This window comes from Phragmites australis, chromosome 4 (genome assembly GCF_958298935.1).
Source record: "Phragmites australis chromosome 4, lpPhrAust1.1, whole genome shotgun sequence".
Lineage (NCBI taxonomy): Eukaryota > Viridiplantae > Streptophyta > Magnoliopsida > Poales > Poaceae > Phragmites > Phragmites australis.
In genome coordinates, this window is record NC_084924.1 from 3,993,132 (window position 1) to 4,050,433 (window position 57,302).

At 43.9% G+C, this 57,302-nt stretch overlaps 6 protein-coding genes, 1 long non-coding RNA gene and 2 other non-coding genes across 16 annotated transcripts in view; 7 read left to right on the top strand and 2 right to left on the bottom strand.

The window, feature by feature from the left end:
- Positions 1-3,468, bottom strand: part of LOC133915299 (transcription factor PCF6-like) — a 4,308-nt gene extending 840 nt beyond the window's left edge. The window contains exon 1 of the mRNA XM_062358408.1: positions 1,824-3,468. Coding sequence (XP_062214392.1) covers positions 1,841-3,070 — 1,230 coding nt within the window. The 5' untranslated portion in view covers positions 3,071-3,468 and the 3' untranslated portion in view covers positions 1,824-1,840. The remainder of the gene's footprint in view (positions 1-1,823) is intronic.
- A 10,755-nt stretch (positions 3,469-14,223) lies between these two features.
- On the bottom strand, positions 14,224-17,057 carry LOC133915301 (putative ALA-interacting subunit 2). Of its 2 annotated transcripts, none has more exons than XM_062358410.1 (8): positions 16,902-17,057; positions 16,153-16,214; positions 15,989-16,063; positions 15,778-15,894; positions 15,491-15,561; positions 15,092-15,383; positions 14,668-14,957; positions 14,224-14,439 (listed from the first exon to the last, which is right to left on the bottom strand). In XM_062358410.1, the coding sequence occupies exons 1-8, from the start codon at positions 16,960-16,962 to the stop codon at positions 14,385-14,387; spliced, it is 1,023 nt and encodes a 340-aa protein (XP_062214394.1). In that variant the 5' UTR covers positions 16,963-17,057; the 3' UTR covers positions 14,224-14,384. The 2 variants fall into 2 exon arrangements, with proteins under 2 accessions (XP_062214394.1, XP_062214395.1); XM_062358411.1 differs by having other exon boundaries at positions 15,778-15,910; positions 16,902-16,982.
- A 170-nt stretch (positions 17,058-17,227) lies between these two features.
- Positions 17,228-24,035, top strand: LOC133915300 (uncharacterized). Its single transcript, XM_062358409.1, has 7 exons — positions 17,228-17,430; positions 18,347-18,593; positions 19,184-19,307; positions 20,432-20,772; positions 20,898-22,647; positions 23,067-23,317; positions 23,558-24,035. The coding sequence occupies exons 1-7, from the start codon at positions 17,336-17,338 to the stop codon at positions 23,627-23,629; spliced, it is 2,880 nt and encodes a 959-aa protein (XP_062214393.1). The 5' UTR covers positions 17,228-17,335; the 3' UTR covers positions 23,630-24,035.
- A 2,521-nt stretch (positions 24,036-26,556) lies between these two features.
- LOC133915302 (uncharacterized) lies at positions 26,557-29,849 on the top strand. 2 transcript variants are annotated; one of them, XR_009909314.1, is made up of 3 exons: positions 26,557-28,526; positions 28,650-28,839; positions 29,097-29,849. It is a non-coding gene; the product is annotated as an uncharacterized LOC133915302 (long non-coding RNA). The 2 variants fall into 2 exon arrangements; XR_009909315.1 differs by having other exon boundaries at positions 26,558-28,526; positions 28,650-28,779; positions 29,097-29,473.
- On the top strand, positions 26,790-26,874 carry LOC133917192 (small nucleolar RNA U31b). The gene has a single exon (XR_009909601.1). It is a non-coding gene; the product is annotated as a small nucleolar RNA U31b (small nucleolar RNA).
- On the top strand, positions 27,006-27,094 carry LOC133917191 (small nucleolar RNA U31b). Its single transcript, XR_009909600.1, has one exon. It is a non-coding gene; the product is annotated as a small nucleolar RNA U31b (small nucleolar RNA).
- A 2,955-nt stretch (positions 29,850-32,804) lies between the features above and the next one.
- LOC133915303 (ferredoxin--NADP reductase, root isozyme, chloroplastic) lies at positions 32,805-42,473 on the top strand. 2 transcript variants are annotated; one of them, XM_062358412.1, is made up of 7 exons: positions 32,805-32,946; positions 33,029-33,085; positions 33,405-33,740; positions 34,141-34,360; positions 35,092-35,332; positions 35,585-35,731; positions 42,157-42,473. In XM_062358412.1, exons 1-7 carry the CDS (start codon positions 32,923-32,925, stop codon positions 42,266-42,268), a joined length of 1,137 nt encoding a protein of 378 aa, XP_062214396.1. In that variant the 5' UTR covers positions 32,805-32,922; the 3' UTR covers positions 42,269-42,473. The 2 variants fall into 2 exon arrangements, with proteins under 2 accessions (XP_062214396.1, XP_062214397.1); XM_062358413.1 differs by lacking the exon at positions 32,805-32,946 and having other exon boundaries at positions 33,043-33,131.
- A 3,788-nt stretch (positions 42,474-46,261) lies between these two features.
- Positions 46,262-51,106, top strand: LOC133915304 (WPP domain-associated protein-like). Of its 3 annotated transcripts, none has more exons than XM_062358417.1 (7): positions 46,262-46,583; positions 46,681-46,743; positions 47,438-49,419; positions 49,544-49,670; positions 49,799-49,900; positions 50,353-50,416; positions 50,565-51,106. In XM_062358417.1, exons 2-7 carry the CDS (start codon positions 46,726-46,728, stop codon positions 50,579-50,581), a joined length of 2,310 nt encoding a protein of 769 aa, XP_062214401.1. In that variant the 5' UTR covers positions 46,262-46,583; positions 46,681-46,725; the 3' UTR covers positions 50,582-51,106. The 3 variants fall into 3 exon arrangements, with proteins under 3 accessions (XP_062214401.1, XP_062214400.1, XP_062214399.1); XM_062358416.1 differs by having other exon boundaries at positions 46,263-46,566; XM_062358415.1 differs by lacking the exon at positions 46,262-46,583 and having other exon boundaries at positions 46,591-46,743.
- Positions 51,107-51,748: 642 nt separating this feature from the next.
- Positions 51,749-55,565, top strand: LOC133915305 (histidinol dehydrogenase, chloroplastic-like). 3 transcript variants are annotated; one of them, XM_062358419.1, is made up of 15 exons: positions 51,750-51,929; positions 52,007-52,104; positions 52,206-52,318; positions 52,407-52,459; positions 52,536-52,608; positions 52,995-53,096; positions 53,187-53,288; positions 53,378-53,449; positions 53,536-53,598; positions 53,669-53,710; positions 54,014-54,073; positions 54,180-54,290; positions 54,484-54,654; positions 54,810-54,900; positions 55,026-55,565. In XM_062358419.1, exons 3-15 carry the CDS (start codon positions 52,226-52,228, stop codon positions 55,298-55,300), a joined length of 1,308 nt encoding a protein of 435 aa, XP_062214403.1. In that variant the 5' UTR covers positions 51,750-51,929; positions 52,007-52,104; positions 52,206-52,225; the 3' UTR covers positions 55,301-55,565. The 3 variants fall into 3 exon arrangements, with proteins under 3 accessions (XP_062214402.1, XP_062214403.1, XP_062214404.1); XM_062358420.1 differs by having other exon boundaries at positions 51,750-51,917; XM_062358418.1 differs by having other exon boundaries at positions 51,749-52,104.
- Positions 55,566-57,302: the final 1,737 nt, after the last annotated feature.

Genomic DNA, 57,302 nt, shown 5'->3' on the forward strand with positions numbered 1-57,302 from the left:
ACTAAAGCTATGTTATTCCAGAGATACATCCACACCAAACAAACTAGAAAATTAAGGACTCAGATGACTAAACTAGGTACCAAACAAAATAGCGACGTCAGGTGGTTAGGAAGTATAACAAATAGCAACAAACGCTCAAAACTGCGTTATGCAGTCTAGGTCTCCAACCAGGAAGCACTGTTGCAGCATCTGATGGAAAGCTACATTCAATCAATAAGGCTGTAAGCATCTAGCTCACTTCAGAAGTTTGGAACTTTGGATAGCACAGTTCAAGCAAAACACCAGAAATGGATGGGGCATATCCATTCTCAGACAAAAAGAACTGATTCTTGAGGACCATTACCTAATAATAGCACGATTTGGACAGATTTCAACATTACAGCGAATATATGAAACATACCATGGATGATGAACAAATGAAATGGGGTTTCCTTTCAGAACAGAACCACATTGAGAATGCTCAATAGAGAAAGCATTGGGAGTTAATGTCTTAAGAATGATATCACCAAGATCACCAAACTAGTACTATAATATCCAGAGAAGACTTCTCCATTAATGGTGATACACTAGCAATTTGTTGATATTGGAGACTCAAAATGTTTTGCTGAGAATGGTGGGACTAACTACATTTATTTTTCTTGTGAAGGGAGACAAGTAGTACTAACTGATCAATGATCTTACAGAGTTAGAAGTAGAGGTTTTGCACTGTTCAGTGCATACATTATAAAGGCCTAGTCATCTACACAAGCCCTAAGTCTTCTAGCTAGGAGAAGGTAGCTTGGGTTTAAATATACAAACTATTTTAGATTAGGCGGAAACTGTGAAGGAACTACTGTGGAACTTCGGCTCCAGAAGCTCTAATCTTGAGCCTACACCCCATCAAACACATACTATGACACTCAGTGGAGTAGGCTGCCAAACCTCGCTTTGCATGAACACACCACCAACCAGTTACAGCATATAGGTCCAAGAATCATGCGAAGTAAGGTCCAAGAATCACGTGAAGTAAGACGATTCCGCATGAAAATGAAACAACTTATGATTTATAATTCAATGATTAGAGCTTATGCAGATTGCATTTGATTTCAAAGTCCTTGGTGTCCACATCTAAAATTGTGTACGCGTTCAAAATTTTATATCATATTTTGGTGACCTTTGATACTGAAAGTCTGTAGTATCAAACCACTAGAAGTAGAAACGCGTGTCCTATCACAAACCTAAGATCTCAGATCACATACACCAATAGTCATCCAAGGAGATGAAACCTCCTCCTTGGTACATAAATCTGAAGTGCTACGGTACAAATCAGATGACTGTATTGCTAGGATATCTCCCAGTTAATTTATGGGTGAAAAAACTTTTCTGATATGAACAGAAACCTGCTTCAGTTATGGTTTGCTGCATATTCAGCTTTTTTCTGCATGCAAAGCTACTGTTCGATCCCTTTCGAGCAATGCGACGTAGCTACAGGTTACAACAATTTAATACAATAAAATGCAATGCACGCCAATCAGAAGCCATGTGATCAGCATGTTTCCCCTGAAACATAACCCCTCTCCACTGAGGAGTAAATGACACCTGTTAGGCTAGACCATGCAAAGTCGAGCTAAATGCAGTCTGACGCACTGAAGTTTTGACACCGGTCAACTGAACAGAACAAGGTTAGTGTTTCATGGGATTTATGGGCACGAGGGCACCTCGAGCGCTACCAAGAAGGTAATCATGCCAAGATGACGATTTGGGCACGCATCTAGTTTTAAATTGAGCACATTACCGGAGACAAAGATAAAATGCTTCCACATTTCGAGAGATTATCATCTTACCGTTGAAGAATGTGCAATCAGTTATTGCTCTTCTCTTTCATGCCGGAGTGCCGGTGGCCATCCCACAGCTGTAGCGCGGCGGACGCGGTGAGCTGGTTCTCGGATGCAGGATGCGCCGCCGCCGCGGCGTGACCAAACAAGAACGAGCCGTCCAGCCTCTGGAGCTGCTGCTGCTGGTGGTGGCCTGAAAAGTTCGGCTGCGAATTGGACTGAAGGGTCCCCCTATTGGCACCCAAGAAACCTGAGGACATCGAGAAGTTGAGGTTGTAGTCTCCGGCGGGAGACGAGGCCGCCGCTAGAGCGTCCTGAGACTGAGAGAGCGCGAAGTGAGGCATCTGGACGGAACTGGCGAAGTTGAACGGCTGCGCCGGGACCATGCCGAACGGAGGCGCATTGCCGAACTTGACGGCGGTGGGGGCGGAAAAGGCGTGCGTCGACAGCCCGTGCGCACCTTTCCCGGGGTGCGCGATGCCGACGCAGTCGGCGGCGGCCGCGGAGTCGTTGGGCGGCGGCTGCCAGGACTGCTTGTGCTCGTCGGCGTTAATGGCGCCGGCCGACGCCACCCCGGTGAGCAGCTCGGTGAAGGACGCGGCCTGCGTCGAGGTGCTGGCCACGGTGACCTCCCAGTCCCGCGCGGCGGGGACGGCCCGGCGGCCGTCGGAGCGCGAGAGCGAGAGCTGCGACCCCTTGCTCGTCTCCGACGTGCTGCTGCCCCCGGACTTGCTCCCCTGCTGCTGCTTCACCCTGCCGGCATCCGCCTCGCCCGGCTCGGGGACGGCGCCGAAGGCGGTCGGGTCGAGCGCCGGGAGCATCTCGATGGTGGGGGAGGCGGCGTTGATGAGCCATTCGATGGCCTTGCTGGGCTGGTCGTAGCCGAGCCGGTCCTGCAGGTCGTAGAACTGGATGGCGGTGGGCACCGACAGGCGCACGCGGCGGTCGCGGATGCCCTTAGCCGTGTACACCTTGCTGTGCCGGTCCTTCCCCCCGCTCGCCCGCACGCGGTAGATCCGCGACCCCGGTCCCGCTCCCTGCGGCGGCGGGTGGCCCCACGCCGCTGCCGCCTCCGCCTCGCTCCCCCTCACGCCGCCGCCGCGTCTGCGCTTGGCGCCCTGGGACCAGCTGGGCGCCTCATGTCCCGCTCCCGCTGCTCCATCGCCCATGGCCTCCGGCCGCAAGCGCTCATACGCTGCTGCGGGGCGCGTGCGCGGCGAGAGAAATGTGGCGTTTTTATGGAGCTCCTGGCGCATGGGCTGGCGCCGGACGGTTTTGGCTCAGTGCCAGAAGCGGGCTGCTGCTGCTGCTGAAATGTTGCAATGTCTATGGTTCGAGGATGCTGGCTGGGCTGTTTCCGGCGTGTTCTTGCGCGCCGGCCGCGTCGGCCCTGCTACTCGAGCGCTGCGAACGATCTTATCCCTACGCGCCCCTGCACGCCTGCCGAATCTCCCGTACTCGTGCCACCTTTTCTTCGATGCTTTTGCCGGGTTTTTTCTGGCTCCCGCACACACTGCCTCTTTCTCTCTCCTCACGCGCTGGGCGCTGCGGCGCGGCAGAAGCTGCTGCTCGGTCCGGCGCTGCCGCGCGGCAGGGCAGGCGCAGAGGGTAACGGGAGACAGCGGCGGCGGCAGGCTTTAGGGGGCCGGGCCGGTGTCAGATCTGCCGTCTGTAGCACTGCACTGCACTGCACTGCCCCGCGCGCACTTGTCAGCAGACGGGGTCGGTTGGGTGGGGATGGGGTGGGTCTCGCGCATTGTACTACTGGGGAGGCATGCCGCGGCCGTACGGCGTTTAGTGGCGTGCCGTGCGTAACGGAGAGCTGCTCGCTGCCACTGCGCCTAGTGGTCTTACTCTACTCCTACTTGCCTTTCCTGCCATTTCCAGTGCTCGCGCGCGGCAAATCTCCTACGCCGATGATGCTGCTTGAGTTGTGGTTCTCTTCATCGCTGATCGGGTGCGTGATCCTGTCCTTCCGTAGATGATCTGAGGGCTGCACGGTGCCATCATCGATAAATAGGGAACGTCACTTTGTAATCGATGTTTGAAGGTCATCTAAACGTTTGCTAAGGATTTTAGGGACATTGGCATATCTGAGCACGCCATAAAACCACACGTAGAGATGGTAGACCATGCGGCCAGTTGTTGTTTAGGGGCGTACTAGGGGGACGAGAGACGTCGAGTGGTTGCGCGTGCTTTCTTCACAATTTCTGATCATCGCAAAAATACAAAGCGCGACTCTATACACAGTAGCGATCGATAATTGGGTGCGCGTATGGGGCAATAGAAAGGAAAATGGGATATTTGGATGCAATTCTTTTCATGCATGCATCGTCGAACCAGCCAAGGTGTTGCCCATTCACAATGGCTATCGACGCCACACGACAGCCGGAGAATGCAGAGGGAAAGGTGGACGTGTTTTCTTTTTCTGCATGCATTTTGGAATGAATATGGTGTAATCTTATACCAAAAATATCTTGATTTAACGCTCACTACTACTGAATAGATCATAATTAACATCCAATCAGTACTAGTTGTATAAAAACTACGACTAAAAACGTATCAGAGCCAGTTGATAAACTCTCGCGTGCAAACAATGGTTGAGACACTAAGAACCGGCACTAATAGTTCATTTTCAATGCCAGTTCGAGCACAACCGTCACTGATACATTCAGACTCGAAATTTCTACACAATGAAATTTTGACTCGCGCTGATCTGTGTCCACTCAACTCCTTCACGCCCTGGCCTTATCTTCTCAGTCTCTCACCCTCGCGTCCTCCCCCCCCCCCATCTCTCTCTCTCTCGTCTAGTCTCCGTGACCCGCCGCCACTCGCCCTTACCGCGCTCATCTCCCACCTCCGCCCCACCCCCACCAAATCCCCGCCCCAACACCGGCGCCTCTCCTGCTAGCCTCGACCCACCCCCACCCCCACCCCGCCCTCGAGCCTCCGCAACGTCCTCTTCTCCTTCCACCCGAGCCTTCAGATACGTCCATGTCTAGATCCAATCTGCGTGGATGCTGAGGATGTGGACTTCGGTGGAGGGGCGGTAGCGGAGCTATGGGCGTACATCGTCAAGAAGAAATGCAAGAGCAAGATGAACAAACGCAAGCTCCGGAAGAGACTCAGACGCAAGACACGAGTAATCCTGCTGCTCCATTTTAGCGAGACGCGTCTGGTGGTTTGACATCTCTCTTTTGTTTGTTGATCCAAAACGTGAGCCAGGAATTGCGGGTGTGATGACATCTAGAGAGCTCCGTGTGATGAGTGACTTTAGTCACTGTTTGTAGCTCGTTCATTTGTGTTAAGATGCTTTTGGTTGGATTTGAGTTCGATTCAGCTAATCTCCCGTGCCAAAAACATATTCTTGTTCGGGGCTCTGTGTTTGTATGATAAGATGAATTATTTTGTGCATGCGGCGGTGGTGGCGGTGGTAGGAGCACGACGACGGTGGTGACGGTAGGAGCGGCAGCTGAGCCGGCTCATTTAATATTTTGGCTCGGGAAACCTTTTCAGTGCCGAGTGGAGGCATGAATCGGCACTAAAAAAACTTTCAGTGCTGGTTTCAGATCCGGCACTGATACTCATTGACTATCAGTGCTGAGTAAAGATTGTCGTTTGAAAAATCGGCACTGAAGCTATTTTTCAACCGATACTCTTATACCTTTTTGCAGTAGTGGTTGGATGTGTTTTCTTTTCCTGTAGGCATTTTGGAATGAATCTTGAGTAACCTCAAGCCAATTTTTTCGTTTCAATAAAAAAGATAAAGTATATATTTCAAGTGTGCGAGCGTTTGATCTCCTATCCGCACGCTTGGTAGACCGTTAGATCGGCATAGGAGTGTTGGCTGCTTGATTTGCCTGGGCAAAATATTTTCCATCCTTTGGAAGGCTCGACGCCCCCATCGCTCCCTTCTCCGCCTTATCTTCCTCGCCCAAGTGGCACTCCATCCTCCCCTTCTTCTCACGCAATCGCCGCCGCCTCCCTTCCCATGGCAGCATCAAACCATGGCAAGATTACTATTTGCATCTGCATATTTCACCACCACAAGTGGTAGAGATATGTTCCAACAGATACTTATAAATTCCTGGGTTACATTAATGGCTATTATTTATACCCACTAAATGAAGGTAAATTTTTTATCTTGACCAATGCAACATAACTACTGTTAGCTTATATTTTGAATCAGTATACAATCTGCAGGATTTGAAGATGATATTTGATCTACTCCCCATGCTCCATCCAAAGTCCAAGCACCAGGTAGTTGTGTGCGCGTTTCACGCAAATGGGAGTACCGTGGTGGGACCAACAATGGACCAATAGCTCACGGAGACCTTGTTCTGGTGGATGAAAAGGTGATATCACAATCCTTTATATGCCTCACGCACTATACTGCCATACCTTTTTATATGCCTTCCATCTATAGTTCTAGCTGAACTTGCATGCATATTTCTATAATAATTACTTAAAATTTTAAAGTACTTAGCTTTTGTTCTAAAACACAGGGAGATACCATCTATGCTGAAATACCAAGCTCTGAAATAGACACTAAAAGCCCTTTGGTCCAAGAGGGTGATATCTAGATCATCAGCCGTTTTAGAGTATCGAAGGCTAAATCTCTTTATAGGCCAGTTGATGCACCTTACATGATCAAATTCACTTGCTACACCAAAATAGATCCAGCAAAAAATATGGCAGCAACATTCCAAGATATGTTTATAAGCTCACGCCTTTTGTTGACCTACCAAGATACGCCAGCGAGAATAAACACTTCTAAGGTCACTATCATCACTAACTATAGTCGAATAACTTTTTGTTTTTCCTGCTCCACCAGATTTGATAGGAAAAAAACTCCTGCAGATGTCCTTGGCATCGTCACTAAAGTTTCTGACATGATCTTGCTGCAACTTCCAAATCAACCAGCTGGCACTCTAGGCAGAAATATAATCCTCAAGGATCTCAGGTAACCAAACCATGTTTCTGAAATTATGTAGCCAAATATGCAGCGCTTCATCACAAATACAACTGATAAGACTATATTAAGAAGTAACTCCCTTTATCCACAACAATGTTAAGGCTAAACTGACCCTATGGGGACAACGGGCCGTTGCATGCAATAAGTTCAACGAACTCTTTGTTCGTGATGTCATCCATCTACATATTTAAATGACGTAAGTATTACTACTAGTAAAGTTTCATCATATTGCTAAATCCGATTACTGCAAATTTTTCGACATTTTCTATGCTATTATTCAAATTTTACTGAATTTAAATGCATAACAGATAATGTAAACTGTAAAAATAATAATTAATAGCATAAAATAATAATAACATAATTAAATACTGCATAATTGCTAAACATATGCAAAATTCAAATTCTATAGGTACTTCTATGCAAGAAAAAGTATTTTGGGGGTTTTCTGCAAAGTCCTAGGATTTATACGCAAAATTTCAGAATTTACATAATTTCTAAAAACCACATGATCTAATTTGCAAAATTTCTACCAGCCTTTTTTTTTTCCTATTTCGATCCATTACTATTCTTTCTAGATGGTCCACCTATCTTCTCACATTTTCTTTCTCTTTTCTTATTTCGGCCGGTCAGCCCAACCCAAAACTCCTAGTTAGATCGATTTGCACCAGCTCGATCCACCATCGTCACATGCTCCCGACTAGGGTTTCAAACGCTTGTGGTCATCGAGAGCGATATCGACGTGGGACACCCATGTTGCGACAGCCGAAGCGCTCGTCAGTGCTGTAGCTGAGCAGGGGGTGGCGTGGGGCCATATAGTGACCCCGCAGCGGATCGCGATGAGGCAAGGTGGATGCGAGCCCGCTCTCGTGGTGGTGTTCAGCTCTAAGGCTAGTGGGGAAGGACAATGACCTGTACATGAGGATGGGGTGGCGCTGCATCCTGCGGGCGCCAAGGAGGACGGCTCACGTGCGAGTGTGGGACAGGCGCATGGTGGGCGGCGCGACGCGCATAGTAGCAAGGGTGCGCGCATCCATGTGAGAGTGACGGCCGGTGCTGCAGAGGATCTACGGTGCCGACCCGGCGGCAGCAATACTTCAACGCGTGGTTCAGGGCACGCGCAGGAGCCTCGCAGGGGCTCCGGTCCTCTTCTTTAACAGGTGGTACCAGGGCAAAACGCAACGCTGAGGCTTGCAACCAAGGGCTTCGTCGCGTGCAGCATAGGCACGACATAGTAGGACAGCTTGACGCGGTCAACAGGGCTCCACGGCCGGCTCCTCTCCTCTACACAGTGGGTGCGCAGGGCAGCAACTTCAGGTGGCCGCACGATAGTGTCGTGATGGTAAGATGCGCTTAGCAACCACGATGACTAATACAAACGAATATATGTGTTCTAATCATGCCATAATTTAATCTAATAGTTGGCTAATCTACTAGATTAACCATATAGATAAAAAAACGGTGGGAAGATTGACGACACACCGTAGCATATTCATGTCGTGGTAAATTCATGTTACGTAGCGCATATAAGCTAGACCATGACCTATTCGCTCGATGATGATGTCGAAGTAGTGTAGATCAATCGTAGGCAGATTCGTTCCGCTAGCTTAGTCTTCGATAGAGTTTCGTGTTAATAACGTGTTGAGAAACCACTGCTATGTGTGTAGTTCAGAGATTAAAAAAGCAATCATACAAATAAGACACAATGCAATAAAAAAATCTTTCTTTTCTTTATTTATATGTATTTTATAATAAATAGTTCACCCCTGTATTTATAGTATAAAAATTTTTAGAGATAGAATTAAATCTTTTAATAAGATCAAGACCGAACTATATTTAATTGTAAAACTTTAAATTCCTTAACAAATTCCACATCTGGTACTGCACAACGCAACGCAACGCAACGCAACGGCCTTTCCCCTTTCGGCTTTGTGTCTTCAACGGCGCGGTTGGCGCCAATAATTGTAGTCACCGAACCGCTGGCTCCCGACGGCCAGGCTGACCGCTGATATCTCTCTCTCTGTTGCCGCGCCGGGGAGAAAATGACGGCGGCAGCCACGAGATACTGGTAGGAAGCACGCTGAACATGTCGTTTCAGACGGGCAGGGAGCCTGTTCCGGCCCCTGCATTGGTCTGAGACCCGCCTCCTGCACTGCAGTGCTAGCTGCAGCTGGCGTGCGAGCAGGTGCATGAGCTATTTTAGGTAGTGTTTAGTTCACGGTACTAGGAATGGATGAGATTGTCCCGGCCAGGTTTTTGCTCTCACTAGATGTTTGATTAGATTAGTGAACGAGAGCACATGAGGATTTATCTAACTTCAAAGAATATCGGTCCAGATTCTGAAAAAAAAGCAGGACAAGCTCGTCTGCTTCCGCGTCCGTGACTCCTCACGCAGGAGCGGATGACAATAGGATCGGATGAACATAAATATGAACAGTAACCATATGTTTCCAAATTTTTCTTTCCTCTATCTATTTGACAGTGGGATTGTCATAGTTAAAAATGATGAAACTTTTTCTCCAGGTTCTATAATTCATGATGAATCCATTTAAAAAGGAATCATCTTAATACCCCTTGTAGATTTCAAAATAAAAATCTTCAAATAGGACTACTCTAGAAATTCTAGCAATTTTAAAGGTCTCAAAGAAATTCTAAAAATCTGAAAAAAATTACTAATATGACGTAATAATTTCTAAAATTATTTTCAACCTATGTTATTTGGTAAAAAAGTGAATTTCTTTACAATACTCTATTTATATGTATTTTTATCATTTCATGTGATATTCTCTTTTTAATTCAATTTGAATTCAAACATGCACAAATTCCTACAAACGCTTATGTAATGCATATACATATGAATATGTACAAATTGAGGTGTTCACTAAAAAATCATCACAATCAACTTGGCTCATCTCATCCATAAAAAAAAAACTAACTCGTCTCATTTATCCCAACCAAACATAAAATTAGGTTATCCTATACAGAAAACATAAATGACCATATAATATCCAACATTGCTCTCTAACCAAACACAACCTTACAAACCAAACTTGGCAGCACAAGAAAATCGTTTTGTGAGCTCGAGGATGGTTTATTACGAAGAACACAAAATGAGAAGTGAGAGGGGAGGAGGAAAGATCGGTCAGTGGGGCTGCCAGCCAACTGCGGCTCGGCGTGATGCAGGGCGCTGGCGCCACTTTCTTTGTGAAAAGGGGCATGCCTCGAATATAACAAGAAACTTTCATCAACTTATCAGGATTGGCATTTGGCATGCAGACAGGGATAACAAACCCTATCGATCTACTCCAGTGCCTTGGTGTGACACTGAGCGAAAGCAGCTGGCGTTGCTGGTAGTCGGTCTTCCAAATTAAAACAAATGATGGGAAGAAAAACAAGCGAAAAGAAGAGAAAAAAATGCAGGAAAGCATTGGATAATACATCAAATTCCTAGACGTATACTACAAAAGTTAGTCAAATACGAGTCATTATACGCCTATAAATATTAGTTACCCTTATACTTATAATATGATACCATCAATAATAGATTTGTTTTATGTGGTTTTTTTATCTTCATATTGGAGGATTTTTTTCATGTTAAATCTCGTATCTCTTGTGTCCACTTCGCTAATAGAAATAATGCATCATTACCCTATGTAGACAAAATACAATTTTGGTTAAATTTACAAAGTTTGAATTTTGAAATATACGTGCGCCTTATGGAAAGAAATGAAAGGAGCCGTGAGAAATCTACAGTTGCTGTTTCCATGGGATCGATGGAAAGCGGTCCCGCATGCCCGGGGGGGGGGGGGGTGTTAGCAAGTAGGCAACGTCGTAACGGGGGAAGAAGGATGGGGTGGTTAGCTAAACAAATGGCTGAAAGCTTAAGATATGATTGTTGCCGGTATGAGTCTTACCGTTATGAATGGTATATATATAGTGAGGGAAATTAAGTTGAATGGAGTTATATTTGTTAAAAATAATAGTGAATTGAGATTATGGTTGATTGTTTATATGAAAATAATTTTATGATACTGATAAATATATCCTTTTGTATAAGTGAATATATGAGCTTTCGTTAGGCTAGGCTGTGGAGTGAAGCTTAAATTGAGCTTCCCGGCTAGGTTGTGGAGTGAAGTTTAAATTGAGCTTCCCTCTTAGATCATGCTGTTAACTTATATTTGCATTCATCAAGTCATATTAAAATAGTGCATACAGACAATCAACACACCTTTCTCTAAGATTATATGTATCCACAGGAGACCCTTAGCCCCCGCGCGCTTTATATCACGCAACAATCAGTCATAGTTCAACGATGTTGGTTTGACACAAGATTATATTAAGGTCTCCTTTAAAACATGGGTATTTTTTTTAATCCTACATGTTTTCATCAAAATTGAACTAATTTCTGTAAAATTCGTATATAAGGTCATTTCCAACAGCTATTTTAAATTTTTATCCTAAAAATACTATTATAACATCCCTTATCACTATTATATCATCCCTTATTTTTTCATCTTCAACAGCTAATTTATTTTTTTAGCTTCTATTACTCTTTTTCTCTCTCCGGACCCACTGTCACCCTCTGTAAACAGTACTGCTCCGTTATTGCTACAGCAACCGGTAGTGTTTTCCTCCCTCGTCGGTCTCTGTGAAACAGTACTGCAACAGCACTGCTGTAGCGCTGGAATCTGTAAATTTGAAGACTCCGTTGAAATTGGCCTAACTACTGTAAAGTTTCTGCGTTCTAGCCTTAAGCGACCTAGTTGTGATGCTTGGTACGGCCAGTGTGGAAGTGTGAGAAAGGGGTCGCCCCTGCTGGCTGGTTGGTTGCTCCTCGCCGCTTGTTCAGTCGCTATTGGCTGCGCCGGGAGACACGTTTCGGCTGGGGATGCATTAGCTCCATCGAAACAGGAAATAGCTAGATTGCCCGGCAGCTTGAAATAGATCTCTTTTTTCCGAGAAGGTGCATGGCACGTACGTTTCTCATTACGAGCTAGAGAGAAGAGTTCGACCTTACAAGGACGCCGGCGAGCCATCTACAAAGAGATTAACGCGATATTACATACTAGAACTCTGCTGCCACGACCTAAGAAACATAACAAAAGGAAGGTTAACATCGGAAAAACTACAGGAAGTACAACAGCGGGCAAGCCCCATAGCGTGCCTTCCGCTTGGATCTGCTGCGCCTGAAAACCCGATGATTCCGGTCACACCAAAGCTTCCAAGTCGTGAGGATAACGAACGAGTCGAACCCGATGAGTCCTGATCGCCGAGGAGAGTCAATCAGAAGAAGAATTTGCATTTGGCCGGGGCTTTTGCTCGCCAATGTTGCTTAGCTCCGAGCAACGAGGTTTGTCGGAGGAAGAAAGCTCGGTGCACTGTATAGGCGGAATAATATTGTTGTGACGCAGACCAGCGCCAAATAAAACGATCAGCTACTCCTCCTTGCAGATCAATTTTCTGCGCTAGGTCCCAAATCCTAAGTACTACGACAGATGAACCTGAACCGTAAGGGCACCTCCGATTGGGTAGCGCGTCCTTGACTGTCTGCTGCTCTCTCCTGCGCTTGGGAATCGCCTGTCAGAGATGCGGCGCCAGCGTACGGATCGACGCGCCATTCAACCAATTATCCGACCAGAAGAAAGGAAAGTTCCTTCTCCGTCTCCAAGTTGCACCTTCGTCCACACATCAAACATGGCCTGAATGATCCTGTCTTGCCGTGTCGTCGCCGTCGGTGCCGGCAAGGATGCCCATGCTCTCCAAGAATGCCGGGGTCTACTCATCAGCCGAAGCCAACAAAGACGCAATGCCATTCCAAGAATGTTCAGATCCAGGGTCCCGAACCCTTCCAGATCGAGCGGGCGGCATACCTTGCTCCACGCGACCACAACTCCGTGGACACGGACACGGGTAGGTAGATCGGTATCGCCGTCAAGGTCACCATTGTCAGAATTAGCGGTCCACCCTTGTTGAGAAGTCTAGATTTCCATGCACGAAGGCGGTCGTAGCAGGAAGGAGATACTGTGATATAGGTTCTGTTTTATAAAACTTTTAGAGTAGCTTCCCAGCTAGAATCAGATGAGCTTTATCAAACAGTAGCTTTTAGTTTCTTGAGTGAAATCTATAAGAGTGGTTCTCTAAAATGAACTACAAGTTGAAAACTGAAAAAAAAAACAGCTTCCTTTGATTCACTTCCAGCACAGAATCACTTCTTTTATATAGTTTATTTTAAAGAATCACTTTCAACTATAAAATCACTTATTACAGATAATCACTTTCTACAAAAATTTTGAATAAAAAAACTCTAACGACCCATGACTACACCAAGTGACGTCCTTGTTGAACCGCTTCCATCACACTGACCGAATCCACCAGTGGCCAGAGGTCGCACTTCCCGAGTTTTTAGACCGAGAGCGGAGCGCCCAGATACTGACATAGAAATTAAGTCGATGGTCTGACGTGGGAAGAATTGGGTGACAATTGCCATGTCTGCTCCCGTACAACCGATGGGCGTGATACGATGACATTTTCACGTATTTGTACTCAGACCAGAGGCTCCCTGAAAACATTGCAGCACCGCTAAGATGAAGATTTCTCGATGTGTGTAGGAATGTTAGCGAAGGTTTCTTTGAGGAATACAGCACTACGAGGTGCACACCTAGGTACGCCTTACGATAGACTGCTACAGTTAAACCATAACATGCGCTAACTCCGTTCAAGAATATAAGGTGCATTTTGTTTCAAAAAAGTTAAACTCCATTAGTTTTGACCAAAAATTAGCCCAATTATAAGCATACTTAGTATACAAAACGAATGATTGTGCTGCTGGTTGAAGCGTTTGGTGTCACCGATGGGCGGGCCTGCGAGATGTGTAATCTTCACGCTCCCCGGCCAGACTCATGGAGTCATCATCTGGTGCGGATAATACCAGCAACCTTGCAGTCACCTTCAGCCTTGCACCCTTTTAAAGGCTCTGGCTGCATGGATAGCAGCACAGCACGGCGAATATCACATTCTTCGGTGACGGAGAGAGGTAGAAGAATCCTCTGTTGCGTCGAAAGAAAACGGCATTCAGAGTTCAGAGCTGAGAAATGTGCCCCTCTAGTAATCGACAGCAGGTGAGCAAGTTTCATTTCTGACAAGTGAGGCTCGCAGATGGAAATAAGTCTGTTAGGATTGACGTACGGTAAGATCATATTTCCTTCGTGTTGAGCACTTGCCATCTTGATGGTGTAACTAAACACTAAAAGCAGATACATTAACGCACACAATTTTACGTGTTTGCTTTCACTAAGAAACCGTTGGAGATGGTCTAAGAGGCATAATCCTCACCGCTTCCCAGAAGCCATCATCATTTCATCCTGTAAGTCAGCGAGCGTGCAGATGAACTGGATACTACAATTTTACCAGAATTTTGTTTTAGAAGTACCGCACGCATTCTTTTAATAGAAACACGAGCAAACTGAACTGTATATCTGAACTGCATGGTTATAGAGTTTCTTTTGATGTGGATGGAACCCGGCACATTGTTGGATTTGTTTCAGGTAAAAGATGTTTGTTAGCTGGTACCTACAGGCTTCCACATACACATAAGATACTTAGCTACTGCTGTTTTTCCTGTTCCAAGATAGGCAGTTTGGATCACCTGGCGGCCTGCAAGTTCAACAAAGATGGGAGGAGTTATCTAGCCCAACGACGATCAAGAGAAATAATGCACCTACAAATAAAAAGCCTGAGATACAGAAAATCAGTTTATTCATGCACGAATGCAGTGCCTGTGCGTTAGGTTCTTATGAATAAAAACAAGTAGAAGCACATACTAAGTAGAAGTGTTGAAATATATCATAAAAGATCATTCAATAAGTTGAGATTATTAATTACCTTGGATTCTTCACATGAATGAGAGCAAAGAGAATTGACATGAAAATGCTCAAGGAACCGGTAACAAGATAAGCATATCCAAGGAAGTCATTCTTGCCACCTAGCCATGTGGTTGTTGAAAGAACTATGCTTTTCTTTCCACCAAAACCATATGTATTGTAATTATTTGTTATGAGTATGGTTATGGTTTCCTCAACCTGTAGATCCTCTTCAATTACACCATAGAGCTTTCGGAATTTTGGAAGAGCGGCAGTACGCATCCACACAATAAGATCTTCTTGCTCACTCAGCTAGCAAAAAGATGTAATTGTTCAGCTAACTTAATCAAAACCAGCAATTTAACAATATATCGATTAAAGGCAACGTGTACATTTAGCAATTGTGTGAGCAATCCCATAAATACTTAATGTATGAAAGTACTTACTGGTACAGCAGGGTCGAGTTTTCCGCCTCCAATTAAGGATCCATTCTGAAAGTTGGAAGGATAGACATCCTTGCCAAACTTATGCTCCCGATCACTCTTCCATGAAATATTTTTTCTGTTGACTTTTATTTCCTTAGACCCACAGGTAAAACTATAAGTATCATTGAACAAGCTCCAGGCAATCAAGCCACAGGGAACAATTGGATGACCATTATCCCATTCTACAGGACTGCATGAGGTACCTGTGTATTCCCCATACCGCAGCTGTTTATCACTTCTACTTTTGACATACCTATTAAGCATCAGGAAATTCCTTTGTTCAGCAAGAGACAACAACAACATCTCTCCTGTACAACGGATAAAACGAGCATGAAACTAACTAACGGATGTTACCACTACCTGCGATGATTCTGGTAAAAGTTCTCCAGTTCATAATAAACATAAATTGGTGCTTTCATATGATTCAGAACCTGCAAATGTGCATGGTCAGCATTTATGTGACAACAGTTACAAATAGAACTTCAACAAAAATATAGGCAGAAAAACTGCTACATGCGCATAATAGTCTCAGGGCACCAAGTTGAACTCAGGAATTTAAGTTATACAAAATAGATAGGAGAAGTACTGTAGTTCGCAAAAGTAGATTAGATAAAGATAAGCTATGTTATGATCTCATAATGAATTACCTTCACTTCTTGAGTACAGTTCTTTGAAATCGAGCTGTCCTTAATATAAGCTTGCTTATTTCCTTTGTAACCATTAGGTATACAGTCAACATCATAGCGGTGAATGATTTCTGCAACCTTCACAGCCATAATGCTGAGCAGATCAATTCATACTTAGCGATACCCAAATTAATGGAAATTTAGCACCTGCTAGAGGGAGCAAAACACTTACATGATTCGAAGCATGGAGACAAACAAGCCCAAAAGGCACAAAGGCGACTCCAATTATCAAGAACATGGCTATCAACTGAAAACAGTGGAATTAGAACCACATCAAACGAACCATATGTGAAACTGTCCGTAGAAAATCTGCCAATAAGGTCATAGCAAACTTACACATCCTGAAGTCATTGCCGGTTTCCAAGCTGGAAGATTCTGTTGGGTAAACCTATAATACACTGCAAAACCAACAAGATATAAACTTTATAATGTACTAAAGTAGAACTACATAACAATAAAGCTCCAGGTATGGAAGATAAGTTTAACTTGAGAGTTTGTAGAAGACATCCAACGTATAATCCACTTCAGGATATGTTTCAAATTCCGTGGTTGCAAGTCAGAAGAAAAATCGACCCAACAAAGCTGCCTAAAGGCGCATCGATCTTGCATTTTACACATTGAGAAATGATATTGATTATAAGACCTCCACTGCTGATTAACTATGCCGTATATGATAGTCGCTAAAATTCATGCTCAGGGAAGTGAGAAATACTCTCGGAATGCAACCTAGCATTAGCATGGCCATACCTCGAAGTGTTTGGGCAAATCAAACGTAATAACTAATGGCTGCGTGCATCCAGTGATGCAGAGGCCGGAAGGACTTTCCGTTATCTGAAAAATCGTAATAACTAAAGAGACAATACCACCAAAAGCATCGAAGCAAGCAAACCTCCCCAACACGAAAAAGTAAATCAACAGCAGCAACTGCAATTTCACGCTCAAATTCAGTGTCTTGCCAGCTCATGATCGTGCAGGGTTACTAATCCTAGCATTTGAAACCATCAAACCACTGCCCTCGCAGACGTGGGCCGAAACCTAGGCGCGACCGCCGAATCGAACCGAGCCTGTCAGAGAGCGTGACTCACGTCCCGATCTCGCCCGCGGGAAGGCGCGCCCGCCGGACGCCGAAGTGCTCGCCTCTTCCATCCCGTCTCCCTCCGCCGCGCAAGCCCTCGTCCGACCCGCCGCGGGATCGAGGAGATAGGACAGAAGAGTCTCTACTGGTGCTTGAAGAGGAAGAGCCTATGGGCCCAACTAATCCATCTGGGCCCAACTAATCCATCTGGGCCCAACTAATCCATATGGGCCCATCTAATCCATATGGGCCTCATGGGCCTAATTCGCTGGGGGCTAATTGACGGCGTGAGTCGGGACTAACGGTGGATGCCGCCTGGATGTGACGGCCGCATCAATTCGGCGCCGCCCGGCGCGTCGCCGTCGCGAGAATTTTTCCCCTATTTCGCCTAGGAGCGAGAGGCGCCAGCGCCATTCCCCGGAGAGAGAAGGGCGAGCGAGGGAGATGCGAGAGGAGGTGAGAAGCTCGTCGGGGGCGGTGGCCGAGCCGGCGGTCGCTGTAGCCCGGTCGTCGTCGCCGCAGCACACCCCGGTGGCAAGGTATGGTTCGCGGTTGCACCGCGGGACCTCTTCCTTTGGTTGTAGATTTGTAGGATTGGCGCTGCTGCTTGGTCGGCGAATCGGGGTCTCGATACTCGGATTGGTCGTGAGGGGGGTGATTCTGCGTAAGGTCGGTGGAATCTATAGGGCACGAAGACCTAGTGTAGGATTCGAGGTAGGTTTCGCGGGGAGAGTTGGGAGAATGCGTTTGATTAAACACTAGGGCGGAGGCGAGATACGGCCTCCATAGTCTCACATTGTTGGGTCCCGTTCTGGTTCTAAGCACGCGATATTTGATGGCCTACTCCAGTTATGGTGTCTGATTGGTCAAAATTAGGTGTTTTAGGGTGTGTTTTTAGTTTTCTTTTTGGTTGCGAAACCTTAGGATTTGAGCTTCTTGAGTGGAGTTTGGCGTTGTGTAGTTGTGAAAATGGATGACACCGAACTCTGCGATTTGAGCTTTCTGAGCTTGCACGGGCTAGTCGCTTAACTCTAAGATTATAAAGCCATGCTACATTTTGCTGTTGGATTTGTGGCACTCCTTTTCTCCTGCATGATGGTATTGAGACTAGGTTGGTTAGGTTGCTGTATTGCAGTAGAGAAACATTGCAGCTTGCACAAAGCAGTTGTGAACTGTGGCATTTGATGGTTTAGCAGCATGGGATTGATCTCCTGAAGCTCATGCGGGCTTGTTGAACTTTATATCTAGGGAGTGCAATGCGTTTTGTGATGTTGAATTTGTAACACAATGCTGTATATCTGTACTGGAATACTGAAGCGTATATGAAAATGGTCATTTCATTTGGAGAAGTTAAATGTCAATGTGAACCTTCCATGCAGAATCCAGCAAGAATCTACTCTACAGATTATTGTCATTGTTTTTTTAGCTTGCACTGAAGCCCCTTTTGCTTTGCAGTTCTGCTGGTGCCTCATCACCTGCTAGGCAAACTAATGCTGCCAGCATAGATTGGTTGGGTGGCAAGCAAGCTTCCAGAGTTGATTCGTCATCGCAAGTTGCTCCACATGCCTATCAGCCTTCTCACAGTTTTGATGCTGCTGGAACTGCTTTGGATTCTGCACCATCATGTCGACCTTGGGAACGTGGAGACTTACTTCGTCGACTGGCAACATTCAAGCCTTCAACTTGGGCTTCTAAGCTGAAGGTATCTTCCCTTGTTGGAGCTATAAATAATTTAACAACCCTGCAAGTAACCCATTACTGGTAAATGCTAAAATAATGTTGGTTGTGCATTTCATTTTGCGCCTTTATCATTTGCTAGTGCACGGTAATCAAAATTGTGTCATAGCTCTAAAGTATAATCATTGTAATCCAAATTAATATACATATACAAGCCTCTCCTCTTTGATATCAGCTAATAATATTAATTATTAAATGCTTGCTTGGATATATTGAGATTTGACAGAAGTTTTTCTTTCTCCCTTTTGCTTGTTGCAATTGGCATTTTAATGTTGTTTACGATATTTGAAATTGAATGTTGCTTTCCTCTGCAACAATTGAGTACTGAAGAGCATAATTAGTACTCTTGCTACCACACCTTGACCTTGGTGGTCATTAGAACACGCTTGATTGCTTCACATGGAACTTGGTAACCTTGTTACTCTCTAAAAATAAGTTTGGTATCGTGTTAGTCTGGCCACGCATTCGCTCTGGATGCTTGCTTGATATTTGTAGGGATTCTTCAACTTTCAGCTTTCTCAATATATAGTTATGTCATCTGATATTAATTTTCAGGCTTCTAGTCCATTGGCTTGTGCTCAAAGAGGTTGGGTGAACATTGACCTGGACAAAATTGAATGTGAGTCATGTGGTGCGCATCTTATATTCAGTGCATTGACTTCCTGGTCCCCGGTTGAAGGTATGTTCTGTCTCGGTACGCTTTTATGATGGATTCACTACCTTACGAAGTAGCCGGTGATGTTATATGTAGCCATCATAGGCTTTTTTACTGTCACTACCTGTAAGTGTGGAAACCAATGCATGGCACATTTGGTTTTGAATGACCATCTGTATTCATAACGCATAACCTTAATTTCCCTTATGATAATAAGGTATCAACCTGTTTAGTTGGAAAAAAAAGTTCTATTGATGTATATCCAACAAACTTATATTGTACACACATTTTTTCAACCATGAAATTGTGCATTCAATTATGTAGCAGTTTACTTATGCAGTTTTTCTAGCTTTTACTTATGCATTTGCTAACTGTTGTGTACTTTGGTGAGTTTGATTTGACAGTGAGAATAGTTGAGAAACTTGAGTTGGATCATAATTCACTATTGTAAATACAAAGTGGTAAAGAAAAGGGAATCAAGAATAATGTATACAGATTTACTGTGGCAAACCCTTGCACGAAAGAATTGCACACAGAGGCGAATATATGGGGTGGGAGTTTATATATTAGGGATGTTTCAGTGATTTCGGTCATCCCATGTGGCTATATAGGGTATATTTGTAAGGTACAAGATGACTCCATGTTGGAAAAGTAAACAAGTCCGAAAAGTACTCTGATCCAACTCAAGTTTCTCAACTATTCTCGCTGTCAAATCAAACTCACCAATGTTGTGTATTTGCTAATGTGTATATTTGCTAATGTGATGACTCCATGTTGGAAAAGTAAACAAGTCTGAAAAGTACCCTGATCCTGGCCCTCCACTCACACAAACCATCCTTGCATCAGATGATCAGAAACATCATATGATCAGAATTCGAATAACAGAAGCGACATGCACCTTAGTGATCAAAACCATGCATAGTGATTTTGCTTCTCACTTTACAACTGATGGATATCCAATATTTGAACTATTGGTTAAGTAACATCTGACATCACAGAAACAAAAAACCTGTGTGCAGTCTCATAAATGTCTGACTGTTATTACTTGTGTCTTACTGCTGTGCTAGGCTGGAAAATATATTGGTACATCTCTCTTTGCAAACTGAACTTTATTCAGCTGTGAAACCTTTCTTTGTATGTTCTATTAGTTGCAAATGCTGGAGAAGCCTTTGCCAAGCAGCTTGATGCAGCACACCAGAGTAGTTGTCCCTGGAGAGGCAATAGCTGTGCTGATAGCTTGGTGCAGCTCCACCTTACACAATCAGCTATTATTGGAGGCTTTAAAGATCGTTGCGATGGACTTTTGCAGTTTACTTCTCTTCCTGTGATTGCTACATTTGCAATTGAGAACATGAGGCTGACCAGGGGCATGCAAATTGACCGTCTATTGTCCCAATCAATTACCTTTTTATCTGGTGGGCTGGGTTGCAAAGCAGAGAGTACAGCAGGAGTTGATATCCACCAAGATTCCTCTTGTAGCTACTCTCAAGTAGATTTCTCTCTTTTCATATACACCCAGTATGTTTTATTTTTTATTTTTGGCGCTATTATTTTGCACTGTCTCCAGAATTTCTTTCTTCCTTTAATTTAGTACTTTTTTCGATTACTTTGTAGGCGCAGAAGCTTATAAGTTTGTGTGGATGGGAGCCTAGGTGGCTTCCAAATGTTCAAGACTGTGAAGAAAATTCAACCCACTCAGCTAAAAAAGCACCCTCAGTTGGACCTGATGAACCGTTCTATCCCCATTTTGGTGAACATCACAAAAATTCATTTTGTGCATCAGCCAAGAAAGATAAGGGGAAAGGCAAAGTACCCCTCAAGGATTCTGGATGCAGCATGAGGTCACCTTTGTTAGATTGTAGCCTGTGTGGAGCTACAGTCAAGATGTGGGACTTCAGAACTGTGCTACGTCCTTCTCGTTTCAGTCCGAATAACATTGATGTGCCTGAAACAGGCAGAAAGCTAACACTGACACGTGGAATTAGCGCAGCCAGTGGGATCAATGAGTGGGTTACTGATGGGGTGGAAAGAGGTCAAGCTGAAGGGCGTGACGAAGCAGCAACAAATGGGGGGAAATCTCTATCAAATGTTGGAGTAGACCTAAACCTAACAATGGCTGGAGGATTACCATCACCTCAATCTGCCATGCCTGCCGCGTCGGAGCGGTTCAATAATGGAGGAATGGGAAGGGATCTGATGATTGGACAGCCTACTGGAAGTGAAGTAGGTGATTGTGAAACCTCATATGAGTCCCATGGTCCAAGTTCGAGGAAGCGTAACCTTGAGGAAGGTGGGAGCACAGCTGACAATCCACAAGACAGGCTACAGCATGCTGACAGCATAGAAGGAAATTTCATTGATTGTGATGGTGAAGAAGTTGATGATGCTGCACACAATTCAGATATCCCGAATAAGAAGTCCCGTGGGTTTGATCTTTTTGATGCCTATCATCCATGTTCTGTAGCTGGTCCCAGTCGAAACTTGTGCTTTGACCCTGATGCGGATGCTGGTCTGTTCAGTCAGTCTAGAGCCGTTGACCTGGCAGCTGTTGAGCGTCCTGCTGCTAGGGATTCGCTAAGGGCATCTTCTGTTATTGCATTGGATACTGTTCATGCTTCCGAGGAAGATTCGATGGAGAGTGTTGAGTATTATCCAGGTGATGGTAATGATATTGATATGCCGTCTTCCAGTGCACACAGGAATGTTGAAATGAATGATGCCTTGGATCTCAACTATAGCAACCAAGCACAACAAAGTGCTAATGCACAGCCTGCTGCTGGAAGTGACGCAAGAGAAATAGGAGGAAGTAGTACAAATGAAGGGGAGGAAGTCATTAATGTTGAAATAGCTACTGCTTTTGGAAGGGATCAACTTAGCTTAGGAATTAGTGGTGGCAGTGTTGGCATGGGAGCTAGTCATGAGGCTGAAATTCATGGAAACGCTGCTTCTCTGCATAGAGCTGAGAGTGTTGTAGGTGACGCCGAACCTATTGCCGAGCTTACTGAGACCATGGGGCAGACTGGTGAATCAGCTCCAGGACCTAGATTAATGGATGAGTTTGTACCTGAAGAAGTTGATCGAGAGGAACCTCATGGAGACAGCCAAGATATGGTATCTCGGTCTGTGGGCCAAGCCGACAGTGGATCGAAAATATATGGCTGCACCAAAGCTGATTCTGTTGAAAGTGGAGAAAAGATAGGTCATGCTACCGGTCATGAAAGCAGCATGTGTCCTTCACTTTCATGCAATGCGGGGATGTATGCTTGTTTTGATCCATGTAAAGATGGTGTGACACAGGCTGGCAAAATACTGACTACCGATGATGCATTAATGGGGTTAGATTATGATCCTGGGAATGGGTTAGGTACTTGCCTTCAAGCCTTTCTGCTAGATATCACCTTAATGGTATTTCTGTATCTTTTGGATAATTTTCAGTGGTTTCATGTTGGCGTTTTACTTGTTAATCTGTGGTTATTTGTTTGTTAGTGATAATTGCTGCGCATGCTTTTTCTGAAGTTGGATGTAACTCATGTGATACCATGATATCATAAAATGGCTGGCTTGTGATGAACTCATTCTTTGATCAGTAGCTAACTTTTTCAGCATTTACGGTATTAAAGTCCCTCTATAGGTGGTTTGGCTTTAGCATCCTTATATTTCAATGAAATGGACGTGATCCAATACCATTTGTTTCTTATTGATCATTTGTTAGACCTTCATTTAATTTCTGATTTGTTTATTCTTTCTTCTGCTCATATAAATACTTCGGTATTTGCTTCTCAGGAGCTACGAATGGAGAAAATGACTATGAACTGGGTCTACTGGAATTCGATCCTGTTAAGCATCACAATAGTTTCTGTCCGTGGGTGAATGGAACTGTTGCAGCAGCTTGCTGTAACAACACTGGTTCCAGCTCAAGTAGTTCAGCACTCTCTGGTTGGCAGTTAACAATAGATGCACTTGATACTTTCCAACCTCTCGGTCAAGCGCAAAATCAAACAATGCAATCTGATTCTGCAGCTTCATTATATATGGTAAAATTGTCTCATTTTAATTTTGTTTGTATTTGAATCTTGTCTGAATCATAATGACAAACTGAAAATTGGTAGAAACAACTGCTCACTGAGAACTTGGAACAATCATACCATATTATGGTGTGATATAAAAAGCTTGATCAAGAATCTGTAATTCGTATTGTGATATTTGGATGGTCGTAAGTAACGCGTCCTCTGAACTCCATTATATCTTATGAAACTCTACTTGGTGTGGTGCAGGATGACCAAATAACTCATAACCACAAGCTAGGGAGAAGGCCGTCTGTGAACAGAAGCTATGGAAAATGCTGATCGGAAATAACTCGTAGCCACTAGCTAGGGAGAAGGCCGTCTGTGAGCAGAAGCTATGGAAAATGCTGATCGGAACTCCTGTAGCCTGTGTGTTTCTTAGACATGAATAACACTCCACGAAGTTCCAGAATGGTGTCTCTTAGACACCATTCTTAGACATGAATAACAGGGGTCTTGTTTATTCCAGTCAGGTTTGTGAAACCCATGATCTGACGGGAGAAACCAAATAATAATCCGTTTTTAGGTAGTCTCTGTAGATTGTTGTCACCCTGTGAGTGTGACCTATAGTCGCTTATGTTGTCCCAAAATAGCATGTATTTGTTCTTGAAGAATTGATTCAACCCAGTCTTCATTTGACGGGAACGTGCTCGAGTGAATTATATATTTTGTGACAGATTAAACTCCATGTTCAAATCTGTATCACTGTTATATTGTTATGTTATTGCTTCTTTGCTGGGTTTTTTTTTCTCATATTCATTGTGTATATTAGTTTCTGTTTCATTGTATCCGATGATGGCCTGTTCCTGTGTGGGCTGTGCTATCTGAGGGGTGATCACCCTTGTCAAATCCCAGGAGCCAATGAGCACTACCGAGAGTACCAAGTCATCTGCAACGATCAGATAAAAAGTGATCAAATAAAGATGTCTAAATGGATCGTGTTTATTGGAACGGTTCGAGGTATGACACTGTAGGTACGGTTCATACACGGTACGACCTTATGCTGTGTTAGGATTAGATTAAAGATGTCTAAATAGATCATGCCTACTGGGCCGATCCGAGGTATAATATTGTAGGTATGGTCTAAGCACAGCACGGTTCGAGCCGAGACGGGTCGGGCCGTGCCTGGGCCGAGCGTGTGGCACGGGCATGGCCCAGCCTAGGCTGGTACAGGCCTGACACGGCCAGGCACGATCCAGCTCGGCACGCATGGGCTCGGTTTATTTTTATTTATTTATTTATATATTTTTAATTTTATAGTTATTTTTTTATCTATTATCTATATTTTTATCTATTTTTTATATTTTTTAATTTTGTAGTTATTTTTTTATTTTTTCGAGCGACCCGTGGCACCGTGACCATCGGACCGAAATCGTGTCCAGACCAACCTGGCACGGCATAGTGATCGACAAGCTATACCGTGGGCCAAGAAGGAGGCACGTGGACCGCTACAGCACGACTCATTATAGTAGTTGAGCCATTCAGACTGTATCGAGTTGAATCCGTACCGAACTGACCCAAGTGACCTATTTGATCATCTCTATCTCTAGATCATATGCCACTTCACTCCATCCTGCGTCCTCGTCTTCCTCTTCCCTCCATTTCCTAGCTTCTCCAAATTAATCAGAAAGGGGAAGGGACTAGCCGCCCAGCAATGCCGCTTCAACGCCTCCACCTCTCTCCCCGTCGCCAAGCCGCAGCAGTCCTTCCTATCCTCCAAGCTCCCCTCCACTGCCGCCGCCGCCGCCGCGGTGTCCCGATCCTCCTCGTCTCCAAGGTGGAGCGGACCATGGCGCCCAATCTGGAGTTCCTGGCAAGGCTGGGCATGTCCCGGGACGACGCCGTGGCCATGGTGCTTCGGTGCCCGGCGCTATTCACGTTTCAGCATCGAGCGGAACTAAAAGCCCAAGTTCGAGTACCTGGTCGAGGCCATGTGGGGCGGCGTGGAGGACATCAAGGCGTTCCCGCAGTACTTCGCCTTCAGCCTCGAGCAGCGGATCGCGCCACGCCACCGTGCCGCGGCGGAGGCCGGCATCGCGCTGCCGCTGCCGGACATGCTCAAGGCCACCGACGAGGAGGAGTTCGGGGAGATGCTCGAGAAGGAGCAGACAGCAACGACGGACTGAGCGCGCGCCAAGCCCCGCGCCACGTGCATGATTTGGATGCTTACCGCCGCGCTGCAGTTTTGCATCTGATCCGAGGAATTCAACCGCCGTTTCATGCCGAGTGTCCTAGCCAAGACGGTAGCCAAATAGCCATTGATTAGAGTAACTAGTCTGTACATACGCATTGACATAATTTGGTGTTCACAGTAACCTCAGCTCATGAGAAGTTGACAATTCCTTCTGCAAATTGTGAGCAGTTGTGTCTTATGTATCTATGTATATTTGTAGGTATAGTTCATTTTTCTTTGAGATGTATATTTATTCACAGATTGTAAATGAGATCAAAAGCTCCGGTGAAAACACGAAGGATATTGCAAAGGTATGCATTTAGGTGTAATGATGATTTAATAATTAATAACTAAAGATTTATTTAAAATGTGGTATATCTTGAAAATAGTTCACTATTGTACACATGTCGTTTATCTAATATGGTAGGTTTTATAATCTCAGTGAAGTAAATAAGATATGTACCAATATTCTAGGAACTTCATCAAACAATTCGAAAAAGTTACACTTAAAGACTTCAAGTATAGCATCTCTTCAACCCAACTATATAAGATGATGAGAGAGATACATCCAATGATAAGGAAAAAGTGAAGTGAGTTTGAAAGCTAGAAGTTGGGTGAAAATATAAAGCAAATATAGTCGTATAAAAGCAAAAATAATTCATTAAGATCCGTAGCAGATTCAAGCAACGATTAGATTTATTTAATAATAGTTTTAAAATTTAGAACACGAGAGAACTCGCCAAGATATTTAATATCAGATCTAGACAAACCTTATTATAATTTTTTTTGAGATTAATTAAGATAGAATATGACGTAGTGCTAAAGGGTTCCGATATAGGCCCTACATGAAGGCCCGTAACATCGCCAAGATAAAATGCTCAAGGGTTCCGATAAAGGCCCTCCATCAAGGCCCGTAACATTGCCTCTTTTTTTTTTCGCTAATGATCCCTTTGCCCTCGTGCGTTAGTGGAACGGCCCATAACTATATGGAGTCCCACCAAAAACCCTAGCTTTCCTCCTGCCTCCGCTTTAAATAAAGACGCAGCGCGCCGCCCTAGCCAGCCGGCCACCGCCTCGCCGAAGCGGGACGCCATCGGCGACCTGCCGAGTTCTTCGTCATCCGTCGGCTCCCATATTTTCTACATCTGTTTTCCACCATTCTCCGCTCGTAGTTAGGTTTTTCGCTCCTTTGGTTCTCATGAATCGTCGGAACTCATCTTGTTTTTTTCCTTCTTTTGATATCGGCTGGCGATTTCTTTGGATTCGATGGAGAATGATGATATGGTTTTGTCGCCCCAGTCTTAGGATCCGGCCTTCGGACCTGTGCTGATTGACATGTTATCGATTCTGACTCCGTCGTCAATGCACTCGCCTCTCGTCGAGTTCTTGCTCTGCTCTTTGCAGAACTTGTTACTTTCTCTTCGATTTTGTTGGCCTGAGGTTTGTTTCTTGGGGAATCCGTGCTTTCTCCGGTTTTTACATTCAGAGAATGATGATCTGATATTGTCGCCCCAGTCTTAGGATTCGCTCTCATGGCGGACCTGTGCTGATTGACATACTTGTGAATCTGACTCTTTGTAGATTGAATCAACTTGCTCTTTTGGTTCTTTTTGAGGCTTTATTGATTTCTGTCAGTATGTGTTTGGGGTCTATTATTTCTGTCACTAGCCAAATTATTTTTGTTTTTCAATCTTCATCTGTCAACTTTTACCTTGTCTTTACCCCGTCCAAGATCTGATAACTCAGCTCACAATTGCACATATCAGAGACAAATCACATCGACACGAGTACCGCATTTAGACGGTGGTCGCTTTTCCATCTGAACTCTGAAGCAAATCACGTACGCCAACGCTGACATGTGCCCGGCTAATCACCTTAGATCCCATCCTAATAGGAAAAATGAAACATTTAACAAATCAAACATATGTCCGTTTAGTCCCTGCTCAAATCAAACATATGTCTGTTTAGTCCCTGCTCAAATCAGCATATGTTTGATTTGTTAAATGTTTCATTTTTCGAACATATCCAACGTCTCCGTCCTCTTCGGCTGCCTCGGCATCGCCTTCTAGTTGGCCGAGATGGACTACGTCGCCAAGGCACCTCCCCCTCTCCCTCCGCCCCCCTCTAGTTTCTGCTATGCTGTAGCATCGGAATCGCTCTCCTGATTTAGCTGTTTAGTGTGATTTCATCGAAGGTTTAGGTTGATCTGCTTCTTACTTGTACTTTAATGTGACAATTGAGGTGATCACTGGAAATCATTGTTGTCTAATGCTGGGAGATTAGGACGAAATGACCTCGAACAGTTTGACTAAACTAGAATTTTTGTGTCTGAATCAGATAATCGAATTCAGAGGCTTCAGGCTGTGTTCTGTGTCTACTTTGTTTTGGCGTGATTTAATCCAATGTTTAGTTTGTTCTACTGCTTAATTGTACTTGTATGTGGTTATTGAGGTCATCACTCGTAATTAGTGTTGTCTAAGACTGGGACACTAGGACGAGTGGCCTCGAACAGATCAATTGAACCAGGGTTTTTGCATCGGAAACAGATCATGAGATTCAGAGGCTGTGTTCTGTGTTTGTTTGTCTGAGTGGATACTCGAGGTGTTAGAACCTGATCTGCTGCACTTTCCAGTTATGACTAGACACTTGGATAATTCATTACCACAGCAGGCACAGTGTGCAATTAGTTTACTTTGGATCGGTTGGTTGGTTGATAGTGGTTGCTGTGTTGGTTTGGTTTCAGATGACAGACGTTGTGGCCATTGTAGTCTGGTTACCTATCTGTCTGATGTTTCTTGTGCTTCTCTGATCCCTTCCTCTGAACTGTTTGCAGGTTGATGATTTGCTGGAGGCATCCAAGTCGATTTCAACATTGCCCTCGATGGTTGAGTTAGACATTCAGAATGACACTGTCATGAAACCAGGGAGCCATACAAGGAATATGCTTAGAGTCAAGCGCAGGATTGATATGGTTAAGGTTCTGTTCGAGCAAATACTAGTTACAGAGTAAGTACAAGTTCCACACTAAATGTTAATTATGCTCCACTCGCGGGTACTGAAAAGTTTGTCTTGTGAACTGTTAAATTTGCTCCTCTCAGTGAATGTGATCAATTAACATTGTTTTTTCAGGGGCAACTCGCTAAGGATGCAGCATCAGTAACTTATGCTCAGGTGTTTACTCCTCACTATGGATGGGCCATAAGGAAAGCAGTTGCTGCTGGAATGAAGTCGCAGCTGTTGAAGAAACTGAATGAAGATGGTTAGTGACCATGATACGTTTCTACCTCTTTTTGAGTGACCATGATACGTTTCTACCCCAGTAAGCAACTAATTTTTATGCTGAAATGATCACATCAATGCTATTCAGCATCCATATAAAGCACATATGTAGTTGTATGTTTGCGAGAGAGAAACTAATACACTTACGCCTATAGCTGTTTGATGTCCGTGAGTCAAAAAAAAAAGGCCATGAAACAGATTTATCAAAAGCATACTAACATATCTTAGGTTTGTCATAGTGATACTGCTTAATTTTGACCTGTGGTGATGTTGACTCTATTTATTTTTCATCTGCAGAGGAGTCAGCAAAAGTTCAAATGCAGAACTTTGTCAGATCATCAGCATCAGTAATCCTCTACGTTGAAGACCTGTTTACCTCGAGGAATTTAGGCGTACAGTGGTGAACAAAACTTACATATCTGGTAAAAATACGATTTTGTACAATATACGTGATCGTATTTGCTGAAATAGATAATTATTTTTTGTATTTACAATTTTAGCACATGTATTCGGGCGTACGCTGTGTCGAAAATGAATTTTTGGAACAGTGTGTTGAATACAGTTATTTTCGGCACATCGTATGTCGAATAAAAAAAAAGCGTATTTTGGCATACGATGTGCAGAATACCAACTGTATTCGGCACATCGTGTGCTGAAATACGCTTTTGCGTCACGTTGAGTCACGTCGCGTTTTACTTTTTTTTTGTTTTTTCTTTTTACTTTGTCCTTTTCGCTTTTTGCTTTCTTACATGCTGCATGTCTGTCTTCTCGTAATGTGTATGTTTTCTTGTCTGCTTGTTGAGTTTTTAAATTGCAGCGCAGAGGCGAGCAGCAGAGAGTACAACGACTTTTGCTAATTTGCGTTTGGAGCTGCAAGCAGAGGAGAGCAGAGCAGAGCAAATTAGCGTAAGCTGTTGTGCTCTCCGTTGCTCGTCTCTGCGTTGCAATTTAAAGGCTCAACGAGCAGACACGAAAATATGGGTCATGTGGGAGAGCAGACATGCAACGTGTGGTAGAAAACAAAAAGCAAAAAGAAAAAAGTAAAAAGGAAAAAAAATAGAAAAGTAAAGCGCGATGTGACTCGACGTGACGCAAAAGTGTATTTCGGCACACGGTGTGCCGAATATAGTTGGTATTCAGCACATCGTGTGCTGAAATACGCTTTTTGTTGTATTTCGTACACGGTGTGCCAAAAATGACTTTCGGTACACCGTGTTTCGAAAATTGTAAATACGAAAAATAGTTATTTATTTCAGTAAATACGATCACATATATTGTACAAAATCGTATTTTTTGCCTACATATCTACGTTCAATGAACTAATCAAGTCAGATATATGGTGTGTTGTGAGCTGGGCTCCACAAACTTTATCCCGGTTTCAATGTTTGCAAGATGTAACCAAATCGATAAGCTGCGGTCTATTACTACCTAGCAAACATATGACGTCACCCTGCTCTGGAGTTGTTCGTGAATCGTGATGGGTCGTTGAGTACACAGTTTGCAAATGTGAATTCCAGTTTCATGTATGTGGCGACATCCATCATCGATGATGGGGAAATGTATCTGCCATCTGATTGGAAATTTTATAGATCTGCTGCGTCATGTATGTTCACTTAAGATGATCTACCTTAGTAAAGGCAGAATGATAAGCGTCACCCAGCATTTGGTTCGATTTCATTTTCTAAGTGACATTTGAGGAGATTGATAGCCTTGGTATCAATATCTTGCATATATATAAGAATCATGTGATTTTAAATAAAAAGTAATTTTTGTAAAACTACACTACAATCGTTGAACTATCATAATTTTTTTCTCCTATTTCATATAGAACTACACTTATTTTACATTATTTTATTATAAAATTATTATTTTTTTATTTAATTATTATAAAATTATATTTTTTTCCTTTTATTTTTTACATCATTTTATCATAAAATTAAATTTCTGTTACTAATAGATCTAAAACTACTTTCAACGGTTTCACTTCGGGGATTCGTTCCTTTTAGTGATCCAATGTTTTCACTTCATGTTTCCCGTCATCTCTTTAAGATGAGATTCTCTCTCCTTTACTTTTACGATTCCTCTCGAATGTAAGCTGTCGGAAATAAGAGAAAATAAAAAGAATGGAAATAGGAAAGAGAATCGAGAAGAAAACGAAATGAATGGAATATGATTGTAGATTGTCTAATAATATTTTTTTTACGTGTCATATTTACAGAACCATTTATATCTACCAAACTTAAAACTACCACACCTTCAATTCAAGTACAGTACCATTTATATCTACCAAATACAAGCTGCCTTGTCAATACATATGATCTGCAAAAACACAACTGATCGATGTCATCTCAATCCATGTAGAAAAACAAGCAAGCACAATATTTTTTTTCTCAGCGCCTATTGCAATTGCTAAGGTATTTCGAGTAGAGTAACACAGATACCACCCCTCAACCGGACAGTTCACCAGTAATTTCTCTGCAACGGGTCTCTCCAAATTCCATCGCTACATGCAAACTACAGAAATCACGCAATTAAACTGAATCAAACCTGAAGTACAACATGGTGCCACCAGCATCACTTGTTAAGTCAAATTTGCTCTTCTTCACATTTGAGGGGTTCCTCATCTAAAGTAATGCGAAAACTAGGACAGGCGCAAGCTACTACAACGGTCTAGATCGATCTCCAAACATTTCACGAGCAAACACGCAGATATACAGCTGAAATCAACGGCTGCGAACATCAAGCTGAAAAATAGTAAAGCAAGCCAAGATTTTGATGGAGACTCACGCCATGTCTCGCGCTCCAAGTACCGAACCGACTCTGCGGAGATCTGAAACAGCGAGGAAAGCTACGATCCTTAGCGAAACACCGACCAAAATAAGAGGTGGACACGAGATGAAGAAGAACTCAGCAGCGCCGCCGCACCTTGGAGCTGGGAGATCCTTTCTGGGAGCCTACGCTTCGCTGGGGTTTAGATGGAGGCTTATTCAGTGCCGCGTCTCCGCTGTTGCTTTGGGCTGAAAATGCTTGGCTTTTTCTCTACCAGGCCGCTCGCCAACGTGGTTTTTTTATATTCTTAAATAAAAAATTATATATATATATATATATATATATATATATATATATATATACACACACACACACGTTTTGAAAAATTACAAAGCTAGACAATCGCACTTCCAACGAATGTCAGGTTTAAAAATAAAAAATATTATGTTCAATGCTCTCAAAACTCAAAAACCTATTAAAATAATCATAAAAAATTCTTTAAAAAATTGTGGTCAGTGATCTTTAAATTTATCTTTTTTATTTATCATTACATAAATAATCGTTTGAGTTGAATTTTTTAAGAGAGCTAAATGATAGCACCCTCTACATCACATAATTTTTTATGATTATTTTAATAGTGTTTTTAATTTTAAGAATATTGGAACACAATATTTTTTGATTTCTAAACCTGTCTCAGACGATAGAAGTCTTGATTTACAATTTTGGGAACATTGGAATATAATTCTTGTTTATTATGTATCTTATTAAGATGGATTTTTTTTTCAAATTATAGATGATATACCCGTCGATACATAGCTGTACTGATGTTTCTCTTAAAAAAAAGTTAGACAAGTGTCCCTTGATACCCCCCGCAAGGCCATTTCAATAGCCGACTCCAGTAGCCAATCAGCAAGGCAACTCTCTGTGCCTGCCTACGGCTAATGAAACACTAATCAAATCGAAATCAAATTGGCCTTTAGAAAATCCAAATTAAATCATCAAAGTTAAAGCAAGTTTAGCAGCTAATTGTTTTCTATAGAAAAAGGAAAGGATTAGAGGGCTGATTAGCATCTAATCAACCAATCCCAAGAGCAGAGCGAATGGGCTAATCGCTATTAGAGACGAGTCTATCTCTTTTTTCTCAATAAAGAAAGTATTTATTAAAATCAAATAATTATATTAAAATAATACAATCGTAGAGCCCTCCTGATCATAGCTCTAACAGGTCGTCCCTTCCGTCACCTCAAGAGCTCACTTCCTCTCCTCCCCTCGTATATAAACCCGCCTCCCCCGTCTCCTTCCCCCATCACCCGCAGATCAAAAACCCACCCGCCTTCCTCCCTCGCGATCGGCCATGGCGGCCGCTGCTGCGTCCCAGGTACGTGCGTCCCTCCCATTCGCGCGATCCCATCCACCGCTTTATTGTGGTGCTGAGTCGCTCTCGCTGTGGTGGCGCGCAGGTGGCTCTCTCGGCGCCAGTTGGCTCGGATCGCGGCGTGAGGAGTTCCGGGATCAAGGTGCGTGCCTCGATGCCGCCTGTGCTCCTTTGCGGCGTTTCTCGGGGTAATCCCTGTGCGATTTGGTGGGCTCTGGGTTGCTAGATGAGTAGAGTAGGTAGATTGGTTCGAGCAAGGACAATTAGCGCTGCAAGATCGTGGATTAGTGTTCTTTGGATGAATAAAATAGTTATCACTTATCAGTCATGCAAAATTGACTCGTATTTAGCAATTCAAAGCTCTTGCTTTAGTAGGCTGTTGGAAGTGTTTGATCCTGAACCCGCAGAATTCTTGAATGGCGCTTACCGTGTGCTGAATTTCACCTTTCATTATGCTCTAGGGTAACAACAATCTTAGCTTCAGCAACAAATCATGGGTCGGGGGCACATTGGCGTGGGAGAGCAAGGCAGTACGGCCCAGGCATGCGAACAAGGTGTTCTGCATGTCAGTTCAGCAGGCGAGCAAAAGCAAAGTCGCCGTCGCGCCGCTCCATTTGGAGAGTTCAAAGGAGCCACCCCTCAACACATACAAGCCAAAGGCACCTTACACGGCCACCATTGTCTCGGTGGAGAGGCTCGTAGGTCCCAAAGCTCCAGGAGAGACATGCCATGTCGTCATTGACCATGGTGGCAATGTGCCTTACTGGGAGGGCCAAAGTTACGGTGTGATTCCTCCTGTAAGTATTTCCTGCTCTTGATCATTTCCTTTGTCTCAGATCATACATTAGTCTTCTGCTTGCTTGGTTCCCCTCATATTATCGGATAATGAACAATAAAAATGATTTGTCAATGGTGTTAAATATGTTATATATACTATACAGTTATACAGATACAGACAGGCATACTGACGTTCTTTTCTAAACCTGCAGACATTATTTTCAGTATGACATCCACTGTACTATAGGCTTATTCAAGAAAAAAATGTCTATAGATGAAGAATGTAATAAAATGGCATCTTCTGGGAAAAAAATAGATGAAACATGAAGTACCAATATTTATTTATCTCTTTTGTTATCCATCATGTCTTCTCTTCACATCCATTCCTCTCTGAACCTTGTTTCCATCTTCATCTGTCAGGGAGAAAATCCAAAGAAGCCTGGAGCCCCACATAATGTTCGGCTTTATTCAATTGCATCTACTAGGTATGGAGATAAATTTGATGGAAAGACCGCAACATTGTGTGTCCGCCGTGCAATTTATTATGACCGTGAAACTGGCAAGGAAGACCCCTCAAAGAATGGTATCTGCAGTAACTTCCTATGCAACTCAAAACCTGGGGACAAGATTCAGTTGACAGGTAACTTCCAGATGGATGTAAAGGCGTTTTTACAGTGTTCTATGAGAGCCTCCTAACTCCAATAGTAGTTCTTTTGGTTAATGTACTCCCTGAATTCCACCTGTAGTAGATAATCCATTTCTGTAGTAGATAATCCATTTCTGAATTCTTAGATTCTTTATAAGAGTATTATTACATACACTACACTGGAGATGAAAATTAAGATGTAGTAGAAATTAGAAAACCCTGCTTCCAATGCATGAAGAAACAGGAGGTTGTTTGTCACAGGTTTGCAACATTCTGATATAACCATTTGCAAAACATGAGGCTAAAACACTAGCCAGCATAACAAGCAACAGACAGATAACAACTCTTAGCAACCAAGAAGCAAAGGCCCTCTACTGTAATATGACTATGACCCTGCACCTTATATAGCTATCTTGTCTTGTCCCTTCTCCTGCCCAATGGTTCCTCTCTGACTAAGATTTGCAGTGCCATGATTGGTTATACTTATATGATATCTTGTAAGACTTCTGATTGCCCAATGCCCATAGTATACACCAACTAGAGCAATTATTTTTTCTTTCAGAAAAAAGAATACTTTCCTTCCTGAGTAGTTCTCATATATGAACCCTATTTGTATAGGGTTATATTTTTTCTTGTTAGTATAACTGTTCTTTCATATTAGGTCATAGAATATGATGGATGCTCTAGCCTCAAAGCATCTCACTATGATTTGTTCATGAGCTCAGGTCCCTCTGGCAAAATAATGCTCCTACCTGAGGATGATCCAAATGCAACCCATATCATGATTGCCACTGGCACTGGTGTTGCTCCCTTCCGTGGGTACCTACGCCGTATGTTCATGGAAGATGTCCCGAATTACAGATTTGGTGGCCTAGCCTGGCTCTTCCTTGGCGTTGCTAACTCAGACAGCCTTCTATATGATGAAGAGTTCACAAGCTATCTTAAGCAGTATCCAGACAATTTCAGGTTAGAAGACCTTATCAATCTTAACACCTTGTTTCTGTTTTTCCCTTCTTTGGAAGACAATCGCCTGGTTTCAGTTTACTGATGCTACACTTGTCCACAACTGCACTTTGTCATCGACTTATTAGATGCTGCTGTCAACTTACGTAGAGCAGCATTCAGATTTGAGAGGGCAGCATAAATGAACTGGTTGTGTCCAGTGCATTGTTAGAATATATGACTGAGTTGTGTTGAATCTGTATATTGAATCTGTAGGTATGATAAAGCACTCAGCAGGGAGCAGAAGAACAGGAGCGGTGGCAAGATGTACGTTCAGGACAAGATCGAGGAGTACAGCGATGAGATTTTCAAGCTTCTGGACGGTGGCGCACACATCTACTTCTGTGGTTTGAAGGGGATGATGCCAGTGTTAGACTGATCTCTCACTAATTAAGCCCAACGGCTTAATTAGAACCTTGACCCGCGCCCTGATCGGGGGCGTCCAGCCCAATTTGGCTGGTGGGCCCCCGTCGCCAGCGCTATAAAAAGAGGTGGGGGGCCGGGGCGCTCGGCACGAGGTTCACCGCGCCGCTAGTCACCCCACCGACACCTAAACCCTAACCGATCTAGAGGAGGGGGCGCTGTGCCGACGGGAAGCTCCACCTGGCCCTCTGCGTCACGCCCTGGACTACGTGCGCCTACGTCACCATCGTCGGACGCCGGCGAGCCCTTCTGCCCCGACCGTCGCTGCCCTAGCGCAGAGCTCCACCGACGAAGCAGAGATGGCGGGTTCTAGCAACCCTACTCCAACCACTGGAGTCTCAGGTATGAACCCATCCATCTCCCCCCTCTCTCCCTTCTACTCTCGGTAGTGCGGTCATCGGGTTGTTGAAGATGAACATTACATAGCTATCAATGGCATCAGAGCCCACAACCAAACCCTAACCCTAACAGTTCATCTTCGACTAGAAGGGGGGGGGGGATCTCTCACCTCTTCTGGCCGTAGATCACCGCCGTGGGCGGCAGAGTACTCGCATCGCCGCTCGACGGCGTGCGGCACAGAGCCGAGCCCCGAGCGCCTCCTCCGCGGGCTCAAGGGGTCAGGCACCACCGTGAAGCCACTCGACGGCGGCGCGCTCACCCCTAGGGGAGCGTGCACGCCGGCGAGGAGCCTCGCGGCGGCACCGTCTCTCCTCTCCGGCGCCGGTCGCCTCGGTCGCCACCGTGTCGCCGCTCGGTCTCGCGAGAGAGAGGAGATCGAATGGGTTAGGGTTAGGGCGAGGGGCGCGGCGACGTCGGGTTTTGTTCGGCCGAGATCGCCGCTGCGCCGTCCGATCCAAATGAATGGCTGAGATCGACGCGGGCGGGCGGGGGGGCGCGCTGACGGGCCGAATTGGCGACCCAGGCCCAGGTTGCGGCCTGGGCGCGCGTCGGCCGTCGCGGGCGCGTCCGCCGCGGGCCGCTAGCGGGCCAAATCTCCGGCTGGGCCCAACAGTAACGGGCCGAAAGTGAAATGGATGGGCTGTCAAGGCCGAAATGGCGTTTTCAACAGTATAAAAGTATCTATACTGTTTAGCATTTTCCAGAAAGTATTTAAATTGAATTATTGGTGTGATTTTTATGCAAAAAAATTTATCCAACGATATTTTTGCCCAGAAAATTATAAAGTCTAGAAATAATTCTGGAAAAATAGTATAAAGTATTTAAAATTGTTTTCCGCTGCGTATTTTCATTATTAAATTCAAACCAACGGGAGAATTTAATTCTGGAAATGAAAATGATGATTATTATTATAATTTTGTTATTATTCTGACCAACGTTGATTAATAGCAATATTATAATAATATTAATGTATAATCTCATGTATTAATTCTATTTTGCCCAACGGTGATATAGAATTAGTGCAGGGAACAGTTGTATATTTTGATTTTAACCAACGTTGCAATCAAGGCATGCAATTATGGTGTCATTTCATGTTCTCACATTATTTGAATTGTATTTTCAGGAGGGTACAACTTGATGGGTTGTATCAATGAGATTCCAACTCTGAAAGGTGACAACTATTCAGAGTGGAAAAAGAAGATCGACCTAGCCTTCATCTTGGCTGAGGTTGATTGGGTAGTCACCACACCGTGTCCTACAGATCCTGTGGCACCGGTGAGGGAGACAAACGAGGCTGATGCCGCTTGGGCAACCAGAGATAGGGATTATCAATCCCAAAAGATGGCCTATGACCTTGAGCATAGGAAGTGGGTCACTGCCAACAAGAAATGTTTGGCAGTGATAAAGAACACGATTGAGCCTGCTATTATGGGTTCGATCTCAGAGTGTGACACTGTCACTGAGTACCTGAACAGAATAAAGAGTCAGTTTACTGGCTCTTCAAAGACTTATGCTACCCAGCTGATAAAGCAGCTGGTAACAGAAAGATACTCAGGTGGAGGCAGTGGCATAAGAGAGCACATACTGAGGATGAGCAACTTGGCATCCAAGCTCAAACCAATGGATCTGGCTCTAAAGGATGAGTTCCTTATCCATTTGATTTTTGCTTCTTTGCCAAAAGAGTTTGATACATTTGTTGTGAACTACAACATACAGCCCGAGAAGTGGGATTTAGAGAAGCTCATTGCTATGTGTGTGCAAGAAGAGGAAAGGATAAAAGCTTCACATGGTGGTTTCATCAACTATGTGAAAGAGAATAACAAGAAAAAGAATTTCGATGCCAACTCTCCAAAGGGCAAGGGCAAAGGCCCCATGCAGCATCAACAAAAGAAATTCACAGTGGAGAAAGATCAGTGTCTTCATTGCAAGAAGACGGGGCATTACAAGAAAGACTGTCCCGAATTCTTGAAAATGATAATGGCAAAGAAAGGTGAGAACATTATTACGTTCATAAATGAAATCCTGTATGTGAGTTATTCGAAATCTACATGGTGGATTGACTCAGGAGCAACTGTTCATGTTGCAAACTCATTACAGGGATTCCGTTCGACGAGGACTACGCAAAGAAGCGAAAGACACGTTAAAGTCGCAAATGGAGTCCAAGCAGATGTTGAAGCCATTGGCGACCTTCCTCTGGAGCTTGCTGATGGATTCACATTAATTCTTAGAGATGTGCTTTATGTTCCCTCTTTACAGAGGAATTTGATTAGTGTTTCATGTTTGGACAATGATGGATATGATTGCCATTTTGGAAATGGCAAATGTAAGATAACATTCAATAATGCATGTGTTGGGATTGCTATCTTACAAAATGAGTTATATTTGTTATCACTACGTGATGAAGTAAATGTTATATGTGATAGTGAAAACGTATCCTCGTCTGCGGATGTAAACAGAAAACGAAAGCGAACTCAAGATGCGTCGTCGAAATTATGGCACTGTCGTTTAGGCCATATTTCGAGGGGGAGAATAGAGAGACTAGTAAAGAATGATATTCTTCCTCCATTAGAGTTCGCAGACTTAGAGCAATGCAGAGATTGCATAAAAGGAAAATATGTAAAGAAAATTAAGAAAAATGCCAAACGAAGCACAGGAATATTAGAAATAATCCACACAGACATATGTGGTCCATTTCCTGTGAAAAGTGTGGATGGTTTTGACTCGTTCATAACATTCACAGATGATTACTCCCGTTTTGGCTATATTTATCCAATTAAAGAAAGAACAGAAGCATTGGATAAATTTAAGATATTCAAAGCAGAAGTTGAGAACCAACACAGTTTAAAGATTAAGATAGTCAGATCTGACCGTGGAGGGGAGTACTACGGTCGTCATACCCCGTATGGACAGATTCCTGGACCTTTTGCAAGGTTCTTACAAGAAAATGGAATAGTAGCCCAGTATTCGACACCGGGCGAGCCTCAGCAAAATGGAGTAGCTGAAAGGCGTAACCGTACCCTGATGGATATGGTGCGTAGTATGATGAGTTACTCATCCCTACCATTGGGTCTATGGATAGAAGCATTAAAGACAGCAATCCATATTCTCAATAGAGTACCAAGTAAATCGGTGCCCAAGACACCGTATGAGTTGTGGACAGGGAGAGTACCCTCACTAAAGCATTTACGTGTGTGGGGGAGCCCAGCTGAGGCCAAGGTGTTTAACCCAAACATTGGGAAGCTAGATCCCAAAACAGTTAGTTGCCATTTCATTGGCTATCCTGAAAGATCGAAAGGTTATCGTTTCTACTGCCCTGATAGATATACAAAGTTTGTGGAAACGAGACACGCAATCTTCCTAGAAGATGAGATGATGAGGGGGAGCGTGGTAGCTCGAGAGTTTGACCTTGAGGAGAAGCGGGAATATGTGCCCACTCCGTTGACTCATGAGCCATTCTTCTCACTACCCGTTGTAGCTGCACCAACAGTGGAAGACACTGTGATGCAAGCACCTGTGGTTGTCCCTCCTGTGGCAACAACGAATGAAGATGTGGAACCTGTGCTTCAGGAACCCATGGAAGCTATTGCCACAGATCAAGGGGAGCAACAACAGCCTCAACTTGAAAATGTTTCAAATGTAGAGGCTCCTAGAAGGTCTCAAAGAGTGAGAAGATCAGCTATCCCTGACGATTATAAAGTGTATAACATCGAAGAGTTTCAAATGGAAGGTGATCCTACCTCGTTTGAAGAAGCCATGAGAAGCGAACACTCATCCAAGTGGCTTGAGGCCATGGAAGATGAGATAAGATCAATGAGTGCCAACGAGGTTTGGGACTTAGAGGTAATTCCTAAAGGAGCCAAAACAGTGGGCTGCAAATGGGTCTACAAAATAAAATATGACTCCCAAGGGAATATAGAAAAGTATAAAGCGCGACTTGTGGCAAAAGGCTTTACGCAAAGAGAAGGGATTGATTACAATGAGACCTTTTCTCCAGTCTCATGTAAAGATTCCTTCAGAATCATAATGGCGCTGGTAGCCCACTATGATTTAGACTTGCATCAAATGGATGTAAAGACAGCATTCCTTAACGGGGATTTAGACGAGAGTGTCTATATGGCACAACCGAAAGGCTTTGTCGTAAAAGGAAAAGAACGTCTGGGATGCCGCTTAAAGAAATCCATTTATGGGTTGAAACAGGCTTCAAGGCAGTGGTACTTGAAGTTTGATAAGACAATAAGACAGTTTGGGTTCAAAGAAAATGTAGAGGACAATTGTGTATATTCAAAGTTTAAAAGTGGAAAGTATATCTTTCTGATCTTATATGTGGATGACATCTTGCTTGCGAGTAGTGATGTCAGCCTAATGAAAGAAACAAAGAAGTTCTTGTCCTCGAACTTTGATATGAAAGATCTCGGTGAAGCTGCATATGTTCTGGGAATTGAGATACACCGAGATAGAAGCAAAGGGGTATTAGGACTGTCACAAAAGGCATACATAGAAAAGGTCTTGAAAAAGTTCAGTATGCATAAGTGTAGTGCCTCACCTGCACCCATAGTCAAGGGCGATAGATATGGGGATTTTCAATGCCCAAAGAATCAATACGAGATCGATCAAATGAAAGTGGTACCATATGCTTCAGCTGTCGGGAGCTTACAATATGCGCAAGTTTGTACACGCCCTGACATAGCTTTTGTCACCGGGTTACTTGGCAGATTTCAAAGTAATCCAGGACCAGAACACTGGAAATTGGTAAAGAAGGTCTTGCGTTATTTGCAAGGCACAAAAGGCCTCATGCTAACGTACAGAAAATCAGATTCCTTGCACATAGTAGGGTACTCGGATTCTGATTATGCGGGAGATGATAGAAAGTCCACGTCAGGGTACGTGTTTACTCTCGTAGGAGGAGCAATATCATGGAAAAGCTCCAAACAAACCGTCACTACATCGTCCACAATGTATGCCGAGTTTGTAGCATGTTACGAGGCAACGGGGCAGGTGAACTGGCTAAAGAAGTTCGTACCCGGTTTAAAGGTGGTTGACGACATCTATAGACCACTAAAGTTATACTGCGATAATTATCCGGCAGTACAGTACGCTCACAACAATAAGTCAAGTGGTGCTGCCAAACACATTGACATAAAGTATTACGTTGTGAAGGATAAAGTCCGGGATCAAATCATAAGTCTCGAGCATATAAGTACAGCAAGGATGCTCGCGGATCCGCTAACGAAAGGCTTACCACCCAACGTGTTCAAGGAACATGTAGCCGGCATGGGGTTAAGGGATAGCCTGTGATTCCTGGACTACTAGGGCCCAAAAGTCAAAGAATCTGTTTCAAAACAGAGACGTGCTTGTAGCTACCAAATCTATCGGCGATTGACCGTGACGATGAAGTATGCTCTATGCAACTATCTGTGATGGAATGGGATAAAAGTAAAAGTTTAAAAGTAAAAGTGTAGAGTGAGATCAAGGGGGAGAATGTTAGACTGATCTCTCACTAATTAAGCCCAACGGCTTAATTAGAACCTTGACCCGCGCCCTGATCGGGGGCGTCCAGCCCAATTTGGCTGGTGGGCCCCCGTCGCCAGCGCTATAAAAAGAGGTGGGGGGCCGGGGCGCTCGGCACGAGGTTCACCGCGCCGCTAGTCACCCCACCGACACCTAAACCCTAACCGATCTAGAGGAGGGGGCGCTGTGCCGACGGGAAGCTCCACCTGGCCCTCTGCGTCACGCCCTGGACTACGTGCGCCTACGTCACCATCGTCGGACGCCGGCGAGCCCTTCTGCCCCGACCGTCGCTGCCCTAGCGCAGAGCTCCACCGACGAAGCAGAGATGGCGGGTTCTAGCAACCCTACTCCAACCACTGGAGTCTCAGGTATGAACCCATCCATCTCCCCCCTCTCTCCCTTCTACTCTCGGTAGTGCGGTCATCGGGTTGTTGAAGATGAACATTACATAGCTATCAGCCAGGGATTCAGGACACCCTCAAGAAGGTGGCAGAGCAGAGAGGGGAGAGCTGGGACCAGAAGCTATCACAGCTCAAGAAGAACAAGCAATGGCACGTTGAAGTTTACTAGGATTCGAATTCAGGATTTATGGTTGTGCTGCGAGTCGATGCCGAGAGAAGACACAAAACAAATGATTGGATGATTCTTGCAGCGGTGTAAGACTATAACAAATTTTCTTTTTTGGGGGAATCATAAAACACCACCCATGTAATTCATAAGCTTCTGCATCACACGATGCACAGAATGAAGCATGTAACTTTTAGTCGTTTACAAATGCAGTGCAGACGTGCGGCGCTTTCCTATCCTTTCCATGTCATACGGCCCTTGTCCAGGTCGTATGCATATGAATTGCGATGAAATATTGTTGATTCAAATGTTTAAAACATGCCTCCTGGAGCAGCCAGCGTTTTTCTGGCCTCATTTCGTCTGCAAACAAACACTTCCATTTAAGTGCTTGGATTGCTCCTCCTATCAAGAAAAGAAAAAGGAATAAGAAAAAAAAAACCCAGCATTGCTGCTGTTCAGAGCTTGCCCCTTGTGACCGTTAACTGGCCATGTTGTGCTGTCAACTGACGAGCGGCAATCTTAAGATCATGCTACGAACAAAGTTTTTCCAAAATGGTATGCAGGTGAGATGATTTATCTCATCACATATTATGCACTAGGATTCGTGTGCTGCAAATACGCAGTGCACATCTGTTTGGTCTCGTATCCACTGCACGAATCTAGATGGTGTGGACACGACAAATCTCCCGTGCTCTCTCTCTCATGTGCTGTCCCGAAAGTTCTGACATTAGAGTTTAGCACTTTTTTGCATTAGAGACCCATGGGTTCATGATTAAGCTCCTGCTCTAGTTACCAATGCATGCCTCAATGATTTCATTTTTAAAAATTCTAGAGCTGAACCTAGATGCAACTCCTCTTTGTTATTCTTTCAGATTGCTTATAATTATCTACGTACTATGGTTTGTACACAGGTACATAGACAACATTAACACAGTATACAGAAAAGACAACTCACCCAGGGAAGACTCTTCCTATGTAGTGAAGTCTCATAAAGAAAAGAAAAAGGTAATTAACTGATCATAGAATAATTGGAAGCCATCTATGTATGTTTTCTGACAATAGAAGTTTGGAACTCAACAGGGCCTGTTTGGAATGATTATGAAAGATACTAAAGAAAGCAAGGCAAAAGATAGTGATGTAAATGGCAATGAACTACGTATTGCAACGACTTCTGAAGAGCTGACTTCAATATTTTCATCAGCCAACTTCACTCCATCTGAGAAAAGGAACAGTTCACTAAAAGATGATGAAAATACCGAGCTGGACATAGGTACATGCTATCGTTTTGCTTTTTACTTCTGCAACAGTCTAGGTATACTTATGGTTATATGTTTCTCTGTGAAGATGATATCGACATTGACGACAACGCACAGAAGCAGAAAGGACCACATTTCCCAGGTCTAAGCAAAGAGAAAATCAACAAGGGATTCCAAACCCTCAGAGGTTAGTAAAGGATATTAATAAGGTGGTCATAAATTTCTAATCCACTGTGTGACTTCGTAAAATTGGATCCTGATTCAACTATATGAAAATGTGTTATGTCATTTATGGATATTCAGGAAAGTTGAAGCCCAGGACATAAGAAAAGGTGAATTCGAGAAATAAAAAACCTGAAGATGAAACAGCAATGAGTCAAGTTGACCACATAAAGATGAAGTAGATATGCAAAAAATGATGTGAGTGAAAAGAAGCACAAGTAAATCATCAACATTATGAATTGCAAGACACTACCATTACAAGTTTTTGACTTAACTGGTTAATCATAGAACTTATAACTTATGCATCAGTCCCCTTGTGCCATCATAATTTAGTCTTTGAATGGTCATTTCCAAGAACTTCCTATCTAATAATCAATTTGGAAAATATATGCAGCCTTGAAATATCTCTAAAGCTGTCAGTAAACGGCTGTCGCCCTGTAGTCATCAGAAATGAGCTAATAACATCAGCTTGAAATGTACTTCACTCGTTACACACGAATTCAAACGACCCTGAGTATGATCAAGCCAGCTAATAACACTGCACACATGAATTCGCTTTTGATCAAAATTACAAACACCTTGTGTGCAATGCGAAGGGTACTTTTTCCACACAAAAAGGATAATCAGCTCATTTCACCCAGAGGAGACAGAGGACGTCACTTACCAGAGGAGCAGGATCCTCGTCGGTTCGCCAGCGCAAGGTCCGCTGAATGAAACGGCACGCTCGCTCTCGCATGGCTTGCTGCGCATTTCACCCATTTGCGATGTGCGCGCGCCGGCGAGGAGCTGTTGGCCGCGACGCATCCACGCTGGCCAGGAGGAGGCGACGATGGCGACGCTCGTGCTTGCCAGCGAGGGGTCAAGGGGATGGCTGCCGCTATTGCGCGGTGTGTGCGTGATGGTGAGGAGGCGACGATGGCGCAGCGTGTGCACGTCGGGGAGTGGGCTAAGTGACACCGGTGCTTGATTCGAGGCGGCGGGGTGAGGAGGAGATGGGTGCGATGTGAGCAGGCGGCGGCGGGGTGAGGAGGAGTTGGGCGCGGGATGAGGAGAGATGGGCGCGATGCTTCGGGAGTACTCGCGGCTTCTCTCTCGCGCCCAGCGACGACGCGAGCGAATCCGGGAGCTTTGGACCGTCCGATGGAGAACATGGACGGCCCTGGTTTCTTGGATTCGTTGCTCTGCGCTTTTTTGGCGGGAATATTGTTCACCAAGGGCTAAACCAAAATTTGAATAGTTGCATTATAGTAGTAGAGATTTAAATAGTTGCATTATAGTAGAAGAGATATTGAAGAGAGCTTACATCCCTGTTTTACAGACAGGACTCTGGAAAAACATGAATTTACAACACAGCCCACAAACAAAGCTTTCCCAATTGCAAATTTGTCACAGAAGGCCCTAGGAAACACAGAATTTACGCGACAAATCACCCGTGCTCTATTTTGGTAGTGTATTTTCCATCTTGCTACCCTCGTCACATTCCCCTTTTTCTCTTGCTGTGCACATTATTCGCATCTGGAATCAGCTGCACACATCTTCACCTAACGCCACCACCACTGCTAAATTATTCTGTATCTCTGCCTCACTGCTCCTGAAGATCCATGACAATAACCAAAGACATGTCATGCAGCAAGACATCGTCAGGGTTCTCTTCCTTCTCCAACCTGTCAGACCATCCCAACTATATTTTTTTTTCATTTTCTTTCTAATTTTCTTCTTTATTTTTATTATCTTTATTTTCTCTTATCTTTAACAGCTTCTCTTCAAAAGGATTCATAAAGAGAAATAGGGAAAAATGAGAGAATTCTGTGCTGGATAGAATAGTCTCACTTCGTGATAGAAACCGTGAAAAAAAACCATTGAAATGATGAAGAAAACGAAAATTCTGTCGCAAAGAGATTTTCGTCCGCGAAAGGATTCTTTTGGGATAGTCTCACAACCTGAAACGTGGCTCATGCTTCCCCTCCTGATACATTCACTAGGGGGTGTGTTTAGTTCTGCGGACGAGATTTTGTAGAGTTGTATCGTATAAATAGGTTGAGTAGGGTCATATTTATTGAAAAAAATAGTTTATTGTATATGTTTAATATGCTAAGTTGAGTTTTTATTTAGTTAGCTGAATTTGAGGATATATGAGCGGATGTAAAAGTTATGATTATAATTAGTTATTTATATTAAAATAATTATGTGAAATTGATAAGTGGACTCGTCTGTATCTACAGATGGAGATCCGTCGAGTCAGGTTGCAAAGTAAGATTATATATTTGCACCATTCAAATTGAGACTATAGTAATACATACAGGTAACAAAATAGATTTATTATTAGAATTCTACGTATCCGCTACATTATAACAGAAGAGATGCGGGGACCTAACAAGCAACACCTTCCGACGCCGCCACCTGACACCAACTAGCGGCGGCCCCTCGCATCGGACAGTCAGAACACACGCGGCCCCACATGCCGCCACGATACCGACGGCGCACGATTCACATCCGGGCGCCCTGCCTAACCGGGACCGGGAGGGCCCCGCCGCCGACGCCAGCATGGCCGCTCGCGGACTCAACGGCGGCCACGACCGCTCCCTTTCCTCTGCCGCCACGCCGCCAGCCAGTTTCGTCAGCGCGGCGTGCGCTGGCGACGCGCGGGCTGCTCGTCCGCCGCCTCCCCAACCACTGCTTCCCTGCCTTGAGCCATTGACGCACTCGGGCGCGCTCTGCTGATCGCTCGGACGCATACTCCCTGGCGCGTCCCTGTCGCGCGCATTACTGCTCCGACCCCGCTTCACTCCTTTCCTTTCCTTCCTCGTCGGTGTCGCCTCCCCGGTCGAGTCTCCCACTTGGTTTCCCCCTCCCCTCTTATCCTCTATAATCTTGTCTCTTGCTCGCGCGATTAGTTGCTAGTTACCTGCTGACCTGCTGTGGCGGCTGTGGCTGCAGTGGCGACGCGGAGGTGTGCCGGCGGTGGGCGAGGACGGAGCAGCCATGGAGGCGGTCCAGCCGGTATGCGATCCGATCCGATTCCTCTTCTCTTCTCCGATGCGCGTGTGCATCTAGTTATGCGTGTTTCTGTTGTCTCCTTTGTTTGGTTTGGTTCGAATTGGCTGTTTCATCCGCGTGTTTTTTTGTTCTGCTGACCTTTTTTTATGGAAAGTTCCGCTGACTTATTGTTCGATCTGTCGCTCGTATGCGTTGGAACACGATCCTACTACTTTCAAAGATTGAACCAAGAATTGTCTCGTTTTTTTCGTAAATTTGTCAAACAATCACCAATCCGAGTGTTCATTGCAGCAGCGTAATTTGGTACTTCATCAGAAGTGCTCATGGCTCATGGGTGGACAGTAACAATACACGTATGAACAAAATCAGATGATTCTAGTTACCTGTTTCGTTTCCGGTGAATTTTAAGTCCACCGTCTTGTTCCAAAAAGTGACTTTTAAGCGCATCATTTCATTTCAATCAGTTTTAAATTTTGTCCTGTGTATCAAATCTAATCTCAAGATTGGCATTAACCTGTCACTGTACGTCTTTATTCCATGGAATTTCCAGTACTGTTGTTACGTACTTAAGCCTATCGCTCTGATCAAGCTTCCACTTTGTTCCGTGCTACCTAATCTGGCTCCAAGGTTCGCGGCTTGGCGCCACCATCAGATGGTAAACTGAACTGAACTCTGAAGCTAAATTATCGTGGTGCAGGTACTGAGTGAAAGAACGAATCCGCTGCTCAACAGATCAGCTAGTCCATCCGGTGTCACGCAGCTTCAACTTCAATCCCATGCCGACAACGACGCGGGTTTCTACAACGGAACCTATTCTTTCCTTGACACCAGACCCTGCACGACCAGATTTAGCAGCGGTTCAGTGACATCTGAAGATTCACCAGCACTGACGCCCAGGTTGCTGTCCTTCAAGTCCAGTTCCAGCCCTGACAACTGCGCGGAATGGCCCGAGAGAGCAGTGGCATCACAGTCAAACCGGTACCTCTTCGATGCGAATGCGCATACTCGTTGCGCCGAGTACCTGGATTTGATGAGGGTGAAGGTTGATGCGCAGCTCTGCAAGCTCAAGGGGGGTGTCACCGGCCTGGAGAGCTATGCCTTGCCGGAGAATGGCCATGTGATTGGTGGTGCACACCTAGGCATGTCCCTTGATGTCATGCTGATTGAGATAGATGAAAGATTCAACGCCCTGAAGCTGCTGATTGGTTCCGTGTTCCGGCAGGCTAGGGAGATGCTTGGATCGGTCAACTCGTCGGTGTCTAATCTCCAGTGGGAGCATGAGCTGCAGCTTGAAGTCTTCGGTGCCGTGATCGGAGAGTGTATTGGTGGCCTGCAGGAGGAGCTGGAGAGGAAGCTGTACGAGCAAATTAAAATCACAAACACCATGAGTAGGAATTGGAAGGAAGCTATAACTCAATTTGCCGCCATGCACGAAGACTTTGGTGCTCTTTGTAAGCTACTACTGCCTTCAGTACCAGAAGCACATATTTCTAACAGTAAGCATGAGAATTCAGGCAATAGGAGTAACAGATGGAAGTACAACTTCTTTGGAAAGAAAACAAGAGAGGACCGTTCTCCACGCGCTGAGGAAAGCAAGAGTTTCAGGAAGCAAAAATCCTTTGGCGCAAAGGATGTCATCTCAGAAAAATCTGACTTTCGCCATCTCGACGGTAGGACAAGAGATGAAGTGATAAGCTATTTTAAGTCTGAGATCAGCAAATTGAAGAGGATGCATGAATCAGCTTTGCAAGAAAAGACAGAAGAACTGTTCAGGTTTAAACGCGAGAAGGGGTCCCATGCTCTTAAGAATGACGTGGAATTTGAACCTTTGAGAAAGAAAATTCCGGAGATCATGTTGAGAATGGACCAAATTATTTCTAAGAATATCCAGATACCTGCGGTTTGCATGACTCACAATGAACTCGATGAGAGATGCAGACTGACAAGCAGAATCAATGCTTTATACTACGAAAATCAGCATCTTCGAGGATTGCTTGCAGATAAGATGAAGGATGCTAAGGATTTATCATCTCAACTATCTGAATCCAATAGAAAATTGTCTCTTCAGTTGTCGTCAGAAGAAGAGCTCCTAAGACAAATTGACAAAATTAGAGAAGAATATGAGGACCTCCGAATTGAGGGTGATGTTAGAGGTGGACTGTACCAAACTGTTACAAGAGGATTGCTTGATGATTCTATGAACAACATGAATGGTGTTGCGCTGAATTTCAATGAAAAAGTGTCTTCACTTGAATCTGTAATCTCTGAAAAGGATAAAGCATTGTGTTCATCTAATGAAGAATATCGCAAGTTAAAGGAAAAGTTAGTACAACTAAAAAAGGGGTGTTTCATCCAAGATCACCAAGAAGATCCAGAAGTCATCAAACAAGAGAGTACAGAAATTGTTCTGCGTGATATCGAGGTGGAGCCTCACCCATCACCACTCAGATCACAAGTGCAAGATCTGCAGTGTGATGAACTTATCAAACTGAACTCAAGTTTAGAGATTGCTTCAGGAACCCTGAAGGAAATTGACAGGAAAAACATGGATCATTGTAGTAGTGTCACTAAGAATGAGCAAGAAGAGCAGCTGGAGTGTATACTGGTATCTATTATGAACTTGTCAAAAGAATTTGTGGATATTGAGCAAAAACTGTCAATGGAAAGAACTGAAAACAGGTTTGTTCACCTTACTTTACACTTGCTTCCAATCCCACGCATTTTTATGTCCTTTTTAAACATACAAGTCCGATGTTGAAAATATTTAAGAGACTTTTTCCTTTTGTTTTCATGATAATTTCAGGTCAAAGGATTTGAGTGATCATTGCAATTATATGGTTAGACAAGCTGTGGTACTAACAAAAATAGGCCTCTGGTATAAACAAATGCTTGAAACAAGACGTTCTGAGCTCCAAAAGGCGGAAGCCAAGGTACTTGTTTGTTAATTTTGTCTGGAGGGCTATATCTTTTAGAAGTAAAGTTCTGTTTGACCACAACATCTGATGCATAATTACACGTTCATCACGCAACAACTCTGAAATATTCCTATGCGATTCAGGTCGTCATCTTGGGCGACAAGATGAATGCACATTTAAGCCTTCTTCAGAAGATATATGTAACTCTTGACCGCTACTCTCCTACGTTGCAGCATCATCCTGTAGTAAGTATCGCATGTCGATGCCGTAAAACGCTGATGGTTCTCCTTAATTACCCTGTCTCTATTGTTTCACCTGATTACAGCTCGAGTGCTCCATTATCTAAAAAAACAGCTTGAGTGCTCAACTCGGGATGATATGTTGGAGTTTTGTTGGCATCGTAGGATTGTGTCAACTTGGGAAAAACTTTACATGCTTGCATCCATGTACCTTGCAATGATCAGTATAATATTCAGCTGTTAGAAAAAAAGTATCTCTATTGTTCTATTGTTCTTTTATGTAATCTTTTGGTTTCATAGCTTTGGCCTTTGGCGGTATCAATGAACCCACAGGTCGTTGTGAAATTTGTGAATCTTTCCTACTTAATACAAAGATGCGCAGCTCTCCTGCATATTCGAGAAAAAAAATATAATATTCAGAACGTCGCAAACATTTATCATGGTTGCCTTGTATGCAGTTGCTGGATGCTTTCTTCAAGACATGCAAGCTTGTTGCAGATTTGAGAAGTAAACAGAATGAAGGTGAGATGACATGAATAAGGGAAGCTAGATGAGATTTCCCTTGGTAGCTAATGTTTGTGTTCCATCGGCATCAGGAATATATTGTTCCTTATGGTGTACTGGCATACACTGACCACTGGATACCTTTGGCATATCTCGAACAACGCAGGCCTTAGATTTGGTTGATATTAAAAGGGCACAACTGATATCTGAGCTCATGTGCTATGGCATGTGACTCTCCAGTTGCAGACCAAGTGAAAGATTCTGTCAGACTGAGTTTGAGATCCTGATCTGGCTGTATATTTGAAAAGCAATTGAACTAGCAATTACCTTTCTGGTCTGAAAGTATTTCCATACGTCCAGATAAACCTGCTGCATGTGGATCATGCCATCATGGGTGCAGTGCAGTTATGTTCGTGGCAGCTCTTTTTATCTGCAGATGATGGTCAGAAATCTGAAAATTCGCATCCTGTACAGAAGAAATGTCAGTGGCAGCCAGTGATTGGCCTGCTAATGTACAGATGACATCGTGCTCACGTGCTTGTTGGGTAGAGAATAGAGATGCTTTTTAGGTACCAGCCTAGGCCATAGAATGTATTAAAGGATGCTCTTACTCTTAGACCAGGTAGATGCAGACCAAATTGTAAGCATACAGTTAATCTCATCCAGTCTTGACTGTTTTCTTCTGTTAGTAAAATCCAAGATTTCCAAGTGTATTTTTTTTGGTAGTGGTGGTGGGTGGAAAGTTTTATGAGTATCTTTCCTCCATCTAGCTTGATGCAGTTGCTGTAGAGTCTAGAGTTTACATATAGACGAATATTGTATCTGTGCCAATGTGTCGCATGAGCTAAACTTAGGACTGTCAAATCCTAAAATTTGCCCATCTCAAAGAAGAAGAAAAACTAAAATTTGCCGAAACAATCCCCCTCGTCCAAACAGGTGGTCAGTGCCACTTGCATCCCAAGTCGCAGCAGTCCACCCGTCCCAATGCGGCCTAGCAGGCAGCGGGCCAAATGCTCAGCCCGTGCTCACCATCTCGTGAAATGCAGGGGCCAGGGCGAATTTTTTTATTTTAAAATTTCAAATTTAGTAATTTTAGATGCTTGTTTGAAAAAATAGCATGAATAGACATATGTTTATTTTTTAACATGTCGCCCGTTGGAAAGATAAGATATTTATTTTTTAAAACCTCTCGCCCATGGTCGCATATAGTTGCTATTTTTTCAATCGGACCTCTAAAATTACTAAAATTGAAAAATTAAAATAAAAAATAAAAAAATTCGTGGCCAAGACTCTGCTCGCTGGGCTGCCGGGCCTATGTTTACCCGCTAGGTCCATCACTGAAAGGCCCAGTTGACATCCACCAGAGGAGTTCGTGCGTGCGATCGACTGACAGACCAGTGGACACGGACGGCGGCGGCGACCTTCATCTCCTCTTCCATCGCCTCGCCGTCGCCGGCGGAGAAACCCTGCTGCCCCGCCGTCTCTCTCCCTCTACTTCCGTTCTCCCTCGCTGATCTCGGTTGCCTTTCAAGTTCCGTTCTCCCTCGCTGATCTCGCTTCTGACACTCGCGACGCTCCAGAATTGAACCGGGCTCTGTTGATGGGCAGCTTGCGCGCTCCGCCGCCGCCGCCGCTCGTCAGAAGCGCAAGGGTTGGATTCAGTTCAGGGCTCCGTCTTGCCTCCTCCAGAGCCCTCAAATACAGAGGTGCGGGCTTTTTGACTTACAGCTTCTGTTGCTGCAACCATTAGTTCCTAAGGGTGTTGACTAAGTTTCTTGGAATTGCGTTTTGTTTCTTGATTGTTTAGGGTTAAGTACCAGTTGCGCAATGAAGTCGTATAGGTTGTCCGAGCTCAGCGACGCTGAGGTTAGCGACCTCAAGGCACGTCCCCGCATTGACTTCACTTCAATTTTCGGCACGGTAAGATGGGATGGAGATTAGTCATGCAATACAAGCCCAGCATTGCTTCATAGTCTGAGCACCACAAGATTATGTCTTGTGCGATTAGGTGAATCCGATTGTTGAGGATGTGCATGTGAGAGGCGATGCTGCAGTGAAGGAGTAAGTGTTGCTGTTGTGGTTGATTTCATGGGCTAATGAAAGATTTTCTTCAACTTGCTTTGTTCGGTCTGTTCAGTTATACAGAAAAGTTTGACAAGGTCATGCTCGATGATGTGGTTATGCGCGCTAGCGATCTTCCGGATGCAGAGGTACTTATCTTCTGATGTGCAACTATTTTCTGCAGCCTCATTGATACAACTCATGTAGTAGATAAAGTTCCATATGTTTCTCCACAGATCATACTGTTTCTTCTCTTGGAGTCACGGTTGATAGTGATACCTTACTGTGCAGCGCCAAACTTGTGTTTTTTTGGCTGACATGATATATGATTTTGTTAGTTACCTACGTCAGTATTTCTTCAATAGCAGCTTGCAACTATAGGCTCTAGCTACTCGCACTCAGAGCCTTCAAATTGTTAGAAGTAGGTATAACTGATGTTAGCATGCTGTACCTGAGTGCAAATGATGCTTATATATATGTTTTCTTCCCTATTTGCTAGATCAGTTTTGCTGTCTTACCTGCATAAGTTTTGTAGCTTGATCCAGCTGTGAAGGAAGCCTTCGACGTGGCATATGAAAATATTTATGCCTTCCATGTTTCACAAAAGTTGCCTGAGAAGACTGTTGAGAATATGAAAGTAAGAGATGCGGCAATTTCCATGTACAATTTTCACCTTTTTTTATATGCTCGTACTTATTTATCTGTGCCCTTTCCTGAATATATGAAGGGGGTAAGATGTAAAAGAATAACAAGATGCATTGGCTCTGTCGGGCTTTATGTCCCAGGTGGCACTGCAGTCTTGCCTTCAACTGCATTGATGCTTGCTGTGGTATGGCCGTGCCTACTTAAATACTCTCAACTGAACTGATTGTAATAATTCATTGTTTAAACTTCTCATATAGTTTCTCTTTCTGCCAGCCTGCACAGATTGCTGGATGCAAAACCATTGTTCTTGCCACACCACCTAGTCGTGATGGTAGCATATGTAAGGTACGCCTGTGGGACATGATACTGCTCCAGTTTTTTCGAAACAATTGTTTGATGGAGAACTATAAATTATTCTTTTTTTCTTGCAGGAGGTTCTTTACTGTGCAAAAAAAACTGGTGTTACACACATATTGAAGGCTGGAGGAGCTCAGGTAGAAGGGTATTTGATATTGTTGTGTGCTTCATATGTAGTTCAGTTCTCTTAACGCTGTTTACTTTCAGGCGATCTCAGCTATGGCATGGGGAACTGCATCATGCCCTAAGGTACTTGAGATCTATAAACTTATCGATTACTTGATTAAAATCAGTAGCGATAATTTGTGTCTATATTTTGGTCTCCATCTAATATATTGCTATGTGCTTGTTAAATAACTCTAAATAGAACTTAGTAATCAACTTTAGCATTTTTGTGGCGTGTATCATGTTCTTAGCGGTTCTAACTCTTCTCAAAACACCTGTAAAAATATGGACGTCTTGACTTACTGAGTTCGACAGCAGTGTTTGCTTTTTGTGCACTTTGATGCAAGGATCGCATAACATTTGCTAACCTCATTACTGGCCCTGCAGGTAGAGAAAATTTTTGGGCCTGGGAACCAGTATGTCACGGCAGCCAAAATGATTCTTCAGGTTTGTTCTGCTCTTTCCATTATGTAAAACATGACCGTTATCTGCCTTTCTGACAAATCTTTTCTATGCAAAACCACTTTTATGGTTCTGATTTTTTTGGCTGCAGAACAGTGAAGCCATGGTATCTATAGACATGCCTGCTGGCCCTTCAGAAGTTCTAGTCATTGCTGATAAATATGCAAACCCAATTCATGTTGCTGCAGATCTGCTATCACAGGTACAGATATTCTATTTGTTGCCCTATTCTTCTTTGCACTGGTAAATAGTGTAGGTTTCATGTTTGCTCTTTGAACTACTGAAATTTGAGAATTATTAATGGATACAGCGGTCATTTTATGGTGCCAAACTCTCTCTATTATCGTACCATGTTCATGATGTATGCCATTACAGTTAGCTGGCCAAATTTGTAGGCAGAACACGGCCCGGATAGTCAGGTTGTTCTAGTTATTGCTGGAGATGGTGTTGATTTGGGTGCCATTGAAGCAGAAGTTAGCAAGCAGTGCAATGCTCTTCCAAGAGGTGAATTTGCTTCAAAAGCACTTAGCCACAGTTTTACTGTGTTTGCCAGAGATATGGATGAGGTAATTCTTCAGTCCTTGCATTTTTTCCACCTCCTACACCTGATTCATCTATGCTATACACTTGTGTTGCAAGTGCATCAAAGTTTTATATAAATGTGACCTCAATCCTGCTACAATTTCAATGAACTCCAACCTTTGTTTCTCCCTTTTTGCAGGCAATATCATTCTCAAATCTGTATGCTCCTGAGCATTTGATCATCAATGTAAAGGATGCTGAGCAATGGGAGGAGCTCATCGAGAATGCAGGTAGGCATATTGTTTCAGCAGCTTAGGTGCGATCATATATATATGTGACCTTCAATGTGTGATTCTGCATAGCACCCCCATTGTATACTTCAACCTACATCTAAATTCGGCTTTTCAGATGACAGGATCAGTTTTCTTGGGGCAATGGACCCCGGAGAGCGTGGGTGATTATGCAAGTGGAACGAACCATGTCCTTCCAACCTACGGTTATGCGAGGATGTACAGCGGAGTATCACTGAACTCTTTCCTCAAATACATTACCGTCCAATCCCTAACAGAGGAAGGGCTGAGAAGGCTGGGTCCTTACGTCGCAAAGATGGCCGAAGTCGAAGGGCTCGAGGCCCACAAGAGAGCTGTTACCCTCAGGCTGCAAGAGGCGGAGGCCACTGTGACTGTCTAGCTACTGCCATGATCCATTCTAGTGTCCAAACTTGGTGTGAATGACAAGATCTTGGGACATTTTGTTTCCTTTTCGAGGCAAATGCTCTAAGGCTGCGTTTGGGACACTGGAATTTCCCCCGATTCCTGTGGGAATTTAACCATTGATGTGTTCCAAACCGGCCCTGGCTTGTTAGAAAGAGGTGCTTCAACTGGTGTATCAAAAAAAATTCACGTCATTCCGCCCGTGTTCTGGGACTTAACCAGCGCATAACTTATTTTGACTATCTTCAGTACCCTTTTTTCCAGTTGCTTGTTGCAACCATTTGTTGCTGTTTTTTGAGAGGATGTTGCACCCTCCTTGTAGATAGGGCGCTGGTAGAGCTTGGACGTCGGATCCAGGCGCTAGCGTCCGAACGCTCCTCTGACGTACGATCTGAGAAGCTTCGCAGTCTCGTTGCCGTCAGATGTGACGTGAAAAAATTGCACCGCAACAAAATGTTTTGTTTCTTGCGAGTTGCAACATTCCGCAGGGTTGTGCTCGCTCAGGAGCTCCGGGAGCAGACTGACGAGTGACGACTAGAGCTAAACCCCTGGCACCCTGACAACAGAAATCACGGCAAAAACGATGTCCCGTATCCTCCAAAACAAAAATCGAGTGCCCACCACTAAAATCATCCATTTGTGTGTCGCCTTCCCAAATTTTTCCCTAAAATCATCAAATTAGGAGCACGGTCGGGCGTAACATTTAAATAGCACGTTTGCAACGTATGTTTAAACCCTTGCAACATGAGATCCAAATTCGTAGTAACTTAAGAAAAATGGATCAATGGGATTAAGACATCGCAACATTTTTTAACCGTGTATGCAACAATCGAGAACCACATCTGCAACAAATTTGATTGAACTACGCAATTGCAACATCCAAAAATTGCAACAAGAAAAAAATATTGTTGCAACATCAAAAAATAATATGAGAAACATAGGGAAAAAAATTCCGGCAACATCCAAAAATTACATCATGAAAAAGTATCGTGGCGAGTTCTGACCGCTTCTTCGAGGTCTCGATCCCGCAAGATCCGACGAGCTCTGAGCGCGGCGGCACCAGATCGACCGAGTTCCGTCCATCTTCCCACAGGGGAGCATCACCTCCTCCGCTCCTCGAGCTGCCTCCTGAGCCTTCCTCGTGCGCGCGTGCGTGCGCAAGAACACCTATGCACTGGTGTGTTTGGGAGAGAGAGAGAGGGGAAGGGAGTAGGGCTCGAGTTCCATTTTTTTCACTTGCTCGGATGTCAGTGGAACAGCATTTCCGTTGTAGATAATGGGTGCGTAAGATTTTGACGAACAACTACCGAATGGCATCACCATGCTCTCTGACGTGTGGACCGACTAAATAGCTTCTCCGCTTTACAGGAGCGTGCGAGCGGGGACCGGGGACTCGAAGTCCCGTCGGATTGGCTCACAACTGAGCGATACCGCTGCGCTACCAGGACGTTGGCACTTCCACTTGTTATGGATAGCATAGGAATTCACTGGAATCACGAATGCTGGGCCGCGTCACCGAACCGGTGTCAAGGCCAGACCCATTTCTGAAAGGACTACAGCGCTGTGCTACTATGCCTTGTCGCGAGCTTTTTTATTTTTATATTTTAAAAATCAAAAACTTATAAAGATGGGCGTTCGTCTGAAAAAAAGTTACAAAAGTAAGCTACCGTCTCTAGTTGTAAGGGCGACATGCATCCATCGCTTATCCAACAAATGACAGGTTTAAAAAAAAATAAACTTATTGTCCTTCCAACGGACAACGTGTTAAAAACTTAAAAAAATTATGGTTCATTGCTCTCAAAATTAAAAACACTATCAAAATAGTTATAAAAAAAATTTGGTTATGTAGATGATATTATGATCTAGCTCTTAAAAAACTTTTAGATAAAAATATGATTTGTACAATGAGAAAAAATAAATTTTATTATTATAATGAAATTTGTTTTTTCTTATTGTAAATGTAATTGTTTGAGTTGAAT

What these genes read in the sequence shown, in the direction of transcription:
- LOC133915300 (XM_062358409.1), top strand. Translation starts at nt 17,336, where the DNA reads ATGCGAGAGGAGGTGAGAAGCTCGTCGGGGGCGGTGGCCGAGCCGGCG. An exon ending in TTCCTGGTCCCCGGTTGAAG is followed by an intron (nt 19,308 to 20,431) that starts GTATGTTCTGTC and finishes ATGTTCTATTAG; the next exon opens with TTGCAAATGCTGGAGAAGCC. An exon ending in CTGCAGCTTCATTATATATG is followed by an intron (nt 23,318 to 23,557) that starts GTAAAATTGTCT and finishes GGTGTGGTGCAG; the next exon opens with GATGACCAAATAACTCATAA.
- LOC133915303 (XM_062358412.1), top strand. Translation starts at nt 32,923, where the DNA reads ATGGCGGCCGCTGCTGCGTCCCAG. An exon ending in GTTACGGTGTGATTCCTCCT is followed by an intron (nt 33,741 to 34,140) that starts GTAAGTATTTCC and finishes TTCATCTGTCAG; the next exon opens with GGAGAAAATCCAAAGAAGCC. An exon ending in TGTGGTTTGAAGGGGATGAT is followed by an intron (nt 35,732 to 42,156) that starts GCCAGTGTTAGA and finishes ACATAGCTATCA; the next exon opens with GCCAGGGATTCAGGACACCC.
- LOC133915304 (XM_062358417.1), top strand. An exon ending in ATGGAAAGAACTGAAAACAG is followed by an intron (nt 49,420 to 49,543) that starts GTTTGTTCACCT and finishes TGATAATTTCAG; the next exon opens with GTCAAAGGATTTGAGTGATC. An exon ending in TCCAAAAGGCGGAAGCCAAG is followed by an intron (nt 49,671 to 49,798) that starts GTACTTGTTTGT and finishes TATGCGATTCAG; the next exon opens with GTCGTCATCTTGGGCGACAA.
- LOC133915301 (XM_062358410.1), bottom strand. Translation starts at nt 16,962, where the DNA reads ATGGAAGAGGCGAGCACTTCGGCGTCCGGCGGGCGCGCCTTCCCGCGG. An exon ending in CGGCAATGACTTCAGGATGT is followed by an intron (nt 16,064 to 16,152) that starts GTAAGTTTGCTA and finishes CACTGTTTTCAG; the next exon opens with TTGATAGCCATGTTCTTGAT. An exon ending in ATTCATGTGAAGAATCCAAG is followed by an intron (nt 14,440 to 14,667) that starts GTAATTAATAAT and finishes TTGAACTTGCAG; the next exon opens with GCCGCCAGGTGATCCAAACT.
- LOC133915305 (XM_062358418.1), top strand. Translation starts at nt 51,999, where the DNA reads ATGGGCAGCTTGCGCGCTCCGCCGCCGCCGCCGCTCGTCAGAAGCGCA. An exon ending in TTGCCAGAGATATGGATGAG is followed by an intron (nt 54,655 to 54,809) that starts GTAATTCTTCAG and finishes CCCTTTTTGCAG; the next exon opens with GCAATATCATTCTCAAATCT. An exon ending in GGAGCTCATCGAGAATGCAG is followed by an intron (nt 54,901 to 55,025) that starts GTAGGCATATTG and finishes TTCAGATGACAG; the next exon opens with GATCAGTTTTCTTGGGGCAA.